The 72,089-nt window shown below is 38.4% G+C and overlaps 2 long non-coding RNA genes across 2 annotated transcripts; both read left to right on the top strand.

Moving 5' to 3' along the window:
- The first annotated feature begins 24,191 nt into the window (after positions 1-24,191).
- LOC127088254 (uncharacterized) lies at positions 24,192-36,728 on the top strand. Its single transcript, XR_007790157.1, has 2 exons — positions 24,192-24,777; positions 36,379-36,728. It is a non-coding gene; the product is annotated as an uncharacterized LOC127088254 (long non-coding RNA).
- A 22,371-nt stretch (positions 36,729-59,099) lies between these two features.
- Positions 59,100-59,616, top strand: LOC127088253 (uncharacterized). Its single transcript, XR_007790156.1, has 3 exons — positions 59,100-59,161; positions 59,249-59,499; positions 59,590-59,616. It is a non-coding gene; the product is annotated as an uncharacterized LOC127088253 (long non-coding RNA).
- The last annotated feature ends 12,473 nt before the right edge of the window (positions 59,617-72,089 follow it).

The raw sequence follows: 72,089 nt of genomic DNA, 5'->3' as shown, positions 1-72,089 counted from the left end.
TCTTCAACTTTCATGTTCACCAAAAATCCATTTGAAGCTTATTTGATATTGCAAAGTCAAGTTGAATGTGGACCAAAAACTTACCATTTTTGGAAACTTTCAATTACAGGTCATTTTCCATTTTTGGAAACTTTTGCCCTGACTTTAAAACCTTCAAGATAGGTGCTTGGAATGAAAAATGAACCTCTTTTAAACATGAATGAAATGTTGAAACTCACTTCCCCATCTCATAGCCCTCAGTTGACTGCACAGTTGACTTGTTTGGTCCTCAGATGACCTTGTAATGCTCTGATCAGCTTGAGCCTCCACCACTTGATAAAATGGCTCAGAAATGAAACCCCAGATCATATAAACTCTTCAACATAACCATGTGATCTCCATCTCAATAAAATGCCTCATCTCCTTGAAGAACCAAGAAACCCTAGCTGAAGTGCAAACCCTCAGATGGTTGATCCTCAGTTCATAGAAACCCTCAGGCTCGGATCATGTAACCTCTCATCTTCTGAAAAAGACTTTGGAGGATGATATTTTCCTCATTTCCATATGATATGCAAAATGCAATGCCTAATGTCCTAAAATGAAATGCAATGTGTTAAACTAGTCCCAAGAAGAGGAGGGCAAATTTTGAGGTGTTACACCCATATACAAGGATTTACATGTGAAGTGGAATCCCAATTATGAAGGCCCATATATTGGAAATAAATACTTTTGAGGTGCTCTATTTCTCACAACTATGGATGGCGAAGAGCTCACTCACCCCGCGAACTCTGATGTAGTCAAAATATATCATGCCTAATAAGAACCCGCTAAGTCGAAAATTTGAAAGGGTGACTTAGGCAAAAATGAGTATTCCGATGGACTGAAAACCCGAAATGACGGTCCAGGAAAAATTTAGGGATGAATAAAAAAATGATAGCTCACTAAGTTGAAAACCTGAAAAGGCGATTAAGGAAAAAAGAGCATCCCGATGGATTGAAAATCCGAAAGCGTGATCCCGGAAAGAGTTAGGGACAAAAGGAAAACACTATATCAGACAAGACTGATCAACATAGAAGAGCCAAAAGTGGAAGATCAATCCAGTTGTTCCCTTCAGAAGCAAGGTTTTATGGATTCATGGTTATTAGGGATAGTAGTGGTCATTGTGATTCAATGTAAACCTTTTCACATTGCCATTTTTAAATTTTTAACATTCCATGGAGCTACACCATTTGTGTGCTACCATTATTGAATAAATACAAGTTTTTCCTAACGATTGCTATCACTTGTTATTTTCTCTAATTTTTCTTTGTTATGCAAAATGTCATTTATTTGTTAATAATGAAAATTTTGAACTTAAAAAAAATCTTTAACACATTGGAAAACACAATTTTGCTTTGACATGTGAGAATATTAAAAGGAAATTTTTCGTTTTCCCCAAAAGTATTAAAGTTACAAGATTTGTCCTGGATAATCACAATAGAAATCTCCATGGATCACAATCCATCAATCCTCCGAAAGGATCCCCTTGGCTAGTCGTAAGTTTCAAGCTTTATAGATCCTCCTTTGATGCATTTATCATTATCACTTGTTTGAGTTATCGGTGTTGAGGATCTAAAACCTCTATAAAGCCTCTCTAAACTCCTATTTTACATAATGTTAGCATTTGCATATCATGATCATCCATATATCATGCATAGAAGAAAAATCAAATCATGCATAACCCGAAGTGTACTTCATGCTCATTTGCATTATCTCAGGTATCTTTGTTGATTGGTGTCCCTTAACCCCCAAGTCCAGTTGTCACTGGCATCGTTTTCAAGTCAAATTGTTATTGGCACCCTCCAAAGTCCAGTTGTCACTAGCATTGTTTGAAGATCTGATTGTTATTGGTATATCTAAAGTCTAGTTGTCACTAGCATTATATGAAAATTTGATTGTTATTGGTATATCCAAAGTCCAATTCTCATTGGCATTATTTGAAACCCAATTATTATTGGTATCCCCTGCAGTCCAATTCTCACTAGAATCTTATTCAAGAGCTAGTTGTCACTAGTATATGTTTTCAAATTCGATTGTTATTGGAATCCATGAGTTCTAGTTGTCACTGGTATTGTTTCAAAGCCTAATTTTTATTGGCATCCCTTAAAGTCCAGATGTCACTGACATCATCTTCAATATCTAGTCGTCAATGGTGAGATCCCAAAGTACAATTGTTATTAACACTCTTTGTCAAAACCCAATTATTATTGGTGTTTAAAGTCCAATTGTTATTAGCACATTTTAAAGTCAAGTACTGGAACCTGTTTGTTAAACTCCAATTGTTATCGGTAGCCAAAGTATGGGTGTTACCATCATGCATCTTTTAAATTCCAGTTGTAAATGGTATTTTGTTTCATCCAATTGTCATTAGCATCCAAAGTCCAATTGTCCCTGGCACCATTTTCCAAGCCTAATTGTTATCATTTTTACCCTAGAAGTCCAATTGTTATTGGAACCTTTTGAAGCCCAAATGTTATTGACATTTTGTCTAGAAATCCAATTATCATTGGTACCCCAAGTCCAGTTGTCACTGACATCACTTGCAAAGTTTGGTTGTTATTAGTATATGGATTTCAAATCTATATGTAATTGGTATCTCTTCATAGTCTGGTTGTCACCAGCATCTATTTTAAAGTTCCATTGTTACTGTCATCCCCTGCAACATCTAATTGTCATTGGCCTTTGTTCTTAAAGTCCAGTTGTCACTGTTTCCCTTTTAAGTCCAGTTGTAACTGGCCCACTATTGTAAAATCCAGTTGTCACTGGTATCCTTTTAAAGTCCAGTTGTAATTGGAACATTTTAAAATCCAATTGTAATTAGTATCTTAAGTCTAGTTGTAACTGGAACCTTTTAAATCCAATTGTTATTGGTACCCTGTTGAGTCTAGTTGTACTTGGCGTATTATCGAAATCCAATTGTTATTGGTACTTGTTAAGTCCAATTGTAACTGACACTGAGTTTTAAAATCCAGTTGTCATTGGTATCCTTTTAAAGTCCAGTTGTAACGGACACCCTATTTGAAATCCAATTATAATTGGTACCTTAAGTCCATTTGCAACTGGCACTCTATTTTAGAATCCAATTGTAGTTGGTATCTTTTATAATCCAGTTCTGACTAGCACTATTTGCAAGTCCAATTATCATTGGCCCCATTTTAAAAAGTCTAGTTGTAACTGGCACCAATCCGTTTGAAGCTGGTTATAACCAATGCTTACAGTCAAAGTCCTACTATTGTTTACACCTATATAGAGTTTTATACCCTATTTGTCCCGATGTTTCCTTGAAAGTCACGTGTGACTCGTCATTCTAAGGAATTCCTAGAATTGTGGATGTCATTCTTATTAGAAGACTCTGACTTTTTGTCTTGATTGATATCTTTGTAAATAATCATCATATCCTTTTGCATGGATTTTTTTCTTGTCAGAAAACTCCAAGTTTTATCTTGGACAATCTCTTTGTAAAGAATCTCCATGTTTTTTTTTTGTGGATGACTTTCTTGTAAGGAAGCTCCCAAGCTCGTCCTGATTTGATTTCCTGGTTTGGAATTTTTATTGTTTGATTATTTTCTTGTAAGAAAACTCTAGAATATTGTGACAATTGGTTTCATTGTTATGAATCCCCAAAGTCTTTGATTGGGTGGTTTTCTTGTTAGAAAACTCCCGAGTTTTGTCTTGGATGATTTCTTTGTAAAGAACCTCCAGATTTATTTTGTCTAGATGTACTTTCTTGTGAGAGAACTCCCAGTCTGATATCTCCTACTTTTTAATTCTCTTGTATTCTAAAGTGTCGTTTGTCAACTTTCATTTTTGAATACTCCCTAGTTGTCATTTCTCCAACAGGATTGTTATCCCCATCAAGTTTATGCCCTCATTTTTTTTGTGGGCCACCTGTACCTTGTATCCATCACTCCCCACAGATATATCTATTTTTCATTATTCATCCATCATGAAGTATCCTATTATAATTCATCATATCCCTAGAAGATCAAAATCAATCAAAAAAAGAGAGTCATGCATCCATGCATATCATATCATATCATGTCATATGCATTCAGGATTAAAATTCGGGTCTTTCTTATTATTTAACTACCTCCCACTATGATCATATGAAGAGTGTCTTGCTTCATAGTCTTTGGTTGAAGTTACTTAAATAGGGGCAACTGTCACACCTCAATTTTGACATTGAATCATTGATTTAATATGGGCAACTGTCACACCCCAATCCTTAATATAAATTGATATAGATTAGTGGGTGTCAAGTTTTTCAGTATGTGAAATTTTGGAGAAAGAGCATTTTGTGAGAAAAGAGACAACAATGGTTAGAGAGAGAAGAGCCATAACGAAAGGGTTTGATTTCCTGTTGGAAAATAAGGTAAATGGGAGAACTACTCTAATAATGAGTGTCAAATGCATGAAGGATAGTGAGGGACCCTTACCCTCATATAGGTTTTTCTTGATTTCTATTGTTGATAATTGTGTGTTATTGATATGAATTGGTGATGAATCTGTTATGATTGATGATATCAATATGAATTTTGTGTACTATGATTGTGTTGATTGTTGTTCATGATAATTTGCCTTGAGTATGATTGTTGTTGCTGAAAGTGGTGAGTTTTGATTCCATGAACATAATTTTGAATTCTTGAGTAATTAAGAAATTAAGTTGTTAATTTGTGTGAAATTAACATGTTCAATACGATATAATTATTGTGTATCGAATTATGAGCATTTGGATTTTTAGGGATCGAAATCAAGGCCTTGAAGGCCTCAAATGGTAAAAAAAAGTGCAGAATTTGGCAACAGTGACAGACTGCTTGTCATTGGGTACAACTAGCCGGCGGTAGTCAGCTTTGTGACGATCTACCTGTTCAAATACAGTTTTTATCATAACTTGAGTTTTGTGAATCTATTTGAGGCGCTGTTTGAAGTGTTGGAAAGCTAAAACATAAAACTATATCATGAGGAAGCCCTAAGAGTTTAAATGTGAATTTAAAGGCGTGAGTAAATTGTTTTACTTAAGGTGTAATATAATGTGATAGTTAATAATGATGAAAGAACTTTTAGTTATTGTGATCAATTGAATTGATAAATACCTCATGAGGAGTGATGTTGAAGTTGATGTTGATGTTGATGCTGATGCATGAATGATCGTTGAGAATTGCATGTATAATTATGTGAATTATTATATTTAATTGCATAATTATGATTGGTGAATTATTGTTATGCATAAATATTAATATCCTATGTGAATATGAATGTTGTTGTCATGCTTGTAAAACTTATGCAATGATGGTCATAATGTAAACATGAATATGTTGTCTCATGTTGGTAGCTTTATTTGGTGTAATTGTGCATTTGGCATGCATCATTTGTGTGTGAACTTAGGTTCGGTGGTAAAATTTGGTCTAATGGTGGGACCAAGAGCGAGTAGTTGATTCCCGTATGATGGGAACAATGAATGGTTGCTAATTCAATGATGAGCAATCAGTAATGAGTTTGGTGTCTCTGGTTCAGTGGTGGAAATTGGAGCGAGTAGCTACATTCGGTAAATGAGAAATAATGAATCATTATTAATTCTATGGTGACGAATCAATAACGATTTGTCGTGCTTTGCTCCACTGATGGGATCGGGAGGAATTATGGATGAATATCACTAATATACCTCTGAGGTCCAAAGATCTGGTACTACATTTGCATTTTAGAGTCAAATTGATAATATATTTGCATATATAATTGTATTTCTGATTGAATTATCATTATGATTGTTTGATATTATAAATGAACATGTGATCGTTTGGTGATGTGGGTGAATGATAAATATGTGTGTTATTGTGTGAGGATTATGTGTTGGTGACTGTGTTTATATGATACTACTCATGCTATGTTTTGCACCGTTAATTTATTTAAGCATATTCTCACCTCTTTTGTTTGTTGTTGTCTTTGTGCTCCTCTGGCGTACAGACGATCATATGCAAGAGTAGATGCTTGATGCTAGAGGATGACGTAGTCCCTCTTTAGTTTTTTATCTTTCGGGTCTTAATGGAGTTTCTCTGATATGTAACATAGGAGAACGAGATATCATATGTTTTCTTGTGTTGCATGTCTTATTTCCTTTGAGAATTGTTGAACCACTTTCGCGTTCATTATTGTTGAGATTTATATGTTAAAATTATTGGTTTTCCGCTGCTTATTTCTGAAAGTTTTATTAATGGTTCTTTTATGCTATGGTGAATCATGAATATCACTCTTTTTTTTTTACTTATATTAAATTACTTAATTAAATGTTGAGTCAGGGAATAGAGTGTTACATTTCCCCCTGAAAAATACCCCCTAGCTAAACAAAGTTTTTCTTGTAGTGGTCAAAGGCAGCTCTTTATTAAAATGAAACAACAAAAGTTTGAATTGGATCTATGTATGATTTTACTATCCTGAAAGCTTTCGATATAAAAGTGAATCCTTCAATTTCCATATAATTAAAGAGGTCACGTCATTAACGAGGTCATATTGCATCCTCTGTGCTTGATTGGATAAAATGGAATAAAAATGGTACTTCAAATAGTATCCATGGTATATCTGATTATGGAAGGATATTCTGAAATTATAAATATAATCATTTAAGAAATTTTGCTTATAGTATTAGTGTTAGTAATTCCTTAAGTTGAGCTCATAGGTGTAATGTGGCATTAGAACTTACATCTTCAAAGAATTGATTAAAAATCTGGATGGAGACTTATTATAAACTAGTTGCTTGAGCCTTTAGCAAACATTATATAGTTCTTGGAGACTAAAAAATTGATGGTCTAATTGTTTGAAGATCATAGATTCTATAAGTTTTATAGATACTCATATTCTTAGGGGGAAAATAAATATGTTAACAAGTCTCCTCTTGGTGAGATAATATTCATATAGAGTTTAAAATGGATTTTTCAAGAAACAAAATAAATCAACCACGTTTTAGATTTGTTTACATGAGGGGTTTTGGTTTTTTTCCTTTTATTTCTCTTTTGTGTTTTGTTTTTAATATTTTCTAGGTGTTGTGAATTGATGTATTTAAGACCACAATGTTGACCCTAAGATCCCTCATGCCATCTCATAGCTTTACATTGGCATTGGGATCCTCCTCACCCGTCATTCATTGGGTTTGCATTAGGAGAGATCACCAGGCATTTTTTATTGTATCATACTTTATATTATTTTGTTTACTAACCAAAATACCAAAAAATATGTCCATCTGTAGTGTTATTTCTTTTGTAGGTGTGTGTGCCCATCTGTGTCCCCACCAAGATCATACCTAGGGTTTGAGACCCTCAATGAAAAAAATCAATCAAGTAAAGATTCACAATGGTTCTAAGCATTATATATGGATCCCCATGTTCTTTATTTGTCACTTTTATCAAGAATTCACCAAGAGTTTGAAGCTTGTTTGCCATTGGAAGCCCTAATTCATCTGGGTATCTTGTGTGACTTCCTCAACAAGTTTCTTCATCATTTGGTCAAAGATATAAAGGGATACTTCATTATGAATCATCCTAGGAATATATGATTCTCTATGATCCCAAAAGATTAAAATAACTTCAAGTTTGCAAGTTGGTTCAAGGAGGTTGACCAGAGAAAGTCAACTGGTCAAAATTGGGGTTCCCTGGACCATATCTCCTACAATTTTTATCATATGAAAATTATTCCAAGAGAAATGTTACTCTTAATGACACTCCAAACAACTTTAATGTTGATATAAAGTGCTAAGTTTTCATGGAAAGTAATTTTTTATGGTGAAAGATTATAAGTCATTTTGTTTGTGCCCTAGTTAGGAGGTCAACTTCCAAGGACGATAACTTGCTCATTTTTTATCATATAAAGGTCATCCAAGTTTCATGATTAATTTCAAGTTAATTTCTCCAACATTTCTTCTTTGAGGAAGGTCAAATTACACTTGCAAGGGCATGTTCCAAGAGGAAACATTATAGGTCATTTTGGGCCATTAACATTGAACAAGCAATTTTCCTCAACTTATAAAATTCATAACTCCCTCATTAAAGATCCAAATAATGTCAAATTTGTGACTAAATTGAATATGAATGAAATAAATAGAACTTTAGTGAAGGAACCATTTTCATTTGAAGCTCATAGCAAAAGTTATTCAAGATGGAAGAAGTGGTCATTTGACTTTATACTTAGAAAGTTTTCAACCATGTTTGATTTCTCCAATTTCCACCTTAAAATTCATTATGATCCAAATTCTAAAGGAAAACATCTTCAACATCAAAGTTATTCCCCTTCATGTAACCTTTCCAAAGAGTCCAAGATCACTTCATTTAGACAAGAATTGAGGGACTTGTGCATGGATTTTTCTCATGGCTTGTTTTTGCAACTTTTGAACTCAATTTCCAATTACCATTACATGGCTTCATGTTAAAGTTGCAGCATTATTTGAACATGAATTTGGACATGTTTACATCATTTCATGGGCCTATCACACGCCCATGCAAGCATGCACATCACATTACTATTTTTGGATAAATTAGGGAAAGGTGTAGAAAGCAAATATCATGCTATAAATGCATGCCCTTGTTGATCAGAAAAAGGATCCTGCTTGCCCAAGCTTTGAACCATTGCCTCCCTAACCTCTATTAACGGACAAACTTGAAGATCTCACTTGAAATCGAGTTTCAATTCTCATTTTATTTTGGAATTGAAACTCCAAGAATCCAAGCCTTTAATTGATCCATTTCACTTCCTGCAAGCTAGTAGAGTCGAGCCAAAACAAATTGGAAGCAAGATCAAGCTCAATTGGAGCAAACCGAAGGTGAATTTTCAGATTTTTCTCCTCTTCGATTCTCCCTCATTTCTTAACTATTTTGCTTGTTTATTGGTTGTCTGAAGTCTTACCAATGTAGGCAACAAGATTGAGTTGTTTTGAAGTCAAATCGAAGCAACTTGGATCATGCACCTCAAATTTTAAATCCATGTATGTTCTAATATACTTGGAATTGGGATAAATTGAGGCCAAATTTGAGCTCCTGGTCATTTTTCCTTTAAAATAATATGCTCACTTTTCATTTTCTTGGTGGTTGGTGGTGGACCAGTCCGGTGAGGTCCACTTGAGAAGATGATCGGAGCTAGGGCTCTGGTGATGCGCTGGAACATCCTAGGCCATCTGATCATGACACCACGTTCTAATCTCAGCCCTCCATTTTGATTACCACGTGTGCAGCGCATTTACCTTGGTGTACCATGTTACCTTAGCGCGTGGCCATCAGATCTGTCACCTCAATTAATGAGAGAGATCTGATGGTCCTTATTTTTTTTAATTTCTTTTTATTTTCTGATTTTCTATTCAATCCATTTATTTTATTTTATTCATAGAAATTTCATTTTCTATCCAAAATATATGGGACTTTCACCAAAAGATCTTTATATATTTTCCTCTTCCGTATTTTGAATTAAAATCATTTTTCGGATTAATTTTGATATTTTTTGTGAATTAAATGATTTTTGACTTATTTTTAAATATTTTAAAATACTTCTGACTTTCAAAAAATTATGAAATTTTTTGTCTAAGGTCCTTTGACCTTGTTTGACCTAGGATAAATCCCTTGGCCATTTATTTGGTGTTTTATAGGGATTTGAGGTTTTGTCCATTTAAAAATGCATTTTATTCATTTTAGAATTGTTTATTAATTGAATAAATATTTAAAAGTTGTGTTGAGCTATTTAATTGGTCTTGTGATGTTTGACTTTCTATTTGGCCTTGATCATGGTTGATTTGACTTTTGTTTGACCAATACTATTCGATTTAGGGGATTGATGAAATGTATATTTAATCTCCTAAAATGAATGGATAATATTGATCAGATGAAACTCCTCATATGATCAATTTGGGTTTCTATTTCCCCTTCCCTCTTCATCTTCATCCCTATTCTTCGCCCATCCATCATTGACCAATGAGTTCTCTTCATGTCTAGTGCTAGTTGATTCATCAATGACCTTGTGTCAGATGAATCAACATGAGCCTGACTGAGATAGGTCCCTCCCTATTTCTTAGTGTGTGGTATATTTTAGGAGTTTGGTTCTTTGTACCAAATCTCTAACATGCATTAACACCTATATTTTTTATTGTCCGACCTCAGATAGTTGTGACTTCTACATAAGTCCAATTACGATTGCTTAACATAGAGCTAAATTTGTCCCACATAGCATTCTAGAAAGTGAGATTGTAAGTCTCTCATTCTTCATGGCATTTTGTGGAAACTTGAACTTTTTTCCATTCATGAGAGCTAATGGTATACTTGTTGATTTATCTAAGTTGGAGCTCTTCTCATGGATGATGTCTTGGTTCATAGATTCATACTTGTGAATGAATGGTTGAGTGTTCTCCAAAGAATGACTTAAACAATTAAAACTCTTCACTAACATTTGATTAACCATTGACTAACTTTTTATTAATGTTTCTTTACTTTCAAGTCATTTACTTTATGCACTTTAAATTTCAGTACCTTTACCATTCACCGCCATTTACATTTCATGCAACTTGTTTATATTTCAAGTCCTTTTCACTTTGCTCATTTGAGCCATATATTGTGATTGTATATATTCTTTGCTTGTTTTTGTTTTTGTTTGTGGTCTTACGACCTTAAAACACCTAATAACAACAAAAACCCTAAAAAACATTTTGGTGGACTGTTGGACTTGATCTGAACTTCTGGACTTATAATTAGGAAAATTTCCCTATGCTAAAGGACTTGGCCTTGATAGTGCCTTTCATTTGATGCAAGAGCTTGAGTGCCCTTGATTCATCTGTCACTTTGTCTTTGTGCTTAATTGTTATACTATTATTATTATTGACGTCTGATGATTGCTTCTGAGTTCACCAAGGAAGATTTCATCTGATACATTTGAAGACTGCTAGTTGTTGGAGTGCTTTCTTGGATATTATGGCTATATTTATTTGATGCCTTGGTCTTCATATGGTTTTTTTGGATATTACTTATTCTTATTACTTGCTAAAGTCCAAAGGAAAATCAGTTTCTATCTGACATTCTTGCTTGTGGAATGCATCCCATTGGTCAGATCTTTTCGACTCTTAACTTTTAATTTCTGTCTAGGGTAGTCTCTTCATCTCCTCTCACTTATTTAATTTCAAACATCTCCCTCTTTTTAAAACCTTCTTTGTTTGTGTTTGTTAACTTATACATGTTTTAATTATTAGAAACTTTGGCCTTATGCCATTGAATTTTCAAACTTTTGTCTTAAATCAAACTTGTGAATGAACTTAACCATATTGACTTTAATGTCAAAAGACAAAAAGAACTAACAACCTCATTTAAATCTTTGTTGCGACATCTACTCTGCACCAGAAGTTGAAATTTGTAAAGAACAACAAGCTTGTCGTTGTTGGTGGAGAAAAATCGTTGTTGGTTAGCCATTTGTAATCCTTTAGTTATGTAGTTGTTGAAGAAGAAGTTGGAATGCCGTTCCAAGCTTTGTCTGTTGTTGATGAATGTAAGAAGAATGGGGCACCCATGTCTTCACTGAAGGATGAAAAAGAGGTTGTTCCGGTGGGTAGCACCGACAAATGGGGTGGCATTATGGAAGTCATTGAGAAAAAGAATAGAGCGGGGTTGGGATTTCAGCAAGGGCCATTCAACGCCAATCTCAAGGCTATGCAACCAATTTTCCACAGTGGAGGGTTCATTCACAAGGATGATCAACACTCACCTGCCATTATTCAAGATAGTGATGAAGACGAAGTTTGTGACAACTTTGTAACACACAACCAGACTTGCAACAACTGGGTTGTTGTTGATGTTTTTGTTGTTATGCACCGTTCGAAGTAATTTGTCTTTATTGTTTTAAGAAAAATCCTTCTCCTATGTCTAAGGGAGAAGTGAAACATTGTTGGACATTTTACTTATTATCATCAATAAAATACAATTTTATTCATCCACGTCTATCATGTTTATTTTTACTCATATGCTTTTTCTAAAAATGGTAATCACAAAAAACATAAATAAATAACAATCTTTCCATCTGCATAATATTTTTTTGCACTTCACTTCTCTAAAATCAAAATATCAAATCATTATGTAGGTTGGTACTCAAACCCATTAAATGTAATGATCCTACTCCCTCTCCAAACTTTGATTTCCCTGTGTTTGAAGGTGAGGAAGAGAATGATGATGAAGAAATATCTGGTGAGTTATCCCGTTTGCTTAAGCACGAGGAAAAATCCATTCAGCCGTTTGAAGAGAAGATTGAATTAGTCAACTTGGGTTCCAATGATGATGTGAAGGAAGTCAAGATTGGGTCTCAATTGTGTCCAGAAGCTAAGAAAGGGTTGGTTCATCTTCTTCGAGAGTATTTTGATGTGTTTGCTTGGTCCTATCAAGATATGTTAGGTTTGGATTCTAATATTGTGGAGCATATATTTCCTTTGAAACCAAAATGCCCGTCGGTCAAGCAAAAGTTGAGAAGAACTCATCCTGATATGGCAGTGAAGATTAATGAGGAAGTGCAAACGCATATTGATGTTGGTTTCCTTATTACCTCTGAGTATCCGCAATGGGTGGCCAATGTTGTGTCTGTACCTAAGAAAGATGGAAAAGTCCGTATGTGTGTTGACTATAGAGATTTGAATAAAGCCAGTCTGAAAGATGATTTTCCTCTGCCACACATTGATATGTTGGTAGACAATACAACTAAATTAAAATTCTTTTCGTTTATGGACAGATTTTCCGGCTATAATCAAATCAAAACGACACCCAAAGATATGGATAAGACCATATTCATTACACCTTGGGGAACATTCTGATATCGAGTGATGCCTTTCGGTTTAAAGAATGCTGGTGCAACATACAGAGAGTTATGACCACTCTTTTCCATGATATGATGCATAAAGAGATTGAAGTTTATGTTGATGATATCTTTGCTAAATCTAGTGATGAAGAGGAGCATGTTGAGAATTTTTTGAAGTTATTCCAGCGTTTGAGAAAATATAAATTCTGTTTGAATCCCAATAAGTGTACTTTTGGTGTTCGCTATGGTAAGTTGTTGGGTTTCATTATCATCCAAAAGGGTATTGAAGTTGATCCCACCAAGGTCAAAGAAATACAAGAGATGCCTACGCCCAAAACTGAGAAGCAAGTTAGAGGTTGTCTCGGCCGCTTGAACTATATCTCAAGATTTATATCGCATATGACTGCCACATGTGCGCATATATTCAAGCTTCTTTGGAAAGATCATTCTTGTGATTGTATCGAGGATTGCCAAAAAGCTTTTGAGAGTATCAAAGGATATCTGCTTAAGCCTCCGATTCACTCTCCGCCTGTTGAAGGAAGACCTTTGATCATGTATTCAACTGTGCTTGATGAGAGTATGGGATGTGTTCTTAGTCAGCAAGATGAATCTGGGAAGAAAGAATATGCAATTTACTACCTTAGTAAGAAGTTCATCGACTGTGACATAGGGTATTCTATGCTTGAGAAGACATGTTGTGCATTGGCTTGGGTTGCTAAGCGTCTGCGCCAATATATGTTAAATCCTACTACCTGGTTGATATCCAAAAGGGGTCCAGTCAAGTACATTTTTGAGAAGCTTGCTTTAATTGGGAGGATCACCCGTTGGTAGATGTTGTTATCTGAGTATGATATTGAGTAGAGATATCAAAAAGCTATTAAAGGTAATGTCTTGGCTGACCATTTGGCTCACCAACCTATTGAAGATTATCAGCCAGTGCAGTTTGATTTTCCTGACGAAGAGATTTTATACTTGAAGATGAAAGATTGTGATGAACCATTGCTTGAAGAAGGGCCAGAACCTGGTTCCCATTGGGGCATGGTATTTGATGGAGCTGTTAACTCGTATGGTAATGGAATTGGGGCAACGGTTATTACTCCTCGAGGCACTCATTTTCCGTATACAACTAGATTGACCTTCAAGTGTACAAACAATATGACTGAGTATGAAGCTTGCATTACGGGGCTTGAAGAGGCCATTGATCTTAGAATAAAATATCTTGACATCTATAGAGATTCAACTCTGGTCGTTAATCAGATCAAAGGTGAATGGGAGATGAATCAACCCGGTTTGATACCGTACAGAGGTTATGCAAGGAGGATATCAACTTTCTTCACAAATGTTGAGTTCCATCATATCCCTCGAGATGAAAATCGGATGGTAGATGCTCTTGCAATGTTGGCTTCCATGATTGTGGTGAAGTTTTGGAATGAAGTTCCTAATTTGACTGTGATGCATCTTGATAGGCCAACCCATGTATTTTCTGTTGAAGAAGTTGAAGATAAAAAGCCATGGTATTCTGATATCAAATGTTTCCTCCAAAGTCAGATTTACCCATCTTGGGCATCTTTGAAAGATAAGAAGACTTTAAGAAGATTGGTTGGCAACTTCTACCTGAATGGTGATGTGCTTTACAAGAGGAATTTTGACATGATTTTGCTTAGATGTGTGGATAGACACGAAGTAGACTTGTTGATGACTGAATTCCATGAAGGTTCCTTTGGTACTCATTCTAACGAACATGATATGGCAAAGAAGATGTTGGGAGCAGGTTACTATTGGCTGACAATGGAATCTGACTGTTGCAAGTTTGTGAAGAAATGCCATAAGTGCCAAATTTATGCGGATAAGATTCATGTTCCTCCGACACTGTTGAATGCCATTTCCTCTTTGTGGCCCTTCTCCATGTGGGGAATTGATATGATTAGCATGATTGAGCCTAAAGCTTCAAACGGACATCGTTTCACTTTGGTGGCTATTGACTACTTCACAAAATGGGTTAAAGTGACATCGTATGCAAATATGACAAAGCAAGTTGTTGTAAGGTTTATCAAGAATCATATTATATGTCGTTATGGTGTGCCAAGTAAGATCATTACTAATAATGGATAAAACTTGAATAATAATATGGTGGAAGTTCTTTGCAAAGACTTCAAGATTTCACATCATAATTCTTCTCCCTACAAACCCAATATGAATGAGGTTGTTGAATCTACAAACAAGAACATTAAGAAGATTATTCAAAAGATGGTTGTAACATACAAAGATTGGCATTAGATGCTCCCATTTGCTTTGCATCGATACCGTACATCTACCCGCACTTCAACAGGGGCAACCCCTTTCTCTCTTGTTTATGGCATGGAAGTTGTGCTCCCCGTGGAGGTTGAGATCCCATCATTGTGTGTCTTGATCAAAGACAAGTTGACTGAAGCTGAATGGTGCCATACTAGGTTCGACCAATTAAATTTGATCGAAGAGAAGAGATTGACTGCCATGTGTCATGGTCAGTTATATTAGCAGAGAATGAAGAAATATTTTGATAAGAAGGTCAAGCCTCGTATGTTCAGAGAAGGTGACCTCGTGCTTAAGAAGATTCTATCTTCAAACCTGATACTAGGGGCAAATGGACTCATAATTATAAAGGCTCATATGTTGTTAAGAAAGCCTTTTCAGGCGGTGCATTGATTCTTACAACTATGACGACGAAGAGTTCACGCGTCATGTGAATGCTGATGAAGTCAAGAAATACTTCACCTAAATTTTTTTATAGAAAAGAACAGTTCGCTAAGTTGAAAACTCGAAAGGGCGACTTAGGAAAAATTGAGCGTCTCAGTGTATTGAAAACCCGAAAGGGCGATCCAGGAAAAAGTTAGAGACATTAAACAAAAAATTCATCCCTGTATATTGAGTACCCCGCCTTGGGGAAATCTAGGCAAAAATTAGGGATTTGGGCAAGTAACTGCATTCGGCTTGTCCTGATCTTTGAAGCAATTTTGAGTAGTCATTTGGTTCTGATTCATCATTCTCAGCCGAAGGCAAGAGCACAGTGGATTCCAAAGTTGGTAGGGAGAGTAGTGGTCATTGTATACAATGTAGCCCTTTTCCATGTATATTACCATTTTCAAACTTTGTACAGATCCATGGAGTCCCGCCATTTGCGGATTACCATTATATTAAATAAAGTTGAGCTTTTATCCAATTATTTCATATTCTTATTTGTTTCTATTTTAAAATTGAATTTTTATGATGATAATTTCGAAATAAATGAACAATCATTTTTATTAAAGGAACGCCAACAGCAATATCGAGGATGGTAAATCTTGATGTGTGAGGCATTGTTGGTCTTCCCCGAGTAGTGGTTTGGTGACTTTACCTCCACAATAGTTTGTGTTCATCCTCAGCATGATTGATAGGTTTTCATCCCCGATAGAGTTGATGTGTTGTCCCCTGTGCAATTCATCTTTCCCCATCTGAGGCGTTCATGTTTTTGCATTTCTCGATTTATTGGTGAATGAACCCTGGACTATTTTGGAACCTTTATTTGGTCTCTAGATCCCCCCAGCCTTTATTTGGTTATTGCCTAGCCGTGGCAGTTTCTCCCCTGCGAGAGTCTGCAAATCCGGTTGATATTTTGGTACCTTGAAATTGGTTTATTTCTCAATCTCCAAGAAGAGCCTGATGACTTTTATTTTCCTTGTGAGGAAGTTTTTGCTGATCTTTGTGCCATCATGTGGCCTTTGATTTATTCTGGAAGATTGTTGTATCCCCAATGAAACCCCACATAGATGTTTTTTGGAGGGAATCTCCAGTAGATCGCCTGGTTCTCCTCACTCATAGTTTTGCCTCTTATTGTGACTTGAGACCCTAACAAAATTCCATTTTCTAATAGAATATTTCTTTCTTCAGGAAGTATTTGGTTTTGAGCAGTATTGATAGTGCCCCCTGCAAGGTTGTCTCCCATTTGATATAGTGTTGACTTAAAGTTCCCCTCAGCATTGACTTGTTGCTCTAATAAGAGCCTCAACAAATCCCTCGTTATCCTCAGTATTTTGGGTGGATGCATGTTCTTCATACCCTTCCCTAGCCAGAGTTGAATTCATCTAGCAGTTAGGGTTTTATATCCTTGATAATTTATTTTCGTCCGTAGCAGGTTCTCTAGTTGGTGTTTCCATCTTTGTTGAGATTAGCCGAGTATCTAGTTGTGATGATTCAAATATTCATTATTTGTATCCTTTGTGCTCATTCGTCAGCATAATCATATACATATTCATACATATACATGCACAAAAGCACAACATAAGACATTTTATTGTGCATTCTTTATCACATTGATCTTTCTTCTGATCCCTTGCTTTTGTGACATTATTTCCCCATGTAGATTTGGTGTGTTTGTTCTCCCTCAATTGTAGCGTGTTACCCCCTTTAAGCAACAAAAAAGTTTATCCTTTCTCCTTCCCCACTGAGATGCTTCCTCGTGGTTGATTATTATTTCAGTTTCCTCCCCGGTTTATTATATGGATGCAACCACTCCCCTTGAGTTATATCCTCATTGGGTTGAGTCTTGTTTGGCCGTTTCTTTCTGGCTCTCACCTAGATAGATGTTTTGGTCCCCCAAGAGTTTATTACCCAGTAACTGGTAATATCCTTCTTGATGTTAAGTACTTTACCTGTGTTAATTTACCCAGTAACCGGTAAAAGGTAATTTACTTCTTTGTTTTTCTCCAGCGAATTCATTTTTTTTCGTTTCGCCCAACAAGTTTATCCTTGATATGTTCATCTTAACCGATGAGGGATATGCTTCCTGTTTGGTATTCTACCCAGTAAAAAGGTAGTTGTAATTTCGTATTTCCCCATAGAGTATATCCTTGGTATGTTCGCTTTAACCGATGACGCATTTTCTCTTCTTTGCGGTATTCTACCCAATAAAAAGGTAGTTGTAATTCCTATTTGTAGTATTTTGTCCAATAATGGCAGATATAAATCCTATTCTCCCCTTTGAGTTTATCATTAATATGTTCACTTTAACCGATGATAAATACTCTCTCTTTGGTCTTCTGCCCAGTAGCAGATAGTTGTAATTCTTATTTTGGGTTCTTTTCCAACTAGGGCATTCTTACCCAGTAACCAGTAATGAATATGCCTCATTTTTCTCAGCAAGACATCCTTGATATGTTTACCCTAACCGGTAACGGATATCCCTCTGTCCGAGTGTACTATCTTCTTACCTAGTAACCGGTAGTAGATAATATATCTCTTTTACTCCTGTGTTGAAGTTTTTCTCCCCAGTTGAGTTTGGTTTCATATTTATTTGAGAAATCGAATCCCCTTTTGCGTGAATATTTCAGTCTCGTCCTGATTTACGCATTTCCCCAGCGGGTGTTTCTTGTTGTATTAGTGTTATCCCAATACATGCAAATTTCCCTTTTCCCCAATCGAGTTTTTCCATTGATTTATTTTCATGGAAATCCCCTCGTGTCTCCAGCAGTTTTCAAGTCGTAGCCTAGCGTATGCATAACTTTTTATCCCCTAGAGTCTCTGTCTCCCTAGTGAGTTTTACTTATGGAATGCATGGTGCTCTTGTTGACTTTCAGTGTCTCTAGATTATTTTCCTTTGTGGCAATATATTCTCTGCAAAGATTATTTTAACGTACATATCATATGCATCATGAGGTCTCTTAGGGACCAAAATTTGTTTCTTGATGTTATTATTTAAGTCCATTCTACTGAGTTGATACAAATATTTTAACCTTCACACTGTAGCGGTAAATTCATGATCATCAAGCTATAGATAAGCAAAACATCAAATAACAAGAGTCGCCACCGCTCTTTTATTGTTTCCAATGGAAAAGGGAAAAAGTATGAACAAAACCCAAAAGTAAGAAGTTTTCAAATCAAAACTAATAAAATACCAGAGATTACAGGTAAGGGGGTTGGTTACACAGAGGGAAGGTGTTAGCATCCAAAGTGTCCTAGGTACTCCTAGGGAGCCCTTTTTTGTGTGCATATGTATTTTGTACAAAATGATGTTTACAAACAAATAGAATGGGGGGATGAGAAAAGAATTCATTAATTATATTTTTGTGTTTGACAAGACCTTCGGACTTGTGCCTACGTACCAACATAAAACTGAGGGATCAAAACCTCGTAGTTCGTGATACAAATTTCAAATGAATGCATTGCTTTTAACAAAATTAAGTTTGAAAGGCACAAAGGCTGAAAATGGTTTGAATGAGTTAGTTCTTTTTTGGATTTTGAAAGTTTAGGTCATGTATAGTTAAGTCTATTTACAAGTTTGATTTAAGAAAACGAGTTTGAAAATGCAATGGCATAAGGCCAAAGTTTCTAGTTTGTAAAGTGGTCAAAATTTAGAAAATGACAAGTGCAAACAAAGAATTTTTTTGAAAGAAGGAAGAGATTTTGAAATTAAAGAAATGGGGAGGAGATGAAGAGACTAATCCTATGCACAAAATTAAAAGTTAAGAGTTGAAAAGATCTGACTGATGGGTAGCAACCCAATAGGCAAGAATGCCATATAGAAACCCCAAATTCCCTTGGATATTAGAATCAAGCAACAAACACTACATACAAAATAATCCTGAAGAGCAAGGCATCAAATAAAGATAGCCCCATCCAAGCTTTAGCCACTCCATGATCTCCTTCAAATTTGCTCATGTAACAGATGAATTCCACAAGTCATAGGTTCAAAATAACAACTTTACAATAATCATGCTGCAGATGAACTCAAAGGGATCTTCAATGATGTATCAGATGAAGTTTCAAATTGTAAGCACTTGGTTACACAAATTTTGGCATTGGCCAAGTCCTTTAGCATAGGGAGGTTGCCTAAATTCTAAGTCCAATTTGTCGAAGATCAAGTCAACAGTCCACACAAAAGTTTTTTAGGATTTTTGTTCTTATTATGTGCATTAATGGTCCAAGACCATACAAACAAACAAAATATACACAAGCAAGATATATCACACAATATGGTCCAAATGGACAAAGGGAAAATTGCACTAACATAAACAATTAGAATGGTATGAATAATGGAAGATGAATAGAACTTAAAAATTAAAGTGCATTAAAAATAAAGGACTTGAAATTAAATGTTAGTTGTTAATGAGTTAGAAGTTAGTGTTGTTTTGCTTTTGCTTTTCATTTAAGTCATTCTTTGGAGAATACTAAACCCATTTATCACAAGCATGGATGCTTGAGCCAAGACATCTTCCAAAGGAAGGAAAAAAGGCCAAGTTTCCATACAATACCATGAAAGATGGGAGACTTACAATCTCACTAACTAGAATGCTATGCCTTTTGTGTCAAAAATTTAGCGCTATGTTAAGCAATCGTAATTGGACTTATGTAGAAGTCACAACTATTTGAGACCGGGCAATAGAATTTTGGTATTAATGCATGTTAGAGACATAGTATAATGGACTATGCTCATGAAACATACCACACACAAAAAGAGTATGCAAAAGAGGTGGCCTAATCTCATCCATACTTATGTGGATTTTGCAATCAACTAGCCTTAGGACTTAGAGATATCATAGGTCAAATGAGATGAATGCATAAAGAAGGGGAATGAGATGAAGAGGGAGGGGAATGGATCAAAACTCAAATTGGTCAAATGAGGATTTTTACCAAATTAATATCATTCATTCATTTCGGGAGATGGAATGTACATTCCATCAATCCACTAAATCCAATGATATTAACTTAACAAAGTCAAATCAACCTTGACCAAGGCCCAACAACATAAGTCAAACTTACACAAACCATCACAATAGGTCAACATAATTATGTGGCATTTATTCAAATTAAAAATACTAAAATAAGGCATTTAAATTAAATATGGTTTGTCAAATTCCTCAAACCTCATCAAAACACCAAAGAAATGGGCATGAGATTTATCATAGGGCAAACAAGGTCAAATGACCTTAGAGAAAAAAATTCAGAATTTTTAAAGACTTAAAAGTATTATTAAACAATTAAAAATAATCACAAAATCAATTAAATCATGAAAAATATTAATAATGATCCAAAAAATAATTTTAATTCACAATATGAAAGAGGAATTGAATTTTTTTGGTGAAACTCTCATATATTTTGGATCAATATTAAAATTAATATGAATTAATGAAAATCAAAGGAATAAAAATTAAAATAAAAAAACCAAAAAAACGTGAGCCACTTGATCTCCCTCAATAATTGAGGTGGCAGATCAAGTGGACACAAATGCGCGTTCCATGATGGAACCTAGTCAGCGCGCCACACACGTGATAATCAAAACCAACGCCTAAGATTAAAACAAATTGAATGGATCATGTGGTTGGGAGACGTGTCAACACATCGCCGGAGCCAGACCCCCGTCTTCTTCTCCGGGGGACCTCACCGGACTGATCCACCCTCAACCATCACCAGAATAAAAAATGAGGACATGATCTGAAAGAAAAAATGGCGTAGAGCACGAATCTAACCTCAATTTTAACTAACTCCACATATATAGAAAGATATGAGGAGTTGAATTTTGAGGTGTGTCAACTGAGTTGCTTCGATTTGACCTCTAAGCAACTCAATCTTCTTGCCTATATTGGTAGGACTTTAGACAACCAAAGATCCAAGAGAATTGATGAGAATTGAGTGAGAATCGAAGAGATGAAGTTTTCTCAAAATTACCTTCAATGTTGTGCAAAACTTGAGGTTACTTGCTTCAAACACGATCTGATCACACTTGAGAAGCTTGCAGGGAGTGGTTAGCAATGGTGCAAGGCTTTGGATCTTGGAGTTCTTGAATCTCCAAATAGTTGAGATTCAAACTCAATTTTCAGATTGAAAATTATCAGGTTTTCCTTTAGGATGACAGGGTTTCAATTGGGGGTAAAAGCTGGCGCGCAAGGTGTGTTTGAATTGAGCTCCGAGGGCCTGTATTTATAGCATTTGGGATTGATAATTGCACACTTGAAAATTTGCTAAATTTGGCAACGTGACGCACAAGCTTGCATGGGTGTGTACAGGCCCATGAAGCAATCCATTTTGATCCAATTGCAACTTTACTGAAGTTCAAATGATGCTTGATTGGCAAGGTAATGTGAAATGGAGTTTTGGACATTTGATTTCCTCCAATGGTGCAACTTTGTTAAATCCATGCGCAGACCTAGCAAACTTCATCCAAAATGCATGAACTTGGGTTCTTTGGAAAGCTTGGATCAAGGGGAACAAGTTTGATGTTGAACACTTTTTCATTTGGAGCTTGGATCATGGTGAATTTGAAGGTGGAAGTTTGGAAATTTCAACATGTTGAAATTTTTTCTAAGTGTCAAGCCATATATCTCAATGTTCCATCTTGCTTAACTTTTAATGTGAGCTTCAAATAAGAAAAGTGTCTTTATCAAAGTTGTAGCTATTTCAAAAACCTTCAAAATGGTCACCAATATCATGTCATTTAGATTTAGAATGATAGGGTTATGCATTTTTGAAGTTTGGAAAAATCACTTGTTCAACGGTATAGGTCAAAAATGACCTATAATGTATCCTCATATCACATGCTCATAAAAGTTGAATTAGATCTCACTCCAGACATAAAAGTTTAATTGTACATCTTGAATTTGATTGTGAAACTTGGAAATATTTCATCTCATAAAAATTGAGCAAGTAATGGCCTTGGGAAGTTGACTTTCAAATTAGGGTTTTGACAAAATGACCTATAATGTTTCAACATAGAAAATGATTTTCAAAGCAAAAATAGCTCTAGGTATCAACATTAAAGTTGTTTGGAATGTTATTTAGAGTAACGTTTCTCTTGGAATCATTTTCATATGGTGAAAAATGTAGGATATAGGGTCTAGGGAGACCCAGTTTTGATCAGATGAATTCATCTGGCCAACCACCATCAACCAACATGCTAACCTTCAATTATCTTGACTTTATTGGCTCATGGTAGATAATATATGCATAAGATGATGAGTTTTGAAGTGTCCCTTGATAAATTTGATCAATTGGTGAGATGGCTTGTTGGAGAAGTTACCCAAGATACCCAAACAAACTAGGGGTTCCAAGGCAAATCACCTCCAAACTCTTGAAGAAAACTTGATCAATATAACATGTAGGAATCAATGGAACTCATATATGATGCTTATAACCATTCTTGGATCAATTTGTGGTTATGCTCTTTGTCATGAGGGCCTCAAACCCTAGTTATGAACTTGATAAATCAATGTGATCATGACCTACCTACAAAAGAGTTAGGCAAATGCAAAGACATATTTTTGGTATTTTGGTTAGAAAAATGATAATATACTAGTATGATACAACCACAGGGTGCTTGGTGATCTCTCCCAAAAAAAATCCAATGAGATAGGGGTAAGGAGGATGTCAAGGTATGATCCCAATGCTAGTGCTTATGATGAAATTGCATGAGGGATCTTAGGGTCAAAATTGGGGTCTTACACACATCATCAACTATGATGTCCTTAAATAGGGGCAGTTGTAAGACCCTAATTTTGACCCTAAGATCCCTCTTGCCACCTCATAGCTTTGCATTTGCATTGGGATCACACCTTGGTATCCTCCTCACCCCTCATTCATTGGGTTTGCATTGGGATAGATCACCAAGTACTTTTGAAGGTAGCATACTTTATTTTCTTTATTTACTAACCAAAATACCAAAAAATATGTCCATGTGTAGTTTTATTTCTTTTGTAGGTGTGTGTGCCCATTGTCATACCCCAATTTTGTCCGGGCATATTTAAACTTTCATAGAATTGATTTCATTTTCATTTTTGCATCATATGCATAGCATGACATACATTCCATCATGAATAATACCTAAAATGTCAGTCAGAATGAATTTATTGAAAATACAGACAAATCGATTGAATCATTTCTCAAGAATAGGCAAAATCAACAGTGACTGTCTCGGCTATATCTTGAACCGCCTGAGCCTTTTAATCGGTGCAAATTTATATTAAAGTAATTAGAATCAAATATTAATTAGATTTTTCTTTTATGATTTTTCTTTTTTTTTTAAATAAATAACAAGTGTAAAAATAAAATATATATTTTACATTGGATTCTCCAACAAACTCACACTAACCTCTCCTCTCTCTCTCACACTATTGTCCACACGTCACTCTGAAAAAAACCCCTCACAACTCCCTCACACTACCCACTCTTCCCTCTCTCTCCACTCATCAATAAACGTCACCCACTACCACACTAAAATTACTCACTTCATTCACTCATCACTCTCTGAAAAACTCCCTCATCAAATCTCTCTCACCTCACACTCTCTCAACACAAATCCTCACACCCTTTCTTCACCACCGTCAAACCCTCGTCACCATCACCTCAACCATCACAAAACCGCCGCCGTCCACTGCTCACCTTCAACCACGAAACACCGCTCTCCTCCGCGATTCACCTCACCGTTCATCTTCATCATCCTTCAACCACCGGCGAAACCCCTACCTCAACCGCGACGCCGCCATTCGCCTTTCTGTCACCACCACCATAACCTCCGTCTACCACAACTCCAACACCCTTTGATTTTCGCCTTTTGAGCATTTCTCCAGCAAAAAGCTAATCCATACAAGGGTAACACGATACCGGTTTTTGAAAGAAGAACACAGTTCATATGTTCCTTCATAAATTACCCAGATCAAAAGATACAAAAGCGGATTAACAGAGTGATGTTGCGACTCTGCTCGAGATATTCCCAATCAAAATCGTTTTACCCTTTTAAGCTTCGAGAAGCCCTTCGACGGTTTCTATGAGGCTCTGTTTGAGGAGCTTAACAAGTCGACCACTGTTGATTTCTTTATGGAGTTTGTGGGAGAAGTTACTTGTACGCAGGCATGGCAATCAGGATTCACACCGAGCCCATCAAAAGTCCATCTTTTTTTCTTCTTCTGCATTCGGTAGGATTTTGAGCGGATAATACCTTTTGCAAACTTGAACTTGTTTGAGGTACTGATTCCATTTTCCTATTGTATTACTTTGATATTTGTTGCAATTCTGATTTAGTCAGATTACATATCTCTTGTATTGTGAGCTTCGATTACGTGTCCATTTGCAATTTATTAGACTTGTAATTATTGATTGATTTTGGTTGATGTTTAACCCCACTTCTGTATAAATCGATTGGGTGATTTCCGTTGTCTTTTGGTTTCAGCTTACATGTTAAACTAGTGTATGATGGGATATTGATGCATTGTTTTTGCTTTGTTGTGTGATACATGATAGGAGCTGAGGTAGCTGTACCTGTCTCTAACATTGTAGTATAATGGAAACATTGCAAATAATTGGGTTGCTGCTGACTTTTTAGATATTATGTAAATATTACATTGAGTTGTTGCTGTTTAAGCTCATTACATTTTAAATCAGATTTTTCTTAAATCTATGGATTCGGTAATTCAATGTCGTTATGCCGCCAAAAATTTCTATACATTAAATTGTGCATTTTCCACCGCGTCTCTATCTCACATACGACATTCCAATTCATTGTTACTATGTATGAACCGGTTCTTGAACATATTTTGTAATTGATTCCGATTCAATTTTTGTAAATCAACATTGTCACTATTTTGTTTTCTTAAAAAAAATAACAATTAATTGAACTTTTGTTTGATTAATTCTTTTTAATTAATTAATCTTAATTAACTTAATTATTTGGGATAATTAAATAATTTTGGTAATTAATCTTAATTAATTCAATTAATCAAACTTAACCAAATTCTGATGAGTTAATAATTAAAGGATTTCCTTTTCCACCATGTTTTCATAATAAATAAATTCAATTTCAATTCATCATTTGATTCAAACCAATTTTTAAAAAAAAATACAAACCACAATTCTCGATTCAAAGTCGAGCCTACTTTCAAATACCCTTGTAAGTCGATCGCTTTTGAGCATCGCCATCAACCTCACATAGCTTACTCTTGGGCTTTCTTACAATGAGACCTATTTGATTATTGATTAATCGAGTAGATGATCGATTCACCATAATTTATTCAATAAACACAAATTGAAACCATTTTCCAAACCATTTTCTATTTTAATGAAAACTTGGGATGAAAAGGAGATAGGAAGCGTTCACTCACTATTTCTCAAGCACTTGAATAATTGGCGTACGCCATATTGCGCAAGTTCTTGTCATCCAATTAGACCTTAATCATACATTTTCAAATCAATTTTTCAAACCAAATATAGGTTCTAAATTCAAATCATTTCTAAACTTCAACCATCATATTCAAATCCTTTTTTTATCAACTACAATTTCTTCAACCATTCAATTCTAAATTTCCGATGATAAAGGATAGGAGGCGTACGCCTCATTATCTTTCGATTATTCGACTAATTAGCGTACGCCACATTGCTCGAATCTTCGCCATCAAATTTAAACCACAATCGAATAAACTCAAATCACCTATTATATCAAACACAGTTTCAAGATCAACTTTATAACTTAAACTTCAATAGAGAATGGGAGGCGTACGCCTCACCATTCCTTGATTATTTGAATAATTGGCGTACGCCACATTGCTCAAATCATCTTTCGATCCAAACCTACCAATTCAAATACAAACTATTTTCGCAAATCACATACAAACATCTAAACATATCTTTTACAATTTAAACCTCGGATGATAAAAGATGGGAGGCGTTCGCCCCGCCATCTCTCGATTATTTGAATAATTGGCGTACGCCATATTGCACAAATTATCGACTTCCGATTAAAACACGCTAAATAAACTTGGATAAGGGAATAGTAGGCGCACGCCTCATTATTCTTTGAATAAGCAAGTAGGAGGCGTATGCCTCACTACCGTGCGTATTCAGCATCCGCAAACAAACTTTCAAAATAATTCGAACGAAAAAGGAGTAGAAGGCGATCGCCTTATTATTCCTCGAAAGAATTGGACGATCGGTGTACACCACATTGCTCAATCTTTCGTCGTTCTTCAAAACATATCAAAACAAAATCAAACATAACTTCTCGCCCCCGAGCGATCGAAACCAATCAAACCCAAACACATCAATTCAACTCGTCACCCCCGCGTGACCAAAACCCTTTCCAAAAGAACACTGTCAATCCTTTCTAATGCGCACAACAAACCAGTGCTAGAGCCTCCACCGAGAGTAGACAAGCCAGGGTTTAGCCGTTAGATCGCCGACTTACACAGTCGTTCATCAAACAAAACACACCAAATATTCGTAGTATCCCGAACTACGAATGCTCTGATTTCCTTATTGCACCATAAGGATACGTAGGCAGGAGATTGTTGTATCTTCGCGAGCACACTAATAAAAAAACCTCCCATTTCCCCCTCCTGAGGTCTTCATCCATATCTATCATCAATTCTAATTACTCGAAGCAAGCAAATAACAAGCAATTAACAGTCAAATAGCAAAATCAGACTAAAAGGTTCTCGTTTCTTCCATATTTATTTCTCTGTATTCCATTATAACTGCTTGTGTTGTATGTAATTTGCCTTGGTACTTTGATATGGGACTTGATGTCTGCTGTGAGACAAGCTTCATACCCGAGCTTTGAGAAAAACTTAGAACCCGGAGTTGTGTAGTATTGAATTGAGGGGTGTACACCTCATTGGGACAATACGAAGACTCCGCCTAGAGTAGATCTGTTTGGAGTTTCCATCATAATATGGCTAGCCCATTATTGTGGGGGGAGGTTCTAAATACGATCCGTGACTCTAGGGACCTCGCCTTAAACCCAAGTTTTGTTTTCATGATTGGCGATTATGTAGTATTGAACCGAAGGGTCTACACCCTGTTCGAACAATACGAGAATCCCACTTAGATTAGATCATTTCAGAACTCCCATCACGATGTGGCTAGCCCACCATTGCGAGGAAGTTTTGAACTTGATCTGTGAGTCTAAGTTCCTTCCTTGAAAACACAACTTTAGAACCTACCTTTGGGAATTTCTAGTAATCAGAGAAGCTCGGGCTTCTTCCTTTTATCCTGACGTACCTGACGTATGAATGATCTTGAGTATCCGTATTCCTTTGCGAAAATATTTTGGCACCATTTCATGCATTTGCATATCATAAACATGCATTGCATTTCATCTTCCAGAAATAAAAGCTCACACCATATTCTACCCTTTGTCCAGTAACACTGACTACTCGACACCGGTACGAGACACGTCGCAACTACAAGATGACACTCGAACAGCTTGAAGCCAACCAAGTTTCGATGAGAACCGACATTGACTCCATGCAAGCAAAGATGGATCGCTTGCTTGAGACCATGTTGATCTTGGCCCAGAAGGAGAAAGATGCTGAGACTAACGCCGAAGCCAGGAAAGTTGTTGCCCAGTTTGGATCGCCATCACTTAGCATCCCTGGAGTAACTGAACTTGATGGTAACCCCTCCCAGCCTAGAGGAGGACCGATCCCTATTCTGATCCCCATGGTCAACATGAACCCCCACGAGCATTCTACTACATTTGCTCGACATGGATCAATGATGGGTGATGAAGATCCATACGACGCCTTCTTCATGCCACAACCCGCCAAACCTGCTGTTGGAGGTCTCCCAGACCCAGCTGTTGATAGACTCCATGCTTTGGAGGAAAAGTTTAAGTCCTTGGAGGTTCACACTACTCCGGTTTGGACGCTGTTGACATGTGCCTAGTGCCAGGACTCGTGATTCCACAAAAATTCAAAGTCCCAGACTTTGACAAATACAAAGGGATCAGCTGCCCGAGAACTCACCTCAGAGCCTACTGTCGCAAAATGGCTGCCCACATCAGTAATGATCAACTCCTGATTCATTACTTCCAAGATAGCCTCAGTGGGGCATCCTTGGAGTGGTACATGCAACTAGAGAGAGGTCAGGTCCAGTCATGGAGAGACCTTGCTGAAGCCTTCCTTAGGCATTATCAGTACAATACTGATCTAGCACCCAATCGCACCCAGCTGCAAGACATGACTCAACGCAACAACGAGTCATTCAAGGAATACGCTCAGTGGTGGAGAGAGCTAGCAACTCGTGTCCAACCTCCTCTTCTTGATAAGGAATTAATCGACATGTTTATGGGAACCCTGCACACCCAGTACATAGAAAAGATGCTAGGATCCAGTTTCCCAACTTTTGTTGAGGTCGTCTCCGTGGGAGAACAAATCGAGAGCCAGATCAAGAAGGGAAAGCTACCTTGCGCTGCCAATGCTTCAAGTGGGATGAAGAAGCCTTATCCTAATCTCCCAAAGAAGTTAGAAGGTCAGACCAACACCATAATGAAAGGAGGGGGATATAGGGCACCTCCATATGCTCATACGCCTTATCATCAGGTTTCCGCGGTCATCCCGACACCATATCAGCCACCCTATCAACAACCATATCAACAACAATATCAGCAGCCTCATCAACAGTCGGCTTACCAACAACAACATCAGAATCAACAGCAACGCGCTCCACAACAACGTCAGCCTAACCAGGAGGCCAGAAAGACATTTCGATCCTTTGCCAGTACCATATAGCAAGATTCTCCCCTACCTGCTAAAGGATGGATCGGTTGTTCTGAAGGAGATAACACTTGCAACTCCACCATATCCTCCAGGATACGACGCCAATGCTCACTGTGAGTATCACATGGGTGCTCCAGGGCACACAATAGAGAACTGTAAGGCTTTCAAGCACAAGGTCCAGGACCTGATTGATAGTAAGGCAGTTACATTCACGCCAGTGAGGCCAAACGTTGCGACAAATCCCATGCCGGCGCATGTAGAGTCGAGTGAAGCTCGAAGATAAAGTTCCTCACCAACATGAACAAGCAAACAAATTTCGATAAAGAATCAAAAGATGAAGGCTTGTTCATTTGAATGAAGGCGATCATTATGCCAGTTTTACCATCTCGCACTTTTGTAATTTGTTCTTGTTTGTTTAAGTACTGTATGCTTTAAACATTGTTATTTGGATTTGGTCTTATTAATGGGATAATTATGCATGCTTTGAATCAATCTATCATAATTCACTCATCTATCACATATGCAAATCACAAACACATACTTTTTCACTTCACCTCCTTTATCACACTATTGTTAGTAAATGTTGGAAGGAGGATGACGAAAACAAAATACCCATAATTGCTGACTGTATGCTTTCGGATAAAATCCTACTAATGATATACAGGCATTGTTTCAAGTCCCCAAACACTGGAGAGATAAGGAGTTAAATCCTGTTCAACCACTTCGAGCATAGAAGTAGGAGTTTCTTTCGGATCTACAAACCCTTACGCTTAACCTGGGGCAGGGTAGTGTTCAGTTGATCGGACTACACATTCAAATTACAAGGTGAAATATCCCATACAAGGATCAACCATGTGACATTCTCCACACACATCCTGAAGTGTCGAAGGAACCATCAAATCCAAAATTTATGTCGGTTGTTCTTCAATGACCAATGTCTTGGCAGTCACAACTTTCAAAAAAATCAATCAAAGAAAAAGCCCGCTAAGTCCAACACCCTGAAAGGAAACTTAGGCAAAAACAGGGGCAATCCCGATGGATTAAAGCTTCAAACAAAGCGGTCCATGCAAAAGTTAGGGATCAAAACAAAATTGAAAGAGACAATGAAAGTCTCCAACAAAACAAAACAAGATTCAGTGACCACCATACCAAAATCAAAGGGTCTTCGACATCCAAAAAACGAAATAAGGTGGCTGCCATTCCAAGAGACCTTGAATCACTATCTTTATCCTTACACCTGCAAAAGACGAATGTGTGTGAATTAACTGAACATAGGATTGGAGATTTTCATGAAGAAGGGGTGGGTTAAAATAAACTTTGAGCCTTATATCCTTTTGTTTCAATAACCATGAACCAAGCCACGTTACAACCTTCAAAAGACCTAATTGAAGTAAGGTTTGTTCTGAAAGTATACTATAGCAAGGTTGAGTAAACTGACTCCTAGAGATTTGCTAATATTCTCTTCTCACTATATCACTCACCCGCTAGCTGAATCAGCACCGCGATTGGACTCATGATCCACTCGTCACACACTACCACAACACTCCAAATGAATGATTGTTTTTCAAAACTTGCATAACTGTTGCATTAACATCACCATTTCTTGGATAACAATTCTTAATTGTTAGTCAGTACTTGACATCGAGAAAATTCCAACAAGGGGCAATTCAAGAGGCACTTGATCGTTGGTGCTGACACGAGTCAAGCCCATCTCATAAATCAGGGGCACAACATCTCTTGATTATATTGACTTAAGAAGTAGTCAATATAAGACGAATCTCCAAGCATCGGTTGATCAGGGAGGAAAGACAGTTCAATACTCAGTATGTCTGGGGCAAGTCCCTCAAAGGCCAATCAGGGGCAAGACAAGTTGCAAGGGGAAAATTCTCGTCATACCTTCAAGTCAGTCAAGCAGTTTGCGTCAGACATTAGTGATTGCTTGAATTCACAGCCAAAAACGTCGAAAGTTCATACTAGTACAATATCATATTTTGACAAGAATCCTTGCAGCACGTCAAAAGCACAATCATCATGCGTTGATCACGTCGCTATGCTCAGTTACAGCCTGGCCAAATGCATCAGAAGAAGAATCCGAGATCTTCTCAAAGACAAATACACCAGATATCAGCAAAAGAGCAAACTTGGGGCACCAGGAGTATCCACATCCGTTGCGTGTTCATCACATCATCAACTACCGAGTGTCGGGAAGTCAGATCCTTTCCACCAACCAATGGTCCAACCCACATCGACTACCACAAAAGACCAAAGCCCACCCCGTTGGCATCCGTACAAAAACAATCCAATCGACATTGATAGTTACAAAAAAACCAAAGCCCACCTTGGTGGCACCCACACAAAAACTAAATCCAACCAGCATTGGTTTCCAGAAAACACATCGCCTTTGAAAGGGGGGGGGGGCAATCCCAAGCAAGCCAATCTGTCTTTGCATTCAAACATGCATCACCTCATACATAACGCATACATGACATTTATGCATATAGCACAAATCAAATCCAAGGTCGTAGGCATCCAAGCCAACCCTCAGTTGAGTCATTATCTTCCTCTGAGAGAGTTCCTACCTTATCATCGGGCGTTCCCCGTTGAGTTACATCTTTCAACCGTTTGTTGATAAGATGTTATCCTCAGCTTAGTCAAACAATGTTTCTCCAAACACTTACCTTGTTTCACGTTGAGCGTCCCTCAATGAGTCGTTTCCTGTAACCTTTTGATGACAGAAACTACATCTCCCCAGAGAATATTGGTTATGCAACCTTTTGTTGTCGATACCCTGAGCAAGTCTTACCCAACAATGTTCCAACACTACCCAGCAGATCAGGCTTACTGAACTTTGTCAGTAGCCTTGTTTTTCCAATATTTTTCTCACTATCATCCTTTTGGTGAAAGTCCATTGAGGAATAATATTGATCATCATCCTGTTTATGATAACCGTTATCCTTTTGGTAATGATAAATCCTTGACATTTGTGATCTTACTGTCATCCTTTTGGTGTTGAAGATCCTTGAAGTTTTGGTCCAACCTTCATCCCTTTGGTGAATGGTGACCTCTACAATTATTACAGCCTATCGTCATCCTTTTGGTGTCGGCGATCCTTGTGGTGATAAGGACCCTTGCCATTTTGGTTCAATCATCATCCTTTTGATGATAACATCCAATTCAATCTAAAACATCATCCTTTTGGTGATAGAGACTATGGAGTTTGGTTTAAGCTATCATCCTTTTGGTGATGGTGACATTTGGAAAGTCCCACCCCACTGTCATCCTTTTGGTGTCAGCAATATTTGAAGTTATTATAACTTATTATCATCCTTTTGGTGGTAACGAGTTTCGAAGTTATGATCTCACCTTCATCCTTTTGGTGTTGGTGATTGTTGATTCATTATCATCCTTTTGGTGATAACGGATTCTGTTGTTTGTAGTACCTTCATCCTTTTGGTGATGGTGACTGTCAGCTTATTATCAACCTTTTGGTGATAACAAGTTTTATGGTTCGATCCTACCTTCATCCTTTTGGTGACGGTGATCAGTAAAAGTTATCGACTTATTATCATCCTTTTGGTGGTAACGAGTTTTGTTGTTTAAACCTACCTTCATCCTTTTGGTGACGGTGACCTTTTGAGTTATGGGCTCATTATCATCCTTTTGGTGATAACGAGTTTTGTTGTTTAATCTACCTTCATCCTTTCGGTGACGGTGACCATTTGAGTTATGGGCTCATTATCATCCTTTTGGTGATAACGAGTTTTCTTTTGATCTTACCCTCATCCTTTTGGTGATGGCGATCATTGAGTCTGTTTCAGCTTATTATCATCCTTTTGGTGATAACAAGTTTTGAAGTTCTGTCCTTATTATCATCCTTTTGGTGATAACAAGTTCTGTTTGTTTGACCCTACTGTCATCCTTTTGGTGTTAGTGATATTTAAGGTTATTGACTTATTATCATCCTTTTGGTGGTAACAAGTTCTGCTGTTGATCTTACCTTCATCCTTTTGGTGATGGTGATCATTTGAGTCTATTTTGGCTTATTATCATCCTTTTGGTGGTAACAAGTTTTGTCTTTTAATTATACCTTCATCCTTTTGGTGATGGTGATTGTTGTAACTTATTATCATCCTTTTGGTGATAACGAGTTATGTTGTTTGTAGTACCTTCATCCTTTTGGTGATGGTGATTGCCGACTTATTATCATCCTTTTGGTGATAACAAGTTTGTGTCTTGATCCTACCTTCATCCTTTTGGTGATGGTGATCAATTGCGTTGTGTGCTTATTATCATCCTTTTGGTGGTAACAAGTTTTGTCGTTTGACAATACCTTCATCCTTTTGGTGATGGTTACTGTCGACTTATTATCATCCTTTTGGTGATAACAAGTCTTTGTCTTGATCTTACCTTCATCCTTTTGGTGATGGTGATCAATTGCATTGTGTGCTTATTATCATCCTTTTGGTGGTAACAAGTTTTGTCGTTTGACCTTACCTTCATCCTTTTGGTGATGGTGATTGTCAACTTATTATCATCCTTTTGGTGGTAACAAGTTTTGTCGTTTGACCTTACCTTTATCCTTTTGGTGATGATGATTGTCGACTTATTATCGTCCTTTTGGCGATAACAAGTTTTGTCTTTTAATTATACCTTCATCCTTTTGGTGATGGTGATTGTTCACTTATTATCATCCTTTTGGTGGTAACAAGTTTTGTTTTTGATCTTACCTTCATCCTTTTGGTGATGGTGATCAATTACGTTGTGTGCTTATTATCATTCTTTTGGTGGTAACAAGTTTTGTCGTTTGACAATACCTTCATCCTTTTGGTGATGGTGATTGTTGACTTATTATCATCCTTTTGGTGATAACAAGTTTTTGTCTTGATCCTACCTTCATCCTTTTGGTGATGGTGATCATTTGCGTTGTGTGCTTATTATCATCCTTTTAGTGATAATAAGTTTTTGTCTTGATTTTACCTTCATCCTTTTGGTGATGGTGATCAATTGCATTGTGTACTTATTATCATCCTTTTGGTGGTAACAAGTTTTGTTGTTAGATCTTAGCTTCATCCTTTTGGTGACGGTGATATTTGAAGTTGATGAGTTAACTATCATCCTTTTAGTGATAGCCTTGATATTATACTCTCGTTAATGGGAAACTTTATAACCATCATCCTTTTGGTGACGGACATCATGCTTTTGGTAATGGAAATATTTAGGGTTGTGTCTAGCTTTCATCCTTTTGGTGATAGCGAGACTTATTATTGATCTTACCATCATCCTTTTAGTGATGGCGATCTTTGTTATAGCCACTGTAACCATCATCCTTTTGGTAATAACTACCTTTGAAGCTCAGCTTATCCATCATCCTTTTGGTGATGACGATTCTGGAAATTCATTTTACTGTCATCCTTTTGGTGCCAGAGAACATGTTCAGTTTTGTCTTTACAACAATAACAACCTGTGCAAGTTTGAGTGTCGACTCGAGGGTTGGCATTGATTTGACATTCTACCTCTATTACCTTGGTGCTGTTAGAATCCATTGCATTTTCCGTCTGCATTTCTCCATTGCATCCCAAAGGACAAAATTTGAGTCTTTTCGTATTTAATTACCTTCCACCACGAATGTATGAAGACCGTTGTCATTCTTACTTTCTAGTTCAAGATAATTAAATAGGGGCAGCTGTCATACCCCAATTTTGTCCGGGCATATTTAAACTTTCATAGAATTGATTTCATTTTCATTTTTGCATCATATGCATAGCATGACATACATTCCATCATGAATAATACCTAAAATGTCAGTCAGAATGAATTTATTGAAAATACAGACAAATCGGTTGAATCATTTCTCAAGAACAGGCAAAATCAACAGTGACTGTTTCGGCTATATCTTGAATCGCCTGAGCCTTTTAATCGGTGCAAATTTATTTCAGAATTCGAAGAAACACTGTATTTTTTTCAATAAGTATATTTTGTCCTGACCATTTTAGTGTGATCGATTTAATTTTCCGAGCAAAATTATATTTTGATTTCTATTTCTAATTGATCAGTAATCTTTGTTTTAATTATTTAATTAAAGTAATTAGAATCAAATATTAATTAGATTTTTTCTTTTATGATTTTTCTTTTTTTATAAATAAATAACAAGTGTAAAAATAAAATATATATTTTACATTGGATTCTCCAACAAACTCACACTAACCTCTCCTCTCTCTCACACTATTGTCCACGCGACACTCTGAAAAAAACCCTCACAACTCCCTCACACTACCCACTCTTCCCTCTCTCTCCACTCATCAATAAACGTCACCCACTACCACACTAAAATTACTCACTTCATTCACTCATCACTCTCTGAAAAACTCCCTCACTCAAATCTCTCTCACCTCACACTCTCTCAACACAAATCCTCACACCCTTTCTTCACCGCCGTCAAACCCTCGTCACCATCACCTCGACCATCACAAAACCGCCGTCGTCCACTCCTCACCTTCAACCACGAAACACCGCTCTCCTCCGCGATTCACCTCACCATTCATCTTCATCATCCTTCAACCACCGGCGAAACCCCTACCTCAACCGTGACGCCGCCACTCGCCTTTCCGTCACCACCACCATAACCTCCGTCTACCACAACTCCAACACCCTTCAATTTTCGCCTTTTGAGCATTTCTCCAGCAAAAAGCTAATCCATACAAGGGTAACACGATACCAGTTTTTGAAAGAAGAACACAGTTCATATGTTCCTTCATAAAATACCCAGATCAAAAGATACAAAAGCGGATTAACAGAGTGATATTGTGACTCTGCTCGAGATACTCCCAATCAGAATCGTTTTACCCTTTTAAGCTTCGAGAAGCCCTTCAACGGTTTCTATGAGGCTATATTTGAGGAGCTTAACAAGTCGACCACTGTTGATTTCTTTATGGAGTTTGTGGGAGAAGTTACTTGTACGCAGGCATGGCAATCAGGATTCACACCGAGCCCATCATAAGTCCATCTTTTTTTCTTCTTCTGCATTCGATATGATTTCAAGCGGATAATACCTTTTGCAAACTTGAACTTGTTTGAGGTACTGATTCCATTTTCCTATTGTATTACTTTGATATTTGTTCCAATTCTGATTTAGTCATATTACATATCTCTTGTATTGTGAGCTTCGATTACGTGTCCATTTGCAATTTTGTAGACTTGTAATTATTGGTTGATTTTGGTTGATGTTTAACCCCACTTCTGTATAAACCGATTGGGTGATTTCCGTTGTCTTTTGGTTTCAGCTTACATGTTAAACTAGTGTATGATGGGATATTGATGCATTGTTTTTGCTTTGTTGTGTGATACATGATAGGAGCTGAGGTAGTTGTACCTGTCTCTAACATTGTAGTATAATGTAAACATTGCAAATAATTGGGTTGTTGCTGACTTTTTAGATATTATGTAAATATTACATTGAGTTGTTGCTGTTTAAGCTCATTACATTTTAAATCAGATTTTTCTTAAATTTATGGATTCGGTAATTCAATGCCGTTATGCCGCCAAAAATTTCTATACATTAAATTGTGCATTTTCCACTGCGTCTCTATCTCACATATGACATTCCAATTCATTGTTGCTATGTATGAACCGGTTCTTGAACACATTTTGTAATCGATTCCGATTCAATTTTTGTAAATCAACATTGTCACTATTTTGTTTTCTTAAAAAAAATAACAATTAATTAAACTTTTGTTTGATTAATTATTTTTAATTAATTAATCTTAATTAACTTAATTATTTGGGATAATTAAATAGTTTTGGTAATTAATCTTAATTAATTCAATTAATCAAACTTAACCAAATTCTGATGAGTTAATAATTAATGGATTTCCTTTTCCACCATGTTTTCATAATAAATAAATTCAATTTCAATTCATCATTTGATTCAAACCAATTTCAAAAAAAACACAAACCATAATTCTCGATTCGAAGTCGAGCCCACATTCAAATACCCTTATAAGTCGATCGCTTTTGAGCATCACCATCAATCTCACATAGCTTACTCTTGGGCTTTCTTACAATGAGACATATTTGATTATTGATTAATCGAGTAGATGATCAATTCACCATAATTTATTCAATAAACACAAATTCAAACCATTTTCTATTTTAATGAAAACTTGGAAAGAAAAGGAGATAGGAAGCGTTCGCTTCACTGTTTCTCAAGCACTTGAATAATTGGGTACGCCATATTGCGCAAGTTCTTGTCATCCGATTAGACCTTAATCATACATTTTCAAATCAATTTTTCAAACCAAATATAGGTTCTAAATTCAAATCATTTCTAAACTTTTACCATCATATTCAAATCCTTTTTTTATCAACTACAATTTCTTCAACCATTTAATTCTTAATTTCCGATGATAAAGGATAGGAGGCGTACGCCTCATTATCTTTCGATTATTCGACTAATTGGCGTACGCCACATTGCTCGAATCTTCGCCATCAAATTTAAACCACAATCGAATAAACTCAAATCACCTATTATATCAAACACAGTTTTAAGATCAACTTTATAACTTAAACTTCAATAGATAATGGGAGGCGTACGCCTCACCATTCCTTGATTATTTGAATAATTGGCGTACGCCACATTGCTCAAATCATCTTTCGATCCAAACCTACCAATTCAAATACAAACTATTTTCGCAAATCACATACAGACATCTAAACATATCTTTTACAATTTAAACCTCGGATGATAAAAGATGGGAGGCGTTCGCCCCACCATCTCTCGATTATTTGAATAATTGGCGTACGCCATATTGCACAAATTATCGACTTCCGATTAAAACACGCTAAATAAACTTGGATAAGGGAATAGTAGGCGCACGCCTCATTATTCTTTGAATAAGCAAGTAGGAGGCGTACGCCTCACTACCGTGCGTATTCAGCATCCGCAAACAAACTTTCAAAATAATTCGAACGAAAAAGGAGTAGAAGGCGATCACCTTATTATTCCTCGAAAGAATTGGACGATCGGTGTACACCACATTGCTCAATCTTTCGTCGTTCTTCAAAACATATCAAAACAGAATCAAACATAACTTCTCGCCCCCGAGCTATCGAAACCAATCAAACCCAAACACATCAATTCAACTCGTCACCCCCGCGTGACCAAAACCCTTTCCAAAAGAACACTGTCAATCCTTTCTAATGCGCACAACAAACCAGTGCTAGAGCCTCCACCGAGAGTAGACAAGCCAGCGTTTAGCCGTTAGAACGCCGACTTACACAGTCGTTCATCAAACAAAACACACCAAATATTCGTAGTAGCCCGAACTACGAATGATCTGATTTCCTTATTGCACCATAAGGATACGTAGGCAGGAGATTGCTATATCTTCGCGAGCACACTAATAAAAAAACCTCTCATTTCCCCCTCCTGAGGTCTTCATCCATATCTATCATCAATTCTAATTACTCGAAGCTAGCAAATAACAAGCAATTAACAGTCAAATAGCAAAATTAGACTAAAAGGTTCCCGTTGAGTACAACGGACGTGAGGGGTGCTAATACCTTCCCCTTGCGTAATCGACTCCCGAAGCCGAATATGGTTGCGGCGACCATTATTCCATTTTCTTAAAGGTTTTCTCGATATTTTCCTATTCCTTCATTGGAATAAATAAAGTTCGGTGGCGACTCTATTCGAACTAACATTTTTCCGCGTTCCATCGCGAGGGATCGCATTATCATTTTTTGAGGTGTGACACCCATCTATATGGATCCACCTGTTCTTTATTTGTCATTTAAATCAATAATTCACCAAGATTTTGAAGCTTGTTTGCCATTGGAATCCCTAATTCATCTGGGTATCTTGTGTGACATCCTCATCAAGTTTCTTCATCCTTTTGTCAAAGATATCAATGGATACTTCATTATACATCATCTCAAGCATATATGAGGTTCCATGAGCCCCAAATATCAAAATAACTTCAATTTTGCAAGTTGGTTCAATGAGGTTGACTAGAGAAAGTCAACTAGTCAAAACTGGGGTTCCCTAGACCCTATCTCCTACAATTTTTGTCATGTGAAAATTCTTCCAACAGTAACGTTACTCTTCATGACATTCCAAACAACTTTCATGTTGACATCGAGAGCTAATTTTGCTAAGAAAATCACTTTTTATGGTGAAATATTATAGGTCATTTTGTTTGTGCCCTAGTTAGGAGGTCAACTTCCAAGGACCATAACTTGCTCAATATTTATCGTATGATGGTCATCCAAGTTTAATGATCAATTTCAAGTTCCCTTCTCCAACATTTCTTCTTTGAGGAAGGTCAAATTATATTTGCAAGGGTATGTTCCAAGAGGAAACATTATAGGTCATTTTGGGTCATCATCATTGAACAAGCAATTTTCCTCAACTTCTAAAATCCATAACTCCCTCATTCAAGATCCAAATAATGTCCAATTTGTGACCAAATTAAATAGGAATGAAAGAGCTACAAATTTTGTAAATGAACCATTTTCATTTGAAGCTTATAGCAAATGATATTTTAGATGGAAGAAGTGGTCATTTGACTTTATACTTAGAAAATTTTCAACCATGTTTGATTTCTCCAACTTCCACCTCAAAACTCATTATAATACAAGTTCCAAATGAAAAAGTCTTCAACATCAAAGTTGTTACCCTTCATGTTACCTTTCTAAATAGTCCAAGATCACTTCATTTGGACAAGAATTGAGGTACTTGTGCATGGATTCTTCTCATGGCTTGTTTTGGCAACTTTTGAACTCAATTTCCAATTACCATTGCATGGCTTCATATTAAATTTGCATCATCATTTAAACATGAATTTGGACCTGCTTACATCATTTCATAGGCCTATCACACGTCCCTGCAAGCATGCACATCATATTACTATTATTGGATAAGTTATGGAAAAGTGTATAAAGAAACTCTCATGCTATAAATACATGCTTTTGTTGATCAGAAAAGAGATTCTGCTTGCCCAAGCTTTACAAAATTGCCTCCCTAACCTCCATTAAAGGATAAATGTAGGTGTTTAATTGGCTGCATTATGTGGTAAAACACTAGCTGGATTCTAATGTCTTGACTGATGTCATGACATGGTGTGTATGTGTGACTGCACTGTAGGTTAGAATATCTAACTGTACTCTGATGTCTTGACTGATGTCATGACGCACTTGAGTAGTTACTGCAGGATTAGCTAATACAGGATTTATTGAATGTCAAACTGGATGTTGTGACATTCATCCCTGTCAGCAGATACTAAGGAATAGAACAGTTGGTGTTCTGGTAGAACTTAGTATTTAATTCCAGTCTGGTTATCAAGGAAATACCAGACCCGGCATAAGGCCTACTGACTGAATGTCAAACTGGATGTTATGACATTCATCATTGACAGCATATACTGAACAATAGACAGAGTGGTGTTCTGCTATACTTCAGCATGTTTCTTAGTCTGTTCTTCAAGAGGATAACAGAACTGACTTAAGGCCAAATGTGTAAATGTCAAATTGGATACTTTGACATTTATTAATGTAAGCTGTTACTGTAGTATGGTCATTTTGGTCATATACAGGTCAGCAAAATTGTACAGTTTGTTTTCTGGAAAAACAGACTTAGCATATGATCCTTGATGTCAAGCTGAATGTCGTGACATTCATTCCTGACAGCATATGCTATATTGTAGGTTGTTCAGTTTTCTGTTTCAGCTTTTTCTCAGGCTATTCTTCAGGGATTCAACAGCTGAGAGAAAATCCAGGAAATCAACAACCAAGCTACATTTAATGAACCTAACAAATAGCCTATTTGTTAGTAACCTAGATGTGGAATTTAGGGGAACTCGCGTGACCTTAAATTCAGGAGAATACAAGTGCAAAGGCCCAAGTACTGCAATATAAAAGGAAGTCGTTCCTTCATTCAGAACTGGGGATTTTGAGGCGTGAAGATTGAGTGTGTCCATCATACTTCACTGCTGTATTTTTGTGAGTCTTGTATTAGACATATCTTGTAAGCCAAGCCATTATCACGTAGATGATTGCTTTGGCATAGGGTGTTCATTGAGTTGTAAGTGTTGTGTCGCTCAAAGCTTTTAAGCGTGAGTGCTGTGTATCTTGATTAAAGTTGTTAAGAACAATCAAGAGTTGTTTGAAGTGTGACTTCAAAATTGTCTTTAATATTGATTAAAGGTAGTAATCACTGAGGTGATTGAGGGGGAGTGAGTAGGAACTCTGATCTTAGAGTAAGATTGAAATTGCATTGGGTAGGGATTAAGTGAAGAGTTGTAAACGGGTGAGTTTAGCTTTGAATTAATACTACTGATAGTGGATTTCCTCCCTGGCTTGGTAGCCCCCAGATGTAGGTCATGTTGGATTGAACTGGGTAAACAATTACTTGTGTTATTTACTGCACTTACTTTTAAGTTCTGCATAATTCTTGTCTATGCAGAATTGGATGTCATAACAACCCGTGTGACATCTTAAGTCTGATAACTAGAATTTCAATTGGCATCAGAGCAGGCACCCTGCCTATTCATTTCTGGGTGAGATCTAGGGAAGTTACTTTCTAGTACCATGGACAAGGATATAGGACACTCAAATAGACCACCCATGTTGGATGGCTCTAACTATGATGACTGGAAGCCTCGTATGATAGCCTTCTTAAGGTCTCTAGATAGTAAAGTCTGGAGAGTTGTCAACAAAGGATGGGAACATCCAACAAAGACAGGTGAAGATGGAGTCAGTGTGCAGATCCCTGAAGAAGAGTGGGACAAGGAGCAAGAGGCATTAGCTCTTGGAAATTCTAAGGCCTTGAATGCATTGTTCAATGGAATCAGTAAGAACATCTTCAGGCTGGTGCACCACTGTGAACTAGCTAAGGAAGTTTGGGATACCCTCAAGGTAACTCATGAAGGTACTTCCAAGGTGAAGATGTCCAAACTTCAGATGCTGACCACCAAGTTTGAAAATCTGAGGATGAAAGAGGATGAGACTATTCATGACTTTCACATGAATATTCTTGAAATTGCAAACACCTCTGGTGGACTAGGTGAGAAAATGGCTGAAGAGAAACTTGTAAGAAAGATTCTCAGGTCCTTGCCTAAGAGATTTGCTATGAAGGTCACAGCCATAGAGGAGGCGCAGAACATCTGCAATATGAAGGTGGATGAGCTAATTGGTTCTCTCCAAACCTTTGAAATGGGCTTGTGTGAGAATGCTGAAAAGAAGAACAAAAGTGTAGCTTTTGTATCTAAAGCTGAAGAGGAGTCAGAAGCAGGATACACTAGAGGTGATGAAAGCATATCAGAAGCCTTAGCCATGCTTGGGAGACAGTTCAACAAGTTCGTGAAGAAGATGGATCAAGGAGGTAGACCTAATGTCAAGAACATCCCGTCTGACATTAAGAAAAGATCAACTTCTGAAGAGAAGTTCAACCACGGCAAGGGAATCCAGTGTCATGGCTGTGAAGGGTATGGACACGTCAGAGCTGAATGCCCTACTTACCTCAAAATGCAAAATAAGGGGCTAGCTATCACATGGTCTGAAGGAGATTCTGAAAGTGAATCTAAAGGAGAATCTGCTAAACATGTCACTACACTAACCAGTGTTTGTGCCACTGATGATGACTCAAGTGCAGATGAACTGACCTTTGATGAACTTGCTGCAGCTTATAAAAAGCTGTGTGTCACCAGTGCAGAAGTACGTGTACAAGGAGAAAAGCAGAGGAAACTCATCAAGGAGCTGGAAGATGAGAGACTGAAGCATCTGACGGCCATAGAGGATCTAAATGGTGAGATAACCCTGCTGACCTCCAAGCTGAATCAGATGACTAAATCCATCAGAATGATGAATAAAGGAACTGACACCTTGGAAGAGATCCTAAAGGTATGACAGAAGTCTGGAACCACATCTGGTTTAGGCTTTGGGAAAAGATCCTCAGCTGAACGCAAACGCCCAAAGGCTAAAGTTCAGAAATTCAAAGGGAAGTCACATCCAATGTCTCAACATCGGAGAACCAGGATGACTAATCATCAGAAGAGGAAATTCCAGAAATGGAAATGTCACCACTGTGGTAAGCTTGGGCATATAAAAGCCTTCTGCTACAGGCTTCATGGTTACCCGAACCAAGTCCCTCATGTCAGACCTAAGCATAAGACATTTAGGCACCATGTCTCCAACAAGAAGCGACAATGGTATGCTAGGTTAGCCCACAAAGCTCTAAGAGCTTCTACCAAAGAAGACTGGTACTTTGACAGTAGATGCTCAAGACATATGACTGGTATGGAAAATCTATTGGCAGATATCCAACCTCACACTACCAGCTATGTGACCTTTGGTGATGGTGCTAAAGGATAAATAAAAGATGTGGGTAAGCTGGACTACTCTGGAGTTCCAAAACTGAATAATGTGTTGTTAGTAAGAGGACTAACTGCAAACCTCATCAGCATAAGCCAGCTGTGTGATCAAGGGTTCTATGTTCAGTTTACTAAGGAGCTATGTATTGTGACGAATGGTGACAATCAGGAAGTTATGAGAGGATCTAGGTCCAAAGATAACTGCTATCTGTGGGAACCTAAAGTCTCAAACTTCTCCACAATATGCTCTTCAGTCAAGGAAGAACAGGAGGTGAAGCTGTGGCATAGACGCCTTGGATATCTCCACTTACGGGGAATGAAGAAGATCATATCCAAGGAAGCAGTCAGAGGAATTCCAAAGTTGCTTATTGATGAAGGAAGAGTCTGTGGAGAATGCCAGGTGGGCAAGCAAACCAAGATGTCACATCCGAAGCTGGGACATCCTACTACTTCCAGAGTTCTGGAACTGCTGCACATGGACTTAATGGGACCTATGCAGGTTGAAAGTCTGGGGGGAAAGAGATATGCATACGTGGTGGTTGATGACCATTCCAGATACACGTGGATAAGTTTCATCAGAGAGAAGTCAGATACATTTGATGTCTTCAAAGACCTGTGCATCAGACTCCAAAGGGAAAAGAACAGCTGTGTTGTCCGAATTAGGAGTGATCATGGTACGGAATTCAAGAATTCCAAGTTTGATGAGTTTTGCTCGTCTGAAGGAATAAGTCATGAATTCTCTTCCCTATAACTCCCCAGCAGAATGGGATAGTTGAAAGGAAAAATAGAACTATCGAAGAATCTGCCAGAGCTATGATTCATGCAAAGAAGCTCCCTATGCACTTTTGGGCTGAAGCTATGAATACCGCGTGCTATGTTCACAACAGAGTCACCTTGAGAAAAGGAACCTCCTTCACTCTGTATGAAATATGGAAAGGCAGAAAACCCACTGTGAAGTACTTTCATATCTTTGGAAGTAAATGCTACATTCTCACAGATCGTGAATAGAGAAGGAAACTGGATCCCAAAAGTGATGAAGGTATATTTCTAGGATACTCCACTAACAGCAGGGCGTACAGAGTGTTCAACTACATGACCAATGTCCTGATGGAATCCATAAATGTTATTGTGGATGATAAAGAGGAAGGAATCGATGTCATAGAGGATGTTGCAACATTCCCTGACAGTTCAACAGACATTCCAGTCAAGTCTGAAGAAGTACAGGAACCTCCTCCTGAATGTGAAGTAGATGCAACCACCAAAATGCCATCTATCAGAATTCAGAAAGACCACCCTAAGGATCTTATCATAGGGGATCCCAATAGTGGTGTGACTACCAGGTCAAGGGGAATAAGCTCAAATTCCTGTTTTGTTTCCAAGGTTGAACCCAAGAATGTGAAAGAAGCCCTGACTGACGAATACTGGATCAATGCCATGCAAGAGGAACTTGAGCAGTTCAAAAGGAATATGGGAGCTAGTTCCAAGACCTGAAGGGACCAACATCATTGGTACCAAGTGGATCTACAAAAATAAGTCTGATGAGAAAGGAGTAATTACCAGGAATAAAGCAAGACTAGTAGCTCAAGGATACACTCAAGTTGAAGGGGTTGATTTTGATGAGACGTTTGCTCCTGTGGCTAGGCTTGAGTCCATCAGATTGCTGTTAGGTATAGCATGCATTCTGAAGTTTAAACTGTTCCAAATGGATGTGAAGAGTGCATTCTTGAATGGCTACTTGAATGAAGAAGTCTATGTGGAACAACCTAAAGGGTTCTGTGATCCTAACCAACCTAAGCATGTATACAAGTTGAGGAAAGCCTTGTATGGGTTGAAGCAAGCACCTAGAGCATGGTATGAAAGGTTGACCGAATTTCTGACCTCAAATGGATACAGAAAAGGTGGAATAGATAAAACCTTGTTTGTGAAGGATGAAGATGGCAAAATCATGATTGCTCAAATCTATGTGGATGATATAGTCTTTGGTGGTATGTCAGAACAAATGGTAACACATTTTGTTCAACAAATGCAATCTGAGTTTGAAATGAGTCTGGTTGGGGAACTAACCTACTTTCTTGGAATGCAAGTCAACCAAATGGAGGACTCTATGTTTCTCTCCCAAAGCAAGTATGCCAAAAACATAGTTAAGAAGTTTGGTATGGATAATGCTAGGCACAAGAGGACTCCTTCTCCTACTCATCTGAAGTTAACCAAAGATGATGGGGGCCTAGTGTTGATCAATGCTTGTATAGAAGCATGATAGGCAGTCTACTATACCTAACTGCAAGTAGACCTGACATTTCTTATGCAGTTGGAGTGTGTGCTAGATACCAAGCAGAGCCTAAAGTGAGCCACTTGAATCAAGTCAAAAGGATTCTCAAGTACATCAATGGGACTTGTGACTATGGGATGCTGTACTCACATGGGTCTGAGCATGTCCTATCTGGGTACTGTGATGCTGACTGGGCTGGGAGTGCTGATCACAGAAAAAGCACATTAGGAGGATGTTTCTTCTTGGGAGACAATCTCATATCCTGGTTCAGCAAGAAGCAGAATTGTGTATCTCTGTCCACTGTAGAGGCTGAATACATAGCTGCTGGAAGCAGTTGTTCCCAACTGGTTTGGATGAAACAGATGCTCACTGAGTACAATGTCACTCAAAATGTCATGACATTGTTCTGTGATAATCTCAGTGCCATCAATATTTCCAAGAATCCCATCCAACACAGCAGGACCAAGCATATTGACATTAGACATCACTTCATCAGAGATCTGGTGGAAGACAAGGTGATCACCTTGGAACATGTAGCCACTGAAATTCAACTGGCTGACATATTTACAAAGGCTCTGGATGCTACTCAGTTTGAAAACCTAAGGGGAACACTGGGAATATGTCTCTCTGAGAACTTATAGCAACCACTGATGTTTGGGATGTATTGTTTAATATCTCTGCCTATTAAACAATTGGAACTATGCTCTGATTGGTCAACAGATCATAGCTATGCCACTTGCAACAAGTGTGGCAACAAGAGGGTAAGGAGACAACCTAACGTCAGAAGGCCTATGCACCTGCAGGAATTCAAGGATGTTGTTCATGCAGGAGTGGTTCTGGATGTCAGAAACAAAGTCATGGCATCTGATATGGCTGTACCTACAGTAAATCAAAAGCGGGTGATCACTTGATCAAAGCTGTGAAGCAAGATCAAGTGGGTGCTAACTTGGTTGAAACTTTGAAGTAAAACCAAGTCTGTAATTCTGTCATTTTTTTCTGTTTATGTTGTTGGCTTTGGCAACATTTTTGATAAAAAGGGGGAGTAACAGGTGATACCCCAGACAACAGATTAGTCTGTTAAAATAGACTTTCATGACAGATTCAAAGATTCCCTCCCCTGCAGCTGATGTGTGTTGAATTTTTTATATAACTTCTGTACCTATGTATGTGTGATGTGGATGTGTGCTGCAATTAGAAGTTTTTATTTAACTTCTGTATGTGTGTTGTTATGTGAAGTTTTTTTTACTTCCATGTGTGTGAGTGTGCTGCCACTCTGAGTGTATTAGCTAGGTTTATTTCCTGCTAGATGTGTGATTCCGCTGCTATGAACTCTGTTATGGGGATCAAAGTGTTTTAGCCAAAAATTTGCCAAAGGGGGAGTTTGTAGGTGTTTAATTGGCTACATTATGTGGTAAAACACTAGCTGGATTCTAATGTCTTGACTGATGTCATGACATGGTGTGTATGTGTGACTGCACTGTAGGTTAGAATATCTAACTGTACTCTGATGTCTTGACTAATGTCATGACGCACTTGAGTAGTTACTGCAGGATTAGCTAATACAGGATTTATTGAATGTCAAACTGGATGTTGTGACATTCATCCCTGTCAACAGATACTAAGGAATAGAACAGCTGGTGTTCTGGTAGAACTTAGTATTTAATTCTAGTCTGGTTATCAAGGAAATACCAGACCTGGCATAAGGCCTACTGACTGAATGTCAAACTGGATGTTATGACATTCATCATTGACAACATATACTGAACAATAGACAGAGTGGTGTTCTGCTATACTTCAGCATGTTTCTTAGTCTGTTCTTCAAGAGGATAACAGAACTGACTTAAGGCCAAATGTGTAAATGTCAAATTGGATACTTTGACATTTATTAATGTAAGCTGTTACTGTAGTATGGTTATTTTGGTCATATACAGGTCAGCAAAATTGTACAGTCTATTTTCTGGAAAAACAGACTTAGCATATGATCCTTGATGTCAAGCTGAATGTCGTGACATTCATTCCTGACAACATATGCTATATTGTAGGTTGTTCAGTTTTCTGTTTCAGCTTTTTCTCAGGCTATTCTTCAGGGATTCAACAGCTGAGAGAAAATCCAGGAAATCAACAACCAAGCTACATTTAATGAACCTAACAAATAGCCTATTTGTTAGTAACCTAGATGTGGAATTTAGGGGAACTCGCGTGACCTTAAATTCAGGAGAATATAAGTGCAAAGGCCCAAGTACTGCAATATAAAAGGAAGTCGTTCCTTCATTCAGAACTGGGGATTTTGAGGCGTGAAGATTGAGTGTGTCCATCATACTTCACTGCTGTATTTTTGTGAGTCTTGTATTAGACATATCTTGTAAGCCAAGCCATTATCACGTAGATGATTGCTTTGGCATAGGGTGTTCATTGAGTTGTAAGTGTTGTGTCGCTCAAAGCTTTTAAGCGTGAGTGCTGTGTATCTTGATTAAAGTTGTTAAGCACAATCAAGAGTTGTTTGAAGTGTGACTTCAAAATTGTCTTTAATATTGATTAAAGGTAGTAATCACTGAGGTGATTGAGGGGGAGTGAGTAGGAACTCTGATCTTAGAGTAAGATTGAAATTGCATTGGGTAGGGATTAAGTGAAGAGTTGTAAACGGGTGAGTTTAGCTTTGAATTAATACTACTGATAGTGGATTTCCTCTCTGGCTTGGTAGCCCCCAGATGTAGGTCATGTTGGACTGAACTGGGTAAACAATTACTTGTGTTATTTACTGCACTTACTTTTAAGTTCTGCATAATTCTTGTCTGTGCAGAATTGGATGTCATAACAACCCGTGTGACATCTTAAGTCTGATAACTAGAATTTCAATAAACTTGAAGATTTCACTTGAAATCGACTTTCAATTCTCATTCTGTTTTGGAATTGAAACTCCAAGAATCCAAGCCTTTCATTGATCCATTTCAATTCTTGCAAGCTAGTAGATTCGAGCCAAAACAAATTGGAAGCAAGATCAAGCTCAATTGGAGCAAACTGAAGGTGAATTTTCATATTTTTCTCCTCTTCGATCCTCCCTCATTTCTCAACTATTTTGCTTGTTTATTGGTTGTCTGAAGGCTTACCAATGTAGGCAACACGATTGAGTTACTTTGAGGTCAAATCGAAGCAACTCAGTTTGTGTACCTCAAATTTCAAATCCATGTATCTTTCAATATACTTGGAATTGGGAGAAATTAAGGCCAGATTCGAGCTCCTGGGCATTTTTACTTTAAGATAGTATGCTCACTTTTCATTTTCTTGGTGGTTACTGGTGGACAAGTCCGGTGCGGTCCACCGGAGAAGATGACCAAAGCTAGGGCTCCGGTGTTGCGCTGCCTGGAACGTCCTAGGTCATTTGATCATGACACCACATTCTAATCTCAGCCCTCTATTTTGATTACCACTTATGCATCACATTGACCTTTGTGTACCATGTTCCCTTAGCGCGTGACCATCAGATCTGTAACCTCTATTAATGAGGGAGATCTGATGGCCCTTGTTTTTTTGAATTTCTTTTTATTTTATGATATTTTCTATTTATCAATTTATTTTATTTAATTCATAGAAATTTCATTTTTTTATCCAAAAAATATGGGACTTTCACCAAAAATCTTTAAATATTTCCCTCTTCCATATTTTGAATTAAAATCTTTTTTTGGATTAATTTTAATATTTATTGTGAATTAAATGATTTTTGACTTGTTTTTAAACATTTTAAAATACTTCTGACTTTAAAAAAATTGTGAAATTTTTTGTTTAATGTCTTTAGACCTTGTTTAACCTAGGATAAATCCCTTGGCCATTTATTTGGTGTTTTAAAGGGATTTGAGGTTTTGTCCATTTAAAAATGCATTTTAATTCATTTTAAAATTGTTTATTAATTGAATAATTGTTTAAAAATTGTGTTGAGTTGTTTAATTGGTCTTGCGATGTTTGAATTTTTGTTTGGCCTTGATCATGGTTGATTTGACTTTTGTTTGACCAATACTATTGCATTTAAGGGATTGATAAAATGTATATTTCATCTCCCAAAATGAATGGATAGTATTGATCAGATGAAACTCCTCATATGATCAATTTGGGTTTCTATTTCCCCTTCCCTCTTCATCTTCATCCTTATTCTTCCCTAATCCATCATTGACCAATGAGTTCTCTTCATGTCTAATGCTAGTTGATTCATCAATGACCTTGTGTCAGATGAATCAACATGAGCTTGACTGAGATATGTCCCTCCCTTTTTCTTAGTGTGTGGTATGTTTTAGGAGTTTGGTTCTTTGTACCAAATGTCTAACATGCATTAACACCTATATTTTTTATTGCCCTACCTCAGATAGTTGTGACTTCTACATAAGTCCAATTACGATTGCTGCTGTCGCACTGCGCGAAAAACCGGAGGGAAAACAAGAACAACAGAGCCGCCACCGTGCGTTATTTATCCCAAAAGAGGGAAAGGAAGCGCTCAGAGTAAACCTGGAAAAGCATGGTCTCGCGACCAAAGAGAATGGGATCGGGAGTCGGTTATGCGAAGGGAAGGTATTAGCACCCCTACGCATCCGTCGTACTCGACGGGATCCACGCACAATAGGAAGGAAAATGGTTGCTAAAACACTGATCAAACAGACGCACACTGGCTGAAAGAGACACAAGAAAATAAACAAGGCTGACTCGGCAGGATGTCGCTTCCTGGGCCTACTTAGTCTATCAAGCATAGACATCAGAGTCGAAGTAGTTCGGACTGGGGAAACGACACATGCTCGCTAGGATATCGCATCCTATGCATACGTATCTCCTTGGACGAAGGAGAATCAGAGCATTCGTAGCTCGGCTAACACGCACACAAACAAACACAGGCAAAGGCAAATGTGGAGCCTGAATGCCAATCACTGGACTTACATCAGCATCCGAACCAAAAACACACACAAGAAGGCAAACATGGAGCCTGAATGCCAATCACTGGACTTACATCAGCATCCGAACCAAAACACACGCAAGAAGGCAAACATGGAGCCTGAATGCCAATCACTGGACTTACATCGGCATCCGAACCAAAACACACACTGGAACCCGAACGCCACTCGATGGACTTACATCAGCTTCCAAGCACACGACAACACAAAACAAAGACACAGGCGCCCGGAGAGATCTGCTCATCTCCTGCCTACGTACCTCATCTGGTATGAGGATCAGGGCGACGTAGTTCCCCTACGAAGGGACACAGGACTAGCCTAACCAGATGACAGAGGGAAACACAACTAGGGAGACTAACTCGAGCCTAGATGTTATCATGCAAGATTGTCCCTAAGTCAAGGTTTCTAACTAACTTGCACAGGAAGCAAGCTTATCCTATTCAACACAAGCAGTAAATCAAGCATTCACAAGTAACACACACTATATGCACACAAAAGAGGCTCAATCAAAGGGTAAGACCGCAAGAGCAAGTCATCTGTACAGGGGTGGTGTTAGCTCTTAACCTTGCCATTGAGGGGCTAAGGTGAAGCTGATGAAAGGTGAGTGAAGATAAGACTTCACAGCTCTTATCCCTGGTCAGGGAGAGCTTCAGACAAAGGAGCGTGGGTTCAGAAAGTGGGAACCCTTCTACACTCAAGACTCTGACACAACTGTACATTGTACAAGATCTTGGGTTAGTGTCCTCAATGCGTCAACACAGTGGTGTGAGCAGAGGGACGACTCAACAGAATAGCGGGAGATAGATTGCATATCTCTTATATCCGCCAATTGCCTCATAGAGTTCTTTACCTGCTTGGGGACAAAAGTAAACAATCACAAACATTGCCTCTTAAGGAGGACTTCAGACAGGTGCCTGGCCAAGTAACAGGCCAGGTCTTCCAGACTACATGGAGACAAGAATGTTATACCTCAGTGCAAATTTCTTATCAATCAAAGCAAAGCAATATTAGCAACTAATGTACCTGAAATCAATCAAATATCATCAGTATACCAATCACAGAATTAAACAGCAAATGGTTCACAATTAACTATACACAGACAAACACAATCCAATGCACCAAAGTGCAAGCAACTCAAAGGAGCCAAGCATCCTACAACATAAACCAAGTTAGTTTACAATATCAAATGACATCCCAATCAAATGTGAATCCACTTCCTTAAGGTATTTTGCTTCTTAACCTGAAAATCACATTCAAACATGAGATACAAGACCACTAGGACAAGCATAGGGTCAAAAGGAAGTAAAAAAGTCAAAACAGCAAGTGAAACATGATCAAAACCAAGATTAATCAATTAAAAAGAGAATCCAATTAGTCTCACATCAAAACTATGCACCAAATTCATTTCATGCACAATTTAAGTCAAACTAGGCAATTGTGAGCCATATATGAGCAAACAGAATGGTCACACTCAAACAAATACCTAAACAGCTCAATAAATTCCACAAAAATTCCAGCCTAAACAGGACACATTCAATGAGCTACACATAAATTTTCATGCCATTTGGTCAAGAGGAAGTAGGTCAATGAAAATCATCAAGTCAGCAGAAATCCAAGCAAGCTCATACGTGGTAGCAAAATAAGCATCAACTTCAATCAAATGCAAAACAGTGAGAACAACTAAGAAATGAATGGGACCAAAGCCAAAGTGAACTCAAACATGTTAGGAATCACTCCATCAAATTTCATCTTCATATGATAAGGTATGGCAATTTCACAAGGCATAGAAGACAATCACTCAAGCAAAACCCTAAAATGTCTAAACAGCAAGAAAAAATCCCAATCAAATAGGAAATGGTTCAACAATTCCTACAAAAAATCATGGTGAAACTAGACATACAGAGGATATCACATGCAAAAATTGGGAGCATTTGGCAAAGCATAGGCATGGAAACAAAATTCTGAATACAGCATAGCATAGTGTGACACACATTGTCACACTCAACTTGAACACATCATATCTTGCAAACCATAAATCCAAAATTCACAAACTATACATCAAAATCACCAGCAATGAGTCAAGAACAAGCCTATAAAATTTCATTCATTTTGGCTAAGGCATCAAGATTTCATGATAAAAATGGTGAAACATACATCAAATGCATACATGAACAAGATCACTAGGCAAAGTCAAAAATTCACCAAGCACAACTTTGACTATCATACCTAAAAAAAACTAGAGACAATTTGGAACTCATCAAAAAAACCTCACTCAAATTGGATTAAAATTGAATTAGTTTTGATTTTTTGAAGTTTATTGTGAAATTGAAATGTTTATTTAACATTTAAATGAATTAAAAATGGAGCTGATGGCAAACTTGTAATTATCCTGAGCCAGGCCAAAACGCGGCCGTTTCACTAAAAACGCTGGCAGCGTGTTACTGGTTGGTTTGCGCGCTAAACATGAATTCAAAATTGGAAACGAGGCAAACAGATCAAAGCGCTGGCTGGAGTGTGTTATTCATCGTGTTCGTCGTGAAAAAACCAGAAAAAATCAACATGACCAATCTTTCACCAAAACTAACAAATCATACATGGATGGACTCGTCATTCAATGAGGATTAACAATATCACAATGAAATTTCCTAATTCCTAATGTACTGGACGGATTGAGCGAAAAAAGTATGCACATCCAAACTTCAATTCAAGATTTCTCAATGAATATCCAACGAAATTGCACGATTCAAGCTTTAGGTTACTCAGCAATGAATACTCTATCAAATCCCTATCCTAATTGAAGCAATTATGAAATTCGATTTCCAACCTTAAGAATGTGCAGATCTTGAATCTGGTAGTTTTGAAGCTCCAATGGCATAAACAGGTCCTCTATGATGATGTAGAAGGTGCTTGAAGGTGAAAGTTCAACTCAGCAATACTCCAAATAGAAGATTCCTCCAACTGCCATGAAAGTGAGGTTGCTTCAACAGCTGCAATTTCTTGATTCTTTGGCCGCGAGTTGCGAAAACAGGTGGATGATTTCACCTGCAAATGAAGATCCACAAGAGAAACAGCAGAAAAATGGACGAAATCTTGATGAATTGTGAAAAAATGTGAAAGTGCAAAGTGTGGAAAAGTGAGAGAATTTGTGAGATTTTTCTTTTGGATCTGAGAAAATGGAATGTGATTAAGCATTCTGTTATGATTAGATCATTTATACCAAGGCTTAATCCAAAAATTAATCAAGATTAGCAAATGGAAAGGATTAGTGTAATGTGCATTTTCAAGTGTTAGGTCCAATATGCCCTTTTCCAAACCAGTCCACATATCAGCTCAAAACCAGTTCACACAAGTCCAAAAGATCATTTGTGATGTGTTGCAAAAGGTCTCATATGCATATGGCTTGTATTTCTCAAAATCACCTTTTCATGCCAAAAATGCAAATGTGTTCACTTAAAAAATGCCATTTTGCCATGAGAGTTTTTGATGAAATTTGATTATGCACCATGAAAGATCATATGAAATGTGGTTTGCTCAAAGAAAAATCACCCAAATTGGCCATTCCATGTGAAAGTTATGGCACTTTGAATTTGGGCATTTTCTGAAAATGATTGGACCATATCTTGCCAACCACACATGGGAATTTCAAGTTCTTGGACTTTTTGGAATGGTGAGATCAAGATATTCAACTTTCATGTTGGACAAAATTCCATTTGAAGCTTGTATGATGAAGTAATTTTGGGGAGAAAAACTTTCCATTTTGGGCAGCTGAAATTACAGGTCACCTGCCATTTTAGGAAACTTCTTGTCTGACCTCCAAATCTTCAACCTTGGTCTTTAATATGTCAAATGAGACTTATATGGACATGAATGAGGCCTTTCAAACCATCTCACACCTTCCAATCCATAAAATCAGGCACAGTTGACCACAGTTGACTTTCTAGGGTTTCTGAAGAGATTCAGCTTGACTATTGACTTCTGAGCATCCAATCTTTGGCCAAATCACTTCACAATGATCCTTAGACCATATGAACTTGATAAATCAACCCTAAGGCTTTGCCTCAATGGCAATGGCACTTGCTTGCTTGATTGACTGATCTCCTGACCAGTTTGACCTAATTTGTTAGTGGGCTTGCACTTGGGCAAATGGACAATGCAATGTTATGCAGTGGCCTATGTTATGCTATAACCTAATATAAAATGAATGTACAAAAGGTAGGGTGCAAATTTGAGGTGCTACAGCTGCCCCTATTCAATCAGCTGGGAACCCGAACGGATGATAGCAACGGCTGTCAGACTTTCAGGGTAAGCAGGGATTGAATACCAAGAACCGTAGAAATTTGCACACTGCTGGGAAATTTTGTTGTTTTTCTTTCTTTTGTTTTTTTTTCTTCTGTCTTCTCTTCAAAAGCACAAGCACATCCAGACAATCGGACGACAATGACCAGGATCCGAAATCTCAACTAGATGCCAACGGACAACTAGGAAAAACTCAACGTTTACCAAGACCAACGGAGAGGTAAATCAACTCTACTGGGGATGACCAGGAAAGGATACAACCATACGTCAGCGGACGTAATGGGAAAAACTCAACGTTTACCAAAACCAACGGAGAGGTAAATCAGCTGGGACGACCAAGAAAAACTCGACGTTTACCAAAACCAACGGAGAAGGAGAAAACTCAACCAGACGCCAACGAACGAAAGGGAGACCACAACCGGACACCAAATAGGACGTCTACTGGGGATTCTGCCTGGGAAATCAACCAGACATTAATGAATGACTGGGAATAGGGTATACAATCAGACGTCATCGGACGAATGAGAAAAACTCAACGTTTATCGGAACCAACGGAGAGGTAAATTTGCATGGGGAAAGGTACAACTAGACGTCATAGGACGAATAGGAAAAACTCGACGTTTATCGACACCAACAGAGAGGAGGAAACTCTGAGGGGAACTATCTGGCATTACCAAATGATCTGCGGGGAACAAGCAACTATACGTCATCGGACGCATAGGAAAAACTCGACGTTTATCGACACCAACGGAGAGGAGGAAACTTCACTAGGGAAGGGGCGACGTTACGCACATCGAAAGATGATGTTTACCGACACCAAAGAAGACCAGACACTACGCATGACTGGGAAAGCACCGAAAGATCACTACGCCAAAAACTGGAATAGACAGCGCCCCTTAGAGGGCGCTTTATTACAAAAGCGCACTCTAAAGTGAAGAGAAAAAATAAGGAGCATACTATTGGAATAGACAACGCACTTTAGAGGGCGCTTTTGTAACAAAGCGCACTCTAAAGTGAAGCGAAAAAATAATGAGGAAATGGAGGGACACCAATAGAGGACGCTTTATTGAAAGCGCCCTCTAAGGGTAACCTTAGAGGGCGCTTTTGAAAAAGCGCTCTCTATGTCCATGTACATTTCCAGTTTATAAGGCGCTTTTGGAAAGCCTTAGAGAGCGCTTTTAGAAGCGCCCTCTTAGGCCCCCTTTAGAGGGCGCTTTTGTAACAAAGCGCCCTCTAAAGTGAAGTCAAAAAAAAATAATGAGGAAATGGAGGGACAACAATAGAGAGCGCTTTAGTGAAAGCGCCCTCTAAGGTTACCCTTAGAAGGCGCTTTTAAAAAAGCGCTCTCTAAGTCCATGTACATTTCCAGTTTAGAAGGCGCTTTTGGAAAGCCTTAGAAAGCGCTTTCAGAAGCGCCCTCTTAGGCCCCCTTTAGAGGGCGCTTTTTTTACAAAAGCGCCCTCTAAGGTCCCCTTTAGTAAACATTAAAATTATAACATACACTGCATGTCTCTTTATTTTCCCTCTCTACAAGCTATTTCGTTTACGTAACTGGGTTTTCTCTCTACTGCGTCCACTGTCTACTGCGATTACTCTCGTCCTCCGTTCGTTCTCCCTCCCTCACCGTCGTCGTCGCCGTCGCCTTTTTCTGCTGCTGCGTTCACGTCCACCGTCACTGTTCACTTTCTTCTCCATCGTTACCGTCACCTTGAAGGTATTTCTCTTCTCCATCTTTACCGTTCACTTTCTTCATGTGTTTGATTAGGGCATTTTCTAAACTTAGTTTTACATTTTGTGCATTATGTTGATTAATGTTGTTTAGGGCAAACTGAGTTTTTTATTTCTGATTGAAAACTGATATCATTTGAAGTGTGTTTGAGCTTGTGCTTGGAAGTTTGATGATTATGGATGCAAGTTTGTTCATGTTCCAAACACCATAAGTTTGCATTGGTCTTTTGCATGCAGTAGGTGTGTGTGAGTTTGCATTGGTCTTTTGCATGCAGTAGGTCTTTTGCATGAGAAATGGAAGGTATATGAATGTGTTCACGTATTGAATCATTGTCTTACTTGGGTCTTATTGAATCATTTCTATATTACAGATAAAATGGCTAACCAAGACGATACCCATGATGCGAATGGATCACGTAACAATGTTGAAAAAGAAATCAAACGAGGATTGACTGTTATGAAGTCAATCATTCGTGCAAGAGACAAGGGTGTAAAATTTGAAGTACATTGGAGTGCTGAAGACCAACTAATTGAGCCTAACGGTTCAATGTTGGCAAGTTACATTGGTTTCCTTGTTCGACAACATATTCCGATTACATGTGATAATTGGAGAAGTCCGGACTTGAAGGTTGGCAAAGAAAAAATATGGTCGGAGATACAGGTACTTACCATATATTGTTATATGTTTTTTTTGTTGACTATTTGTTGACCATATATTGTTATAATATTACTTTATAATAACACACTCCATGTGTATGTTTTTTAGAGATCCTTTCACATCGATGAAAGCCGGCAAAAATATTGTATTCAATTGGCCGGAAAAAGACTCCGAGGATTTCGATCCTTTTTGTCCAACAAATTTCTCAAGGATGAGGAAGGAAAATTTGTTGAAGCAGAACGGCCAATGAAGTATGCCGAGATTATTTCAGCCGATGAATGGAATAACTTTGTCGCAAAACGAAGAAACGAAAAATTCCATGTAATGTCTATTAATTATGGTATTATACAATTGTTAAGTTACTTGGTTCTAATATGCCTTAAACTTTTTTATCCAGGAAGTAAGCGACATAAATCGGAAAAGGGCATCAAAACCCGCGTATCCGTACAAAAAAGGGCGTACGGGATATGCACGGTTACAACAAAGAATTGTGAGTATATTCAAATGCTATGAGCTTATACATTGTCACAATATGTTATAATTGATGATCTTATAATCTAATTCAATGTGTAGCTAGCCGAGGAGAAAAGTGACGCAACATCTCTTCCGGAGCACGTATTATGGAAGGCTGCTCGGGTTGGGAAGGATGGGGCTGTCGTTGAAGCGGTCCAAACTGTTTATGACGAATGTGTAAGTATATGTAACATTATTTCTTTAATTATATCGAAAATTTTGTTAGACATATAATTCATTTTTAATCTCCTCTAATAATATTTCAGGAGACTTTATCCCAAACCGTACCTTCAACCGAGGTCCAGGATTGCAGGAGCGTACTTAGTCGAGTACCAAATGTTCCTGAGTATTCCGGTCGTGTGAGGGGTAAGGGTTTTGGTGTGACTCCGTCGTCATTTTATAAAAAACCAAAAACAAAAAATCCTACCAACAAAGAGGTGATGGAGACCTTGGCGGAGTTAAGGGCACAAGTACTCCAACTGCAAAACGAGAATGCAAGGTATAGAGAGGAAAGGTGCGCCTCCGAGGCAAAAGATACTAGTGACCGAGCTAGTATCAATTGTCAACCGAAATTTCCCGAGGTAATTATATATGTTATTATGAAATTAAAATAGCACTTTTTTACTTGACACATATACACGTTAACAATAACATTTATTATTGGTTTAGGGCATTTCACCTTGTCAGCTGTATCTATCGTCACCAACTTATCGCATGGTTGGCAAGGGAAAAGTGCACAACACTTCGGGTGAATTACTTCACCATAATCCCCTCTCGGTGGGATATATGAAAGTTTCGGTTGACCTTGTATTAGATACTGACGCGCTTCTACCATTACCTGACGTTGTTTCAGAGACAACGTTGATGCGAGAAGCAGTCGGATCCTTTGTTGGATGGCCGTCAGATCTAATTTTCCCAGATGCCGAGGTATATATGTTCTAAATGATTATGAATCTTTAGTATTCACATTTCAATTCAGCTACAATTATGATATTTAATCAATCCTTATTACATGGTAATGTTAGACTCCTACAAGACCCACGCATAAAGCTGGTAAAGGGATTTCAAGACGCATCGAGTCGGTTGCATCTCTAAAAGAGGTACAAATATATATACCTATTGAATTATATACGCAACGATTCTGTTGCATCACAAAAAGTCATGATTTAATTTATATGAATTTTTAGGTTCCCGGTCGAAAGTTGAAAAAAGCTGGTAACGATATTCCTCCAACGACGTCCGGGACAAAATCTCAAATTATGATGCGTCTTGAGAAAATGGTGAATGAGTCCGATATTATGCAAGGGGCCATTCGTACTATAGATTTTGATGAAGGTGTTTTCGGAGCTGCTCATTTCGAAATAATTGCAAAGGAGGACATGCAACAACTTTTTGAACACGACGAATTGGGCATCGCTGTCATTCATACATACATATGGTACTCCGATCAATCTATAATTTACTTAGTTGAACAATTTATTTACACATTTCAATGAGTAGTCTAATGTTTATTATGTTTCTATTTAAGGTATATGTATGTAACATTGCTGCGGGGAACTGAATTGTATAACCGTTTCAATTTTATTGCTGCTTCCCGTATCAACGCAACGTTAATAACGAAAAATCCAACATCCGTAAAGAATGATCTAGTCGATAGATTCATGGCGGCCGGCGATAAGACTACACCCAGTTTGTATTTTTTACCGTTTAATTCTGGCAACGGGTTAGATTTTCTTTCTAATAATTTCATTCTAATCTATGTATATCTTTTACGTAGAAAATTTTCATTCATCTAAATTTTTGTTTTATTTTACAGTGGTCACTGGGTGTTGGTTGCTATGGATCTTTCGAGACTAATAGTGTATTATCTCGATTCGTTATTGGGTGATTGGAGTAAATATCCGAGTATGAAGAAGACGGTTGACGCGTAAGTGAAATTCCCCTAAATATTCGTGTGTATTTGTATATTTAATTATGTCTGTCAGATTGATCTCAATATACGTTTTTATTTTGTTAGGACAATAATAAAATTTAGATCGAAAAAGAATTATCGCAATAGGAAGGACATTACCTAGATCAGAGTTCAGGTATATATTAAGTATCTTATTTTTGCTTATAATAGTGTTTGTTTTTTTGCTTATAATAGTGTTTGTAAGAAATTAACTATATATATATTGTTTGTTTTTCTGTGTAGTGTCCTCAGCAAAATAATTCGGTCGATTGCGGATTTTTTGTATTGAGATTTATGAGAGATATCATTGCGTTGAATCGTATAGACATCCCAAAAATGGTATGGAATAATAACTTAGGGTTTATTTTAATATTATCGGATATTTCATCTAACTTGTTACTAAATCATGAATATGTTTTATTCTCTTAATTGTAGTACTTTGAGGAATACAAATCTTACTCAAGAGCTCATTTGGATGAAATGAAGGATGAATTGTGTCAATTCATTGTTGATCAAAGAATCATATAGCTAGGTTGTATATTGTTGTACATATATGTATGGAATGTTGTTGTTGTATGCTGTTGTTGTATATATGTTGTATATTGTTGTTGTACTTTTACTAACTCATGAATATGTTGTTGTATATTGTTGATCAAAGAATCATATATTATGTTGTATATATGGAGGATTAATGTTGTATATAAATGGATTCATGTTGTATATATCAATGGATTAATGGTGTATAACATTGGATTAAAGGATGAAATCAATATGAATTTTACACTTTTGCAGCATGCGAACAGGTTACCAATTAAATATCCACTGTTTTTCAAACAAATTTTTTTAAAACAACTAACACTTTAGAGGGCGCTTTCTGTAGGAAGCGCCCTCTAAACATTTTACATTGACAACTTTAGAGGGCGCTTTATCCAGAAAGCGCCCTCTAAACACTTTACATTCACAACTTTAGAGGGCGCTTAACACTTTAGAGGGCGCTTTATGTAGGAAGCGCCCTCTAAACATTTTACATTGACAACTTTAGAGGGCGCTTTGTCCAGAAAGCGCCCTCTAAACACTTTACATTGACAACTTTAGAGGCCGCTTTTTCCAGAAAGCGCCCTCTAAACACTTTACATTGACAACTTTAAAGGGCGCTTTTTCCAGAAAGCGCCCTCTAAGGTGTCCCTTTATGGACCACTCCAGAGGGCGCTTTTTTCTGAAAGCGCACTATAATGTGGCCCTTAAAGGGCCATTTTAGACAGCGCTTTCTCCAGGAAAACAAAGCGTTGTCTTTACCTATGCCAGCGCCACTTTAGAGGGCGCTTAAAAGCGCTGTTATAGGCCAAAATAAGCGCCCTCTTTTCCCTTATTTGGCGTAGTGGATGGTGTTTACCGACACCAAAGAAACAACACACGCGGGTGCTGACAGGATACTGACATCTACATGCCTGGGCAAGGCTACACACTTGCAGGGGATCTCACTGGGGAATAAGGTCACGACAGTGAGCAAACAGGAAGGAACACCACGGATACCGGGTTGTAGGTATGAAACGGGTGACCGACCAAACGTGAATTGGTTTGTGTTCCAAAACACTCAACATCCTGAAGAGGGCTAGAAAAGCGATCTTGTTAAAGGATGGACATTCGATTCCACAGGGAATACGAATCTTACTCTGTTGGAGAAAGCAATCAAAAGACTGACCAGAGAGTGCATGAGATATATTATCTATAGCCGTCGAAACGTAGACAACATACTCGCATGGAAGATTATCCATAACCGGATTGGAGGTTGTTAGATGGATAGATCGACCGACATCATCCTGAAGAGAGCAAAGGCAAACTTGTTAAAGGATGGACATTCGATTCCGAACAAAGGAATACGAATCTTACTCAACTGGGGAGGACGACTTCGACCCAAGAGCGCATGAGATACATTATCTATAGCCGTCGAAACGTAGATAACATACTCGCATGGAAGGTTATCCATAACCGGGTGGGTTGTAAAATGGAGAAATCGACCGAAAAGAAAGGCATCGGGGTACCAGGACTAGGTATGCAAAGATGACCAATCAAAAGGACAGGGAATACCCGCTGGGGATAAAGTTGCTTAATCAAAGCAAATATCCGAAAGGAAAGGAGTACCAATATCGAAAACTGGATAATGATAACCACAAAGAGGGGATTACATCTACCGGTTAATAGGCAGAAAACCACGGAAAACAGTAACCGTCATCAACTAGGATAAGCACAAAGGGTTAACTCCACCAAGGGGAGAACGTGGGATTTTACAACTACCGGTTTGTAGGTAGAAGTCAAAAAACAGTCAACGGGGAGCCAATTTAGGATCAATCCCAAAAGGCAGACTGAAACAAGACCCATCCTAATGAGGAAAGAACTCAATAGGGAAACCCGTCCCGTGAGGGAGGGAACGGAAACAACCGTCATCCACGAGGATCTAACTCAGTGGGGGAACACAGAAGGAAATGGTAGACACTTTCTGCTTAAGGGGTAGACTCTACATGGAGAGATCAGACACACCCACATCTGCTAGGGGAATTGTACTGCTGGGGATACCCGCTCGACTAAGGAGTCGCTTGCTGAGAAAACACCAATCTCTCAACCATGCTAGGGAACCCAACTCTGAAGCCGATCCAATGGCGTGATGCTAAACTCTTTCCAACAACCCAATCTCGGCTGGTCACTACTGCCTAGGGCTAATGGACATGTTTGCAATGTTGATGCATGAGTTTTTTTTTTTGTTTTACACAATGCCCCATGATCATGGAAATGCTATGCCCTAATGATGCACTATGCTATGCTTATCTAAATGATGGATGCATAAACACACGTCCCCTCCAGAGACAACACTGGGGAGCTCCAGGAACTGTATTGAGGATCTCATTACCACGTCAATTTCCACCCTGCTGGGGATAGACAAAACCTCGCTGGGGATGACCTCCATCGAACCCATACTGCTTGGTGATTACCCTGCTAGGGGAGGCAACCAATCCTTACCTCTACTGGGGATGATTTCACCGGACTCGATCCGCTTGGGGACCTTGCTGGGGGAGAACCATCAACACAAACTCTGCTGGGAAGACAGCTACCTTCAGACTTGCTGAGGAGCGACTGATCTCAAATCTGTTAGGGAGATAACACTCTCACACCCATTAGGGAGACACATCCTATTGGGCACGGAACACCTGTCGAGTTGTCGAACAGCGGCATCCATCGTCCACCCACAATGTCAGCTTTCCACTTTTGAGAACTCCCAGACCCACCTGGACTTTCTGATCCATCCCACGAAGACCAAATTCCTGGGATTCATACAAACTTTCCAGTCCTTAGACTTTGAAGAGTCTTCTTGGTTAACTTTCCAGGATCGTCGTCGTAATCCTTCACCGTCCTTTCACTGTTCGTCTAACCACTTAGCCCCTGGTTGGACTCTGTGGGGATCTTTTGTCTAAAGGCTCTATATCACAACTTGCCAGTGAATGAAGATATCTAACAGTACCTACACAAGAGATCGTCAGATAAAAGCGTGCCCCAGGCGTGCCATCATTTCAACACCTAGGTCACTCAAACTTCCGAATAAGATTTTCAGCTTTCAATCTTATAAGCATGCATCGGAAGAGACCTCCATGTTTCAAAAATGCAAATATTCTTATCAAAACGAACGGATGTTTTCGTAATCAAAGCGGTAATGAAAACAAAAACAAAACTATTTGACTGAACACGCATTTATTGACTGAAACAAAAAGGATGGATCAGAATTAAGCAACACACAGGAGGCAAACCCTGGAAAGAGGTGATTACGCACAAAAGGAAAAATCTATCCTAATGGCAATGTGAAACCGTGATCTCATCGGGTTCCAACTCGGTTACACCTCACATGTCCTCAAGACTTTCCGCACTTTCGGCCTTCTGAACAAGACGCTTCCAATCGATCTCTGTCGGAGATTATCCACAATGTATCCTAAGCACAAACGATCATGCCGGACGCAGTTGTTCGTTTCATTCCCTCTTTTGCCTGGACCGCTGTAGCACCTCAAATTTGCACCCATCATTGTACATACATTTTCATATTAGGTCATAGCATATCATGGTCCATTGCATAGCATTGCATTGTCCCAGTTGCCTCAAGTGCAAGCCAATCAAGAAATTAGGTCAAACTGGTCAGGAGATCAGTCAGTCAAGCAAGCAAGTGCAAATTCCATTGAGCCAAGGCCCTAGGGTTGGTCCAACATGTTCACATGACTTGGGGATCCATTTGAAGTGTTTTGGTCAAGGATTGGATGTTCAGAAGTCATCAGTCAATGCACAATCAGTCAGAAATCCTAAAAGTCAACTGTTGGTCAACTGTCCATTTAATCAGTGATTTGATGATGGAAATTGGTTTGAGAGGTCTCATTCATGTCCCAATAGTCCTCATATATCATGCCAAATACCATCATGGAAGAATTTGAAGCCAGATCAGAAATTTCCAAAAATGGAAACTGGACCTGTAACTGAAACTTACCAAAAATGGAAAGTCTTGATCCTCAAACTTACATCATGATACAAGCTTCAAATGAATTTTTGCCCAACATGAAAGTTGAAGATCTTGTTCTCCCATTTCCAAAAAGTCCAAGAACTCTCAATTCCCATGTATGGTTGGCAAGTTATGATCAATTCATTTTCAAAAATTCTTGAACTTCAAAAGGCCATATCTCTCAAACCATTTGGCCAATTTTGGTGGGGTTTTTTCCTACAAGTCACATTTGATCCCCTCTTTCCAAAAATATAAATTTCATGAGCCAAAACCTTGCCAATCAAAATGGCATTTTTTGACTAGTTCCATTTAAATTCAAGTTTGACTCAAGTTTGACTTTTTGAATTAAAAGTTTTCAGCACATTTGGCCAATTGGGAAGTGTTTGGAATGTCATTTGAAATATGTTTGCAAGCCCATTCCCATGAAGTACATAGCCCATGCCCTAGTTGCTTGAAAATTGGCAAAAGTACACTTTCACCCATACTTCCATGGACCATGCTTGGTACTCAAGGGTAGCAGATTTTATGCATCATTTTCTGTCAAATGAAGCCAAGACAAGCCACCTTGGACAGCAGACAAACCTTGGTTCACATTCTCTCAAAAACTTCATTCTTGGCATTTTTCCAAAACCTGTCCAGAACTCTCAATGAACTGAGCATTGCCTTGCCTAAAACACCATCCAAGCATCATTTTGAAACCAGTAGCAGCCACGCAAATCACTTGGTCTGAGCAGAAAAAAAAAAACTGATATTCCCTAAAAGCCATCTTTTGCATTTTGCATTTTTCTTGAGAAAACACCAAAGAGCCCGAGCCATACTTGTTTGTGCCATCATTCATGATCCTATTGGGAGCTATTGCAGGCAAGGAAATGCAGCTGTAACTGCCTTTTCACTACTGTCTTCTCCAAGCACTCAGCCATGGCAGAACTTGTTTGCAACCTCACCAAGCCATTTCAAGCCAAACATCAATCATCATCCATCATTGGAAGGCTTATGGAGCATCTGTTTTAGGCCAACAACATCAAACAACGACTGTACCACAACTGTCCATCAAATTTGGTAAAAATTCGATCTCCCTATTTTGCGAAATAGATGCATGCTTTAGGTAGGTCTCTTGATGCTGAGTCCATTGATGATTTTGGTTTTAAAAATGGTTGAGTAATGGTCAAGTTATGTTGAGTGGAAGTTTTACATCCAAACTTGTTTTTGCTTATTTCTTCTTGTTTAACTTGATTTGATGGAAATGGAGTTTGGAATGTTGATGTGTGTTGCTTGATGATCATTTGTGTGTGTTCAATTGAGATTTCTGGGCATTTTCGAAAATCACGATTGAAAGAGGGATGAAGGTGCTGTACTGTGTAGAAACCCTAACTCCAAAATCCATTTCCCAAAACTCTTGTTTTTTCCACGTGCGTGGCATGGTTTTTAGGCAACAACCAATAGAATTATTTCAATTTCCTGGCCAAAACGACCGCGTCCCATTAAGTGGGAGGTTTATTTACAAAACTGCCACTCGGACCCCATGTCACATTGAATTAAGTTATTTCTTTTCCAATTATTTCACTTTGATTCATCCAATTTGCAAAAATCATAACTTGTTCAATTTTGACCCAAAATTCATGGGATTTTTTGTGTTGTGCTCATCATGATCTCTACTTTTTTATCATGATTTTTCCAGAATTTTGTGATCAATGGTTTTTGATTGGTATTAGGGTTTGTGACATGTGACCAATTTTTGTACATCTTGCCAAAACATTTGTGAAATGATGATACTTTATCCAATGGCTCCCAAATGTTTTGTGCTTAAACTAGACACACTCATGGTGATTTTGGTGTAGAGTTTGTGAATTTATCATTTGTGGTTTGTGAGTTATGATTTTTTTGAATTAGGGTGTGACAATTTGTGTCACACCATTGATGTGCAACTTCATGATTTTCATTACCATGCTTCTTGACCTCCAATTGATCTGATTTTTTGCATGAACCTACTCTTGTATGTCTAGTTTACATGTGAATTTTCTTGGAATTATTTGTGGCATTTCCTAATTGTTTGAGATTTTCTCCCCTGTCTAGTCATATGTTGACTTTTGGTGACACATGTTCCCATTTCATTTGTGAAATTCTCATACTTTATTAGATGGACATGAAATTTTACATGAGATAACTAGACATCCTCATCTTTGCCATGGTTTTATTCCCATTCATTTATCATACACCATCTCTGACTTATGATTTTTCTAAGTTGATGCATGTTTGGTTGACTTCTTTGAGCATGTTCAAAATTGCTTTGACTTTCTGATTTTCATTGACTGCTTTCCACTTGTCCAAATGAGATAAAATTTGACATGCTTACTTTGCTGTGGGTTGTGATTGATCATGATTTATTTGGTGATTTTTGGAAATGTTTAAGATTGCTTTTGATGCAAGTCTTTCTGTTGACTTCTATGAGCTTCTAAATGCCATGCTTTGACCTAATTTGCTCATGAAATGATGATGATGATTGATATGAATGTGAACCCAATTGGTTGTGTTTCTTGATTGTTTGAACATGATTTTGGACACTTGCCATTTGCTGTTTTGACTTTCTCATTCCTTTTTGACCCTAGGCTTGCCCTAGTGGTCCCAGTACTCACTTTTGAGCTTCTGTTTTCAGGTTGACCAACAAATGACCAATGAGACCAATTCTTTTGATTGAGCTTGCTTAAATATCCTTGTCTAACTTGTTTGTTTTGTAGGTGGCTTGGCTCACATGCCTTGAGCCTTGTGCCTTGCACATCCATTGGCCCCCAATTAACTTTTGATGTCTGTTTCTTTTTGTTTTGTTTTGAAGTTGCATACTAACATCTGCTTGACTGTTTCAGGTGCTTTTAGTTGCTTAGTTCCTTGTGAACTTTTGCTTTGCTTTGCTTGTATAAGCAATTTGCATTGAGGTATACTTCTAATCTTCATGTAGTCTGGAAGACCTGGTCTGTTACTTGGCCAGGCAACTGTCTGAAGTCCTCCTTAAGAGGCAATGTTTGTGGATGTTTAATTTTGTCCTTGCATAGAGTCAAAGACCTCCTAAGTGAAGAGGCAATTGGCAGAACCCAAGGGATATGCAACCTATCCCCTGCTATTCAGTGTGTCATCTGCTTTGCTCACACCACTGTGTTGATGCATTGCAGATACAAACCCAAGATCTTGTACTATGGTACAGTTGAGTCAGTATCAAATGTGTAGAAGGGTTCCCACTTTCTGAACCCACACATTCTTGTCTTAAGCTCTCCCAGGCCAGGGATAAGAGCTGTGAAGTCTTATCTTCACTCACCTTTCATCTGCTTCACCTTAGCCCCTCAATGGCAAGGTTAAGAGCACATTCACCCAGTTCCAGAGGTTTGTTTGTTGAGGTTGATATGACCCCTCGACTAAAACCTAACCCTTGTTTGAGCCACTTGCTTGTGTATAGTGTGTGCTATCTGTGCTTGTAGGATTGTTTGACTTGCTTCCTGTGCAAGTTAGGATTGTTTGACTTGCTTCCTGTGCAAGTTAGGATAGTTTGACTTGCTTCCTGTGCAAGTTAGGGTTAGTTTAGACTTGCTTCCTGTGCAAGTTAGGTTTTGCTTGGCTTGCTTCCTGTGCAAGTTAGGTGTGTGTGTGGCTTGCTTCCTGTGCAAGTCATGTTTAGGATAGTCTGGCTCCCTGTGCCAGTTAGCTAGAAACCTTAACTTAGGGATGATTTGCATGATAACATCTAGGCTCGAGTCGTAGTCTCCCTAGTTGTGTCTCCCTCTGTTATCTAGTTAGGCTAGTCCTTTATCCCTCTGTAGGGGAACTACATCGCCCTGATCTTCACACCAGATGAAGTATGTAGGCAGGAGATTGAGCTGATCTCTCCGGGCGCCCTTTTTCTTTTTGTGTGAGTTGTTTGACAGTTGCTAGGCTCGAGTGCCTGACTCCTTAGCAATTTGTTGTCTGTTTGTTTGAGTGTGTGCTTGACAGTTATAGGCTCGAGTCCCCGACTCCCTATTAACTTGTTGTGTTGTTGTGTGCTTGGAAGCCGATGTAAGTCCATCGAGTGGCATTTGGGTTCCAGTGTGCGTGTGTTTTGGTTTGGAAGCCGATGTAAGTCCATCGAGTGGCATTTGGGTTCCAGTGTGGGTTTGTTGGTTCGGATGCTGATGTAAGTCCAGTGGTTGGCATTCAGGCTCCACGTTTGCCTCTTTGTGTGTGTTTTGGTTCGGATGCTGATGTAAGTCCAGTGATTGGCATTCAGGCTCCACGTTTGCCTTTGCCTGTGTTTGTTTGTGTGCGTGTCAGCCGAGCTACGAATGCTCTGATTCTTCTCTCGTCCCAGAAGATACGTATGCATAGGATGCGATATCCTAGCGAGCATGTGTCGTTTCCCCATTCCGAACTACTTCGACTCTGATGTCTATGCCTGATAGACTAAGTAGGCCCAGGATGCGGTATCCTGCCGAGTCAGTTTCGGTCTTGTTTGTTTTCTTGTGTCTCTTTCAGCCAGTGTGTGTGTGTGTTTGAGCAGTGTTTAGCAACCAATTTTCCTTCCTTTTGTGCGTGGATCCCGTCGAGTACGACGGATGCGTAGGGGTGCTAATACCTTCCCTTCGTATAACCGACTCCCGAACCCATTCTCTTTGGTCGCGAGACCATGTTCTTTCCTAGGTTTACTTCGAGCGTTTCCTTTCCCTCTTTTGGGATAAATAACGCACGGTGGCGGCTCTGTTGTTTCTTCTTTTCCCGCCGGTTTTTCGCGTGATGCGACAGCTGGCGACTCTGCTGGGGACGTAGAGAAGTTGACCTGTGCTGGTCCATCTTCCCTGAGCGAGTCTCTCCTAGCGCTCTCTAGGTTAGGGTTTTGGTTGCTTTGTGCTGTGTTTATTTATTGCATTCATTATTTACTGTTTGCATTCATTGTCTATTGTTTGCATTTATGTTTGTAATTACGTTTGCATTCATATTCATTATTCATTCTGCCTGGCTGGTTGTCTGTTTTTCTTTGTGGGGTGGGAGTTACTTGAGGCAAAAGGCCCAATACCCAGGCTATGAGTGAAATCTAGGGAACCTAGGAATAGAGTGATTCATGGGAAGCGGGTGGTATTGCGCCACTTAGCAGAACATTGATATCACGAGCAGTTCAGACCCTGGTGGGATATTGTCGTTACATACTTCAGGTGTGTATATGATGGTATTCTGCGAAAGGTTATTTATGCTGTGTTTCTCTTCGACTTTACCCTGGCCTAGATAACACTCGTGAGTGGGGAGGGTTTGATCATTACAGGTACAGTTGCTGATTGGTTGGTGATTTGTTGGTGACTCTTGGTACTGATGGTGACTGTGAATTATGGGGCATTTATTTCTGGGACGCCAGAGTTCTGTCCGTGGTTTATCAGCGGGTTCCGTTTATTTCGGATCCCCGGGCTGAGGTGAGAGTACTTGTTCAGAGGATCCGTTTGTCACCCGTTCAGTGGTTGTTCCTGTGAAGATAGTGATATAATCTCCGGTTCCGTTTATTTCGGAACCCCCCAAGTTGGATTTATGGTGACTTGATCCCACAGAAATGACCGGTTCAGAGAAGTATTGGGCTTTCAGATGACTTGGTGGCACAAGGGCCTGCATTCATGCATTTGCATCATACCATCTCGCATTCATCTGCATTCAACTCATGTCTGTCCGTACTCGGGGTCCATTATTTTTTAATTAAGACTCAGGTTGAGAGACATCCGGATGTTAAAAAAAATTGTTGATGAAATTCTATCTGTCTCAATGAGGCCAGGAAAAAAAGAGGACTGAATATTCCTAGTACGGACAGACATTACATGTGTGAGTCATACTAACCCATTTGCTGTTTTGTAGGCTCCAGTAATTCAACCGGTGCACATAGCTTGTCTGTTCAGATAACCTGCTGGGGGTCAACAAATCCAAGCTGATGGATCTTCCCAACGCCGATATCCTTGAACTGAAAGAGATGATGAGGGAGTTGTTCAGTGTTGTGCAAGGACTTGCCTTGGGACAGAAAGCCATGTCTGAGAGATTGGAGAAGATTGAGAAATGGCTGATAGTGGAGAAAGTCCAGGGGAAGGCTCCGTCCTCCGAAGTGAACAAACCTTCTGGTACTGTAGCAAGGAAATCCACCGACAGTGGTCCATTCAAGAGGGAAGTTGAGCCAGTTGGTGTGCCTGCAAAGAAAGAACGTAGTAAAGATCGTTATCATCCTTATGTTGCCACTGTAACCACTCCTGTCAGCAATCCACCTGCTCAACAGCAACAACTGCCATCTCAACAGAAGACACCGGGAGCTAAGAGCCGGGTGAGGAAGAAGAATGGGGATCGTCAGTTTGAGGAACCACCTGTGACTTATGCCCTTCTTTTCCAAAGGTTGAGGGATCTGGGATTAGTTCGACCGAGGATTTTGATTCCGATAGAACAGCAGCGGAGGCATGCAAACTATGATGAGAGTGCCAAGTGCGAGTTCCACTCTGAGGCACCCGGACACAGCATTGAAGGTTGCAGAGCTTTTAAGCATATTGTCCAAGATCTGGTGGACTCCAAGGCTATCAGCTTGGCACAGGTAATGAATGAGGATGTCAACCCCGTACTCAGGCAGGGACCAGTAAAGGTAAAGATGATGAAAAAGGTCAAGAAAGGAATAGAAGTGATTGGAGAGGGTCAGCTAAAAGGTCCAATGGCTATGGTTCCAAAACTTCTGCTACGGGATGGAGCCTTCCCTGCTGTTGATAATGCTTGTGCGACTATCACCACAGAAGGGTGTGTATTGATAAAGGACCCGACCCAGAAGATGAAGAAAGTAGAAATGGACAATGAAAAATGCAAGGCACCCAGTCTGGCAGTTGAAACCGTCCAGGTGGAGAATGCCTTTGTCGCTGGGAAAAAGAAGAAGCTGTCCATTTCTTCTTATAAACAAGCTCTGGAAGTGGTGAAGAACAAAGAGGCCCAAGGCTGGGGGAGGATCATTGACATCGTGGTAAAAGCAGACATGTTTGGAGTCGGTTATCAGCCGGATTTAGAGCCGTCTAGACCAGACAGAGGATGTCGTCCACTGTACGCCTTCGTCAGTGCAGGAATGTTGGATCCTGGTCATGCCCGTTCAGTGGTTGAAGATGTTGACAGCGACCGCGAACTCTTGTTGTGGATAAAGTCGTGTGTACCAGGAAACTGGAAGGACTCCAAAAACATCACTGCCACTCATTCTGAAGAGTAGTATTTCTGTTTTTCAATTTTTGTTTGCATGAAAGCCATACGTTTTGCCCGAAACGTAATGGTCCATTGTAAGGGCCATCTCATGTGTTTCATTATGCAACATTTTGCATCAGTAATGAATGGATGTTTTTGTAGTTAAAAGCGGTGTTCCCTGTTTTTTTCATTTAATTTTGCAATTTTTTTTTTAAAAAAAAATAAATAAATAAAAATGGCAATGTTTTTATTCTCTTTCCTTTTGATTCATTTGGTTCCGACCTTAAAAGTGATTCTCTTAAGCTCATCGATAACAATTTGGTTACACCTCTATATGACTTCGACAATCCAAGCT

This window comes from Lathyrus oleraceus, chromosome 5, assembly GCF_024323335.1.
Source record: "Lathyrus oleraceus cultivar Zhongwan6 chromosome 5, CAAS_Psat_ZW6_1.0, whole genome shotgun sequence".
NCBI classification, from domain to species: Eukaryota; Viridiplantae; Streptophyta; class Magnoliopsida; order Fabales; family Fabaceae; genus Lathyrus; species Lathyrus oleraceus.
The sequence above is the reverse complement of the archived record's forward strand: the minus strand, read 5'-3'. Positions and strand labels throughout refer to the sequence as shown.